The following is a 72,089-nucleotide window of genomic DNA, read 5'->3' as shown; positions in this document are numbered from 1 at the left end:
AATCAATCTTTGGTTAGACATAAACCTACCCCAACTCACTCTCATGTCAAGGGGTCATTTAAGCGGGCTATTTCCTCCTCACAATCCACTAATCTCTGGGGAATATACTAAACCGTCAGACACTGATACAGCTGCTTCTGACGAGGAATCACCTATTCAGGTTAATATCCCTGATTTAGTGGTTGCTATTAAGCAGATCCCACAGATCACTGATGATGATGAAGATTCCACTACAGTTTCTAAGAAACCTGATAAATTTAAACATCAGAAGGTAACTAAAAAATGATTACCACATTCTGACCATTTAGTAGACATACGTTAAGAACCCTGGTCTACCCAAGGAAAGAACGTCTTCCTATCTAAAAAGATAGTAGCTTGTTATCCTCTCCCTGCTGAGTTGTGTAACAAGTGGGAAAATTCCCCACCGGTGGATTCCTATGTCACCCGTCTTGTGGTGTCATCTACCTGTCACCACTGTCACCTCATTGAAGGAACCAACAGATAAGCATGTAGAGGGATGCCTGAAGTCTATTTAATCCCTTACAGGTGCTGTACATAGACCCACTATAGCAGCCTCTTGGGCTACAAAAGGAATTGAAGCATGGGTTCAGGCATTAGAGGAAGAGCTGCCTTAGGATATATCTGACATTGCCAGACAGTACCTGTCCCACATTACCACCGCCGCCTATTACATTCAGGAGGCATCCTCTGAGGCAGGTGTTTTAGCGGTCAAGGCATCGACTATGTCCATCCTGGCTCGACGTATTCTGTGGTTGAGGTCATGGAAGGTGGACCTCGACTCCAAAAAGACCTTGGGGGTACTGCCTTTTAAGGGAGACATCCTATTTGGGGAAGATCTCAATAAGATTGTGACTGATTTAGCGGCTGCTAAGAGTGCATTTCTCCCTAATACTAATCCTCCTGTACAGAAGGCAAAAGGTACCACTTTTCTCTCCTTTCAGCCTCAAGGGAAAGCAAAAGGTCAGGCATTCTCGAGACAATCTCATGCTCCCAAAACCACCAAGCCCAGGGCAAAACAATCCTGGGCCACCTGTCAGCCTGCTTCTAAACACGACAAGCCTGCTGCATGACGGGGCGGCCTCCCCCTGGAGGACCCCAGGGTGGGAGGCCGACTTCTGCGATTCACCCAGGTCCAGTTAAAGACCACTTCAGACGCATGGGTGCGAGAAGTTGTCTCTCACGGGTACGCAGTCTCTTTCAAGAGACCTCCCCCTCGCCAGTTCTGCACAACGGTTATCCCTTCAGATCCATTGAAGGCGCAAGCTCTACACCTGGTTGTGCATTCCCTCCTGGTAGTGCCGATACCTCTGTACCAGAGAGGCAGAGGATGCTACTCGACCCTGTTTCTAGTTCCGAAACCCAATGGGTCTTTCCGGCCTATACTCAACCTCAAATCACTGAACAAGTTTGTGAGTGAGAGTGTCCAAGTTCCGTATGGAAACACTGTGCTCAATTGTACTGGCCATGGAACTCGGAGATTATATGGTAACCCTGGATATACAAGATACTTATCTGCATATACCTATTGCCATATCACATCAGCAATATCTGCGGTTTGCTATTGGCAACCTTCACTATCAAGTTCAGGCTCTGCAGTTTGGACTTGCCACGGCCCCTCGGATCTCCACCAAGCTTATGGACGTGATGACTGCTCATCTCCGTCGCCAGGGAGTCAGGATCCTGCCTTATCTGGATGACTTGCTGATTCTGGCGAACTCCCACGATGTCCTCCTCAGTCATCTACAACTGACGATAGACTTCCTACAAGCCCACGGGTGGCTCATCAACTGGAATAAGTCCTTGCTGGTCCCTGCTCGGAGTATGGTACAATTTTAAAATATGACTACAATATTTTGTACTTATTTAAGGGGGGGGGGGGATTTATCAAATCTTGGCAAAATATAAAATTGTGAGAAAGTACCAGCCAATCAGCTCCTAAATATAATTTTTCAAACACAGCCTGTAAAATGTAAGGCAGAAGCTGATTGGCTGGTACTTTATCCCAGTCGTATCTCTCTCCAAGCTTTTAGTAAATACCCCCCTAGAATGAATTTCTACTTCTAATTAAAAAAACAAATATGAATACAAGAGATCAGAAACTTATGGCTCCATTGCTTGCATTAGGGTAAGTAGATATTCAAGTGGCAAAAGCTAAGGAGGAACAGGGAAGAGGCATTGAGAGAGAAAGGACAGGTAGGGCCATTAATGCTTAGCCACAAAGTAGGCTAGCCGCTAGTCTGGTACTGCTACACAAGATCCTCCCTGTTCTTCAGTATACAAGGTCTGACAAAAATAGGGAGGGTGTCCCAACAGGTTGCAGTTATGTGACTGGCGGTCAGGAGACCGCCAGTCATAACACCTCCTCCTACACGAATAAGCAGGAACAGAATCTGCGTCCGGGATCCCGGCGTTGGTATGCTGTGTTACACGTGTTACACACCCTGTCCCAACACAGTGATTTGTTTACTAGCTAAAAACTCCCTTACAGACAGTGCCGTGTGAGCAGGTGCATTGCCATGATTCAAGATCCATGAATTGTTGGCAAAAAGTTTGGGTCGATTTCTTTTATTTCACACAGCCTTTTCAGTACTTCCAAGTAGTAAACTTGGTTGCTGAAACAATAGAAAATTGAACTGTCCCAAGGCGCAAAAAACCTATGCGGCTAGCCACAAACTAGGGACCACCAATCCCTATAGGTGAACAATATAACAGAGGAGAAATGAATGCAACTTAGCGCTCAGTCCTGTTCCAACAAGAGTCCAAAAATTGGAGTAGAGTCCAAAATATAGAGGTATCTTCTACTTGTCATACGGCCACTGATGGACGGTGTATCAATGTTCAGTCAACAGTCCATATTATTCTCCGTGATGATTAACCTCAGAAAAAAACAAATTGAAACAACAATGTGTAGTATGTCCACATGAATAGGATAACACCCGTGTGGAAGTGTGAATGAAATGAGAGAGTTTGCGTACCCAACTTACACTCGCTACAAGTGAATGACTCCCATAAAGGTATCTTTAACCACCAGTGATGAAGGCGTAAATGTATGTACCATAGGACGTACCACACTCACATGACACAAAGATGATGTAATCTCATAAAGGTATCTTTAAGCCACCAGTTCTCAAAACGTGTAGAAGAAGCCAACCGAAACACACCTTAATATGTTATTCCTTATACGGGACGTACCGTACTCACATCACACAGAATAATAGTCCTCATATAACGGTTTCTTTATCCGTGTCCTCCAGATTCTTAATGGGGACAGTATGGGACGAACTGACCCTCAAAAGGCCCACTACAGCACATACAATGAACGTACAAAGGCATTTATATCATGTATAACAGTAACATAGATGCATGCACACAGCTACAGAGGACCACACCTATGCAGTACACTGGGGTGTAGAGCATGATATGCTGAGTAACATATGTAGGCTAAACTTGGTTGCTGTTTACTGGTTCCGGTATGAATGGTCGACCATGTCGACCTTTTCACGTGTTGACCATTTTCATGTGTCGACCATGTCAATGTCGACCAATAGTGGTCGACCTAATTACTGTCGACCTTAACATGGTCGACTATCCAAACGGATACCGTTTACTTGCTCTGCTATGCTCTTAACAATCAGTCACCGATTTTCATACACAATTTGCTGAACTTTTGCAATGTTTTCTTCAGTTCTGCCAGTTGCCGTCCTGATCTCTGATTGTCAGTGACACGCCATCTTCTATCAGAAAAAACAACAATTCACCCACTTGTAAACTGCTGTTTTCTTCAAAGCACTATCCACGAAAACCTACGCTAACAGCTCTCTGATTTCACTTCCACTCTCAGGGCCGTAACTAGGGAGGGGCTAAGGGGGCATGCGCCCCGGGTGCAGGATTTGAGGGGGCGCTGAGGAGTAGGTTTTTTTTTTTTTAAATACCGGTAGTGCGGTGCTGCTCCAGTGAGATAGCAGACGGTTCCCGGGGCAGTATCTCTGACCCACCTGTCTGGCTGCAGCTGCCTCCGATGCTGTGCAGGTGAGCTTCAGTACTCGGCTACTGTCTTAAACTTCATCTTTGCCATGCAGTGCTGCTGCTAGTGTGCAGTGCACTGTACAAGCTATAGAAGCGAGCTGTTGGTGCTGTGTTTTTCAACAGGCTATGATTCCGGCTGCCTGCCCAGCACCAACTGATAGCTTATGCTTGCTAAAAGGTGCAGTCACCGATGTTACCGAATTCAAAGGTTCACTTTGCTAGCTGTCCACTTGACAGTGGAAGCTTAGAGCCTGGACAACCTCCAACTCTCACCGAGTATCACTACAGCAGCTTTGTGGTGAGTTTAAAGATAGACTTTATTATCGGCACTGTGCTCCCATTTAGCAGTATCAACCTCCGCTTTGCCTCCCAGATGGGGGGATTTGGTGTAGTATATAGGGTATGTAGTGTAGTGTATAGGGGCATGTAGTGTAGTGATGTAGTTCAGCGTGTAGGGGATGTAGTATATCGATATAGTGCAGTGTATAGGGCAGGGCTGGCCAAACCAGTCCTCGAGATCTACCAACAGTTCATGTTTTCCAGGCCTCCTGGAGATTTGTAGAATTGTCAGTTAGGAATGAATGCAGCACATCTTAATTAGTAATGACTACACCTGTGCACCAGCTAGGTGGTCTGGAAAATGTGAACTGTTGGTAGATCTCGAGGACTGGTTTGGCCAGCCCTGGTATATGGGCATGTAGAGCAGTGATGAAGTGTTATGATATAGTGTAGTGATATAGTGCAATGTATGGAGACACACAGGGGAGCATGTAGTGGGGCATGTGACACATAGGGCATTTGAGGCACATAGGGGAATATTGTAGTATCCCCCTTTTTTTTCCTTCAAAATTTTTCATAATCGAAGTATTTTAGTCTGACAAGGTTTTTTTGTGGGGGGGGGGGGGAGGGTTTGTTTCGGGGGTGGGCGCCAAATTACTACCTTGCCCCAGGTGACGAAAATCCTAGTTTCAGCCCTGCCACTCTTGCCAAGTTTAACAAGAAATTTAAAGTTTGTTCGTTGCTCTAATTCAAGCTCCGCCATTCTCATGACGCACACTAATTCACAGGCAATAATAGATGCCACTCAGGAAGAGACTGCTGTAGATCAACAACAACATAGCTGTGAAACGCTGATGTGCCAACATCATCAAAGCATACTAAGGTACCTGTCCAGTGCTGCCATGGCAAGCACACGGTGGCAAGTTTGCAAACTTAGGGGCAAATTCAGTAAGGATTGCAAAAATGACAAATTAGCAAAAATTGCAAGCAAAAGCAAAATTGCGAAAGCACGCCCAAACGGAAAAACTGCAACACTAATTTAATTTAACAAAAAGAAGGTGGCCTTGTGAAATGTACAAATATTGCGAAAACCATCCTAATAATCGCAATTTTTGCGTACATTTTACAAATGTACACAATTTTTGTGTACGTTTCTGATGTTGCATTTTTTGCTAACAACAGTGTTTTTCCCTTAAAAATTGCACAACCTACTTTCCTGCACCCAAATTAAAGAAACTACTCAACAATTGTAAATCAATTCAATCATCACTTAATTGGTCAAATGATCTTGTGGTAATTTAGTGTTTTTCTACAAACATTGACTAATGCCCATAACTGTGTTCAAATATATTCAACTAGAGCACAGGTTCTCAAACTCGGTCCTCAGGACCCCACACAGTGCATATTTTGCAGGTCTCTTCACAGAATCACAAGTGAAATAATTAGTACCACCTGTGTACCTTTTAAAATGTGTCAGTGAGTAATTAATTCACCTGTGCACCTGCTGGGTTACCTGCAAAACATGCACTGTGTGGGGTCCTGAGAACCGAGTTTGAGAACCTATGAACTAGAGCACAGGTTCTCAAACTCGGTCATCAGGACACCACACAGTACATGTTTTGCAGGTCTCCTCACAGCATCGCAAGTGAAATAATTAGCTCCACCTGCGGACCTTTTAAAATGTGTCAGTGAGTAATTAATACACCTGTGCACTTGCTGTGTTACCTGCAAAACATGCACTGTGTGGGGTCCTGAGCAGGGGTGTATCTTCCTATTGGCCAGGATGGCACTCGCCAGGGGCGCCAGCCGAGGAGGGGCGCCGTCCAAAGGTGCCACCCGCGGACAGTAGGTAGATTCACTTTTAGAGGCAGCAGCTATGCCCCCGACCCCGTGTAGTTCCTCACCAGCAGGGATGCCCAGTAATGATCACGGTATGCAGCAGCGGCTGCTGGGGGGTGTAGTTTATGTAGAGTTTCTTGTCTGTATTGTGGTGCGGTGCTGGACCCCGGTGCCAATTACAGTGGCTGCTGCATTCTTTGATCATTAATGGGCATCCCTGCTGTTGAGGAACTACACGGGGGTGGGGGGATAGCTATTGCCTCTCAAAGTGAAGCTACCTAAAAGTGCTGCCTTTAATAGTAAAATCAACATGTGGGCATATGTGTCTCTGGCACTGTGGGGGCATACGTGTCTCTGGCACTGTGGGGGCATACGTGTATCTGACACTGTGGGGGCATACGTGTATCTGACACTGTGGGGGCATACGTGTCTCTGGCACTGTGGGGGCATACGTGTATCTGACACTGTGGGGGCATACGTGTATCTGGCACTGTGGGGGAATTTGAGTGTCCGGCACTGTGGGGGCATTTGAGTGTCCGGCACTGTGGGGGCATTTGTGTCCGGCACTGTGGGGGCATACGAGTGTCTAGCACTGTGGGAGCATACGTGTCTGGCTCGGTGGGGGCATGTGTATCTGGCACTGTGGGGGCATATTTGTATCTGGCACTGTGGAGGCATATCTGTATCTGGCACTATACTCGGAGGCATTATGTGTATCTGGCACTGCACTACTGGGGTCATTATGTGTAACTGGCACTATACTGGGGGACATTATGTGCATCTGACACTATACTGGGGACATTATAGTGGTCATTCTGAGTTGTTCGTTCGCTAGCTGCTTTTAGCAGCATTGCACACGCTAGGCCGCCGCCCTCTGGGAGTGTATCTTAGCTTAGCAGAATAGCGAACGAAAGATTAGCAGAACTGCTACTAAATAATTCTCTGCAGTTTCTGAGTAGCTCCAGACCTACTCCTAGATTGCGATCACCTCAGTCCGTTTAGTTCCTGGTTTGACGTCACAAACACACCCTGCGTTCGGCCAGCCACTCCCCCGTTTCTCCAGCCACTCCTGCATTTTTACCTGGCACGCTTGCGTTTTTAGCACACTCCCTGAAAACGGACAGTTTCGCCCAGAAACACCCACTTCCTGTCAATCACACTACGATCACTCGAGCGATGAAAAAACGTTGCTCGAGCTTGTGTAAATCTCCAAAGTTTTGTGTTAAATTAATGAACGCATGCGCGCTGCATACCATGCACATTTTCCACCTAATCGATCCGTTGCGAAAAACAGCAACAAGCGAACAACTCGGAATGACCACCTATGTGTAATGAGAACTACTGTGGGTATTGTGTATAAAGCTGCTAATTGTGTGATGTGTAGGGGGTGTGATTATATATTTATAGTTTGATATCATAATATAAAAATGTGAGGCCACGCCCACTTTCCCAGGAGCGTGCACGCCTTCCTATATATATATATATATATATATATATATATATGGGCACAACTGTGTGGCATAATGTGTATAAGGGGTACTACTGTGTAGCATAACGTGAATAATGTACATTACTGTGCTGTGTAATGTGAGTAAGGCACACTACTGTGGTGTAATTTGAATTGGGGTACTATTGAGTGACCATGAACCCTTTTTTGGCACACGTGCCTTCCCTATTTCAAATATGGGGGGAGGGCACCATTCCTTTACTTTGCCAGGGGAGCTCGGACACCTAAATACACCCCTGGTCCTGAGGACCGAGTTTGAGAACCACTGAACTAGAGAGAGTGTGAATTCTAGCCTCTAAACCAGGCATTCCCAACCACGGCCCTCAAGGCACACCAACAGTGCAGGTTTTAGTGATATCCAGGCTGCAGCACAGATGGTTAAATCAAAATAATTGAGCTACTAATTAGGTCACCTGTGCTGAAGCCTGGATATCTCTAAAACATGCACTGTGATAGGCCCTACACACTGGCCGATTTGTTTGAAAGATATGAACGATCTCGTTCATATCTTTCAGTGTAGAGGCTCCAGCGATGAACGATGCGCGGCTCCGCGCTCGTTCATCGCTGGTCCCCCGTCGGCTGTGCATGCAGGCCAATATGGACGATCTCGTCCATATTTGCCTGCACTTCAATGGAGCCGCGTGACGGGGGGAGTGAAGAAACTTCACTACCCCCGTCACTGCCCCCCCCCGCCGCCGGGTCGCTCGTCGGCTGTATCCGCCGTCGGGCAGCTCGGCGGCGGATCAGCCAGTGTGTAGGGCCCTTTAGTGTGCCTTGAGGACCGTGGTTGGGAATGCCTGCTCTAAACCCTACACAACAGCAATTATTGGTATATGTTTTAACAAACACACTTTTTTTGGAGTCAAAATATTTTAATTCGGAAACAACAGTAACATTTTTATAAAAAAAAAAAAACAAGTGTTTTTTTTGATTGTGAAGTGGTCAAACATTACATATTATTGTTTCTTTGCTTTTATTTACATACCTTACTTTAAAGGTCCGTACACATTAGATGATGATGCTCTATGAGCGACGCCGTCTAATGTTTCCCCTCCCAGGCCGGACGGTCAGCGGCCGACTGTACACACTGAGCAATATGACCGCTCATATCGCTCAGTGACGTCTTGCCTCCACCAGCCAGTCAGTCCAGATCCTGCATGCATGCACTGGCGACAGTGACGATCGTTGCCAACCCACCGTGCTGCGCATCGGTCGTCGCTGGTGGCATACACACTTGCCAATAAAATGAGCGACGTCGCTCAGGGAGGGGGAAAATGAGCGACGTCGCTCAGGGAGGGGGAAAATGAGCGATGTCGCTTATTTTATCGGCAAGTGTGTATGGGCCTTTAGGAATTATGTGCAAATATTTGTTTCAATAAGTATACAAATGGAGCAGAATTTGCAAAACTTGAAAATAAAAAGATGGTGTTGATGTTCTTCAACATATGTTTATGTGTGTAGCGCACAAATAAAACAAAAAAAATGTATGTGGGTATGTTTTGTTTAACAAAAAAATGTTAGGAAGCTAAATGTCATTCAGCAGATACTGCTAAGCAAAATGCTTGTAAAGGTTATTTATTTACATTTGCTTCTATCAAATAGTGTGGTTGTCAAACCTCGATTGTTAGTAAGTGTAAACACAAATCGGTTAAGGGCCCTACACATTTAACGATCCGCCGCCGAGCTGCCTGACGGCAGATACGGCCGACGGGCGACCCGGCGGCAGTGACGGTGGGAGTGAAGTTTCTTCACTCCCTCCGTCACCCGGCTCCATAGAAGTGCAGGCAAATATGGACGAGATCGTCCATATTTGCCTGCATGCACAGCCGACGGGGCACCAGCGAGGAACGAGCGCGGTGGCCGCGCATCTTTCATCGCTTGCGCTTCCACACTGAAAGATATGAACGGTATCTCGTTCATTAATGAACGAGATCGTTCATATCTTTCAGGCAGATCGACCAGTGTGTAGGGCCTTTTAGTAACATATATTTTCACAATCAACATGTGTTACAGAGTTAAACAATACCTTACATGTTTCTAAGTTCCAATACAGCTGAATGAAGTGATTTGTGGTCTGAGGTGTGAGCTTCTTCAGCTGTGTGTGATGAAGCAATGATTGCAGTATACATGCAGTCTACAACTGAGGTCAGCTTGTGCAATTTTTAAGGTAGACCTGTAGTCACTCAGAAACTGCACATCAGAAATGTGCGATCTGTTGTAAAAATTGAGAATGCACCGCCCACCGACCATCAGCATACGCCCACAACACGCCCCGCAACACGCCCCTGATTGTAGTTTTTGCGAGTTCAGCCCTTTAGTACGCCCCCTACACGCCTACTTTTCGTAGTGCATACGCAGTTTTTGCTAAGTCTCAGAATTTTTTTTTCTCAGTTTTTGCTATTTAAGTTGCAGAATTTGTGTTTTTACGTGTTTTTTGCTAATTTTGCTGATTTGTGATCCTTTCTGAATTAGGCTCTTAATTGTCAGACCCCGTATGGGCCAAATGTGGCCTCTGCTTGCCACAGTCTTCAAAGTTTTCTCAAGAAGACTGTTCAAATTTTTCTCAGACTCTAAGGTATACTTAATACATTTTAATTATATCTGGAGGTTATTACTCCCATTTATTACATTTTAATTACTGTCATATTTATATGAACCTATATGCTGGAACAACCCATGTGATAAATGGCTGTTCAAACTAGAATTTTCTTTACCTTTGTCACAATGCGAAGGTTGGCATAATGGCTTCCCATGGAGAGCCATGGCAGCAAGAGCAGTGCCTGGAGCATACTTGCCTACCTGACCCTCTCCACGAGGGAGAAAGTGCTCTGTTCCTGGACTTTCCTGGTAATGTATGATTGCCATCACCTGTGGTGAAACACCTTTCTTATCAATTAACTAGCTCACCACAGGTGATGGCAATCATACATTACCAGGAAAGTCCAGGAACAGAGCATTTTCTCCCTCATGGAGAGGGTCAGGTAGGCAAGTATGGCCTGAAGTGGAACTAACACCAGAGACGCTGGCCACAGAGGACCTAGTGGGAGGTGCACCATGAAAGAGATCCAGCAGAACACTTTTACCTGCAAGTGCAATGCACATATCGTGAACCTGCAGGCGGACCTGAGCACTGGTCTGCAGCTAATCTCGCTGCTAGAGATGCTGAGCCGGAAAAGATGTAGTGTACCAGAGATTCAACTTTCATCAGATGACGCTGGGGAGTGACTCCGTGGACTTGAAGTACCTGAATCAGGAGAAAATGAAGCTGGTGTCCATAGGTAAGCCTAGAAGACATGTGATGCATAAGACTAGCAAGAGATGGAGTTATGTTTGTCTGAAAAAGTAAAGGGGGTTACACACGCGGAGATGTGTGCTGAGCGATCAATCACAGACCGCTCAGCACACATATCTCCCCCCGCTCAGCACACAGCGGTGAAGTGAGCAATCTACTAGATTGTACCATGCATGCCAATCTAGAACTGGCGAGCTATGGGGCATACACACGGAGAGATCCGTGCTTAATTTCTAAGCAATCTAGTGAGATTGCTTAGAAATTAAGCATACATCGCTACGTGTGTACCACCCTTAAGAGAAACATTGCTTCTCTCCTTTATATACAGTAAGTACCATCTCACAGCAGTCCCCATTAAAACCTATTGGGGCTGCAAGAACTAGACTCAGCCCTTTTAAATATACAGAGTAAAAAAAAAAAATGCTTGTTCCAGCTAAAATGCTATTTTTTGTTTACTAAATAGACCCCTAATTAGATAGAAGCAAAGTGATGTAACCAAAGTCCCACAACATCCCTGCCATGCTACATGCCTTTTTTCTCTGCAACTGCATCGATGATTGAACGCAACAATGCAGTAAGATGCAGTAAGATTTACCTGAATCGGCCATGCCAGGTGATACTTTAGGGGGAATTTATCAAAGCATGGAGAGAGATTAAACACTAACCAATCAGCTTAAACTGTCATTTTTCAAAAACAGACTCTAAAATGAGAGTTAGGAGCTGATTAGTTAGTGCAGTTGTTCCCAAACTTTTTTGAATCATGGCACCAGAGCCGGCCCTAACCAATATGATGCCCTAGGCAAGATTTCGGCACCACCGCTAGTTCCGCTTCTGACCCTGCACCCAGTTCCCAGCACCATCACCCCTCACCTATAGCAGTCCTTATTTTGGTGTTCCTACCCCCTATATTTTAAATAGGAACAGTGCACATTCGGCGCACAGCCCAAAAAATAGGATTTTAATTACCTGCCGGTAAATCCTTTTCTCGTAGTCCGTAGAGGATGCTGGGGTCCATATTAGTACCATGGGGTATAGACGGGTCCACCAGGAGCCATTGGCACTTTAAGAGTTTAATAGTGTGGGCTGGCTCCTCCCTCTATGCCCCTCCTACCAGACTCAGTCTAGAAACTGTGCCCGAGGAGACAACATACTTCGAGAGAAGGAATTACACAGATAGTGGCGAGATTCATACCAGCTCACACAAACATGCGAATCCGGCCAACATGCCGGAACCACTGCAGCAACAGCTGAAACATTAAATAACGCAGAACTTACCTAGGAATCAGGTAACACTGAACCATAAAACCAATGCAGGAAAACGAAGCGCTGGGCGGGCGCCCAGCATCCTCTAAGGACTACGAGAAAAGGATTTACCAGCAGGTAATTAAAATCCTATTTTCTCTTACGTCCTAGAGGATGCTGGGGTCCATATTAGTACCATGGGGATGTACCAAAGCTCCCAGTATGGGAGGGAGAGCGCGGAGGCTCCTGCAATACTGCCTGACCAAACTTGAGGTCATCAGAGGCCAGAGTATCAAACTTGTAAAACTTGGCAAACGTGTTCGAACCAGACCAAGTAGCAGCTCGGCACAGCTGTAGGGCCGAGACACCCCGGGCAGCCGCCCAGGAAGAACCCACTTTACGAGTAGAGTGGGCCTTAACTGATTTCGGACACGGCAGTCGTGCCGTAGAATACACATGCTGGATAGTGAACCTGATCCAGCGCGAAATCGACTGCTTAGAAGCAGGACACCCAATTTTTATGGGATCGTAGAGGACAAAAAGAGAGTCAGATTTCCTATGACGAGCAGTCCTCTTCACATAGATCTTCAAAGCCCGTACCACATCCAAGGCCTTTGAAGCAATTGAGGAGTCAGTAGCCACTGGCACCACAATAGGTTGGTTGATATGGAAAGCCGATACAACCTTAGGCAGGAACTGTGGACGAGTCCTAAGTTCCGCCCTGTCTTCATGGAAGATCAGATAAGGACTTTTGCAAGACAAAGCCCCCAATTCGGACACGCGTCGGGCAGAAGCCTAGGCCAACAGAGTGACCGCCTTCCACGTGAGAAACTTGATGTCAGCCTCCAGTAGAGACTCAAACCATGCTGATTGTAGGAACTGCAACACCACATCTAGATCCCAGGGTGGCGTTGGCGCCACAAAGGGGGGCTGGATGTGCAGAACCCCCTTCAAAAAGGTCTGAACCTCAGGGAGGACAGCCAATTGTTTTTGAAAGAAGATGGACAAAGCAGAGAATTGGACCTTAATGGATCCCAATCTCAGGCCCATATCCACTCCTGCCTGCAGGAAAAGGAGAAAACGTCCAAGTTGAAACTCCACCGCAGGAAACTTCCTGGCTTCACACCAAGAAACATATTTCTTCGAAATACGGTGGTAATGTTTAGACGTCACCCACTTCCTAGCCTGAATCAGGGTAGGAATGACCTCACTCGAAATACCTTTCCGAGCTAAGATCATGCCGTCAAACGTAGCCGCGGTAAGTCTTGATAGGCGAACGGCCCCTGCAGCAGCAGATCCTCCCGAAGAGGTAAGGGCCTTGGATCTTCCAGCAGAAGATCCAGGAGATCCGCATACCAAGCCCTCCCTGGTCAGTCCCGAGCAATGAGGATTGCCAGAACCTTTGTTCTTCTTACCAGCTGAAGGACCTTTGGAATCAGAGGAAGTGGAGGGAACACATACACTGACGTGAACACCCACGGTGTTACCAGTGCATCCACCGCCACTGCCTGCGGGTCTCTCAACCTGGAACAGTACCTCCCCATCTTCTTGTTGAGGCGGGAGGCCATCATATCTATGTGAGGAACCCCCCACCAACCGGTTACCTCCTCGAAAACCTCCAGATGGAGGCCCCACTCCCCTGGATGGAGATCGTGTCTGCTGAGGAAGTCCGCTTCCCAGTTGTCTACTCCCGGAATGAAGATTGCCGACATCGCTACAGCGTGCCTTTCTGCCCAGAGGAGGATTCTTGACACCTCTGACATGGCAGCCATGCTCTTCGTTCCGCCTTGACGGTTTATGTAGGCCACTGTAGTCACGTTGTCCGACTGCACCTGAACAGCCCGATCCTGTAGAAGGTGTGCTGCTTGCAGAAGGGTATTGTACACGGCCCTTAGCTCCAGGATGTTTATTGGGAGAAGAGATTCTTGATTTGACCACCTTCCTTGGAAGGTTTCCCACAGAGCGACTGCTCCCCAACCCCTTAGACTTGCATCTGTGGTTAAAAGGATCCAGTCCTGAATTCCGAACCTTCGGCCTTCCAGAAGGTGAGGAGGTTGCAGCCACCTGAGGAGTGAAATCCTGACTTTCGGAGACAGGCGTATCCTCTTGTGCATGTGTAGGTGAGAGCCCGACCACTGGTCCAATAGGTCCAGCTGAAAAGGTCGAGCATGAAACCTGCCGTACTGCAGAGCCTCGTAAGCGGCAACCATCTTCCCCAGAAGGCGTATGCATTGATGAACCGATACCCGGGTAGGCTTTAGGACATCCCGGACCATTGCTTGAATCACCAACGCTTTCTCCACTGGGAGAAATACCCTCTGCACTTCCGTGTCGAGGAACATTCCCAGGAAAGACAGCCGCCTTGAAGTTTCCAGATGAGACTTTGGAAGGTTTAGGATCCAACCGTGCCTCCTGAGCAGTTGTGTCGTGAGCGCGATGGACCGCAACAACCTCTCCCTGGACAACGCCTTGATCAGGAGATCGTCCAGATATGGAATTATGTTCACCCCCTGTTTGCGGAGGAGAACCATCATCTCCGCCATCACCTTGGTGAAGATACTCGGTGCTGTGGAGAGGCCAAACGGCAGCGCCTGGAACTGATAGTGATCATCCATCAGCGCAAACCTGAGATATGCTTGATGTGGTGCCCAAATGGGAATGGGGAGAAAAGGAGACTTACCCGCGGTAGCTGTGGCAATCCACGCATCCAGCGCCTCCCCAAAGAGAGCCTGACCCATGTATGGCAGGCCTTCCACACACTTCCTGGATTCCGCGTCCGCAGACCAGTTGCGCAGCCAGAGACCTCTGCGAGTCGAGACGGACATGGAGGAGATCCCAGCAGCCATGGAACCCAGGTCCTTCATGGAATTCACCAGGAACCCTGCAGAATCCTGAATATTACGTCAAAATAAATCAACGTCACCCTTATCCAGCGTAGTCTATTCCTCCTGCAGAGTGATCGACCACCTGGCAATAGCTTTAGCAATCCAAGCACAGGCAATAGTAGGCCGCAATATAGCCCCTGAAGCCGTGTAAATGGATTTCAGCGTAGCATTCACCTTGCGATCTGCCGGGTCCTTTAACGCGGTAGATCCCGGGACCGGTAATACCACCTGTTTGGACAGCCTGGAGACAGAGGCGTCAACTATCGTCGGGGACTCCCATCTCTTCCTATCCTCCTCTGGGAAGGGAAAAGCTACCAAGACCCTCTTGGGAATCTGGAATTTCTTTTCTGGAGTTTCCCAAGCCTTTTCAAAGATAGCATTTAATTCTCTGGATGCCGGGAAGGTGAGGGGGGGCTTCTCATTATCTGTAAAAAAAGGCCTCCTTCACCTGTTCCGGAGTCGTGTCTGAAATGTGTAAAACATCCCTGACAGCCTCAATCATCAACTGCACCCCCTTGGCAAGTGATGCCGTCCCCCTCAACACATCCCCATCACTGTCTGCAGTGTCAGAGTTGGTGAAGGGTTAACTCTTCAATGCTTTTTTCTTATTACTTTTTATATGATCAATTTCCTTATAATAGTTACAGTGTAAAAGTGAATATTTCTACCTCCCTAATGAAGGGTTAAAACATGCTATATGAACTCTTATGTGTTTGCATGGATGCGTGCTGCCCTGTGCTAGGTGCCTTTGTCTCTCATACAGATACCAGGCTTGTATGTGTCTGTTTCTCAAGGTCAGTTCTATACCAGATGAAACCTGTTACAGACTTTGTTAAATGTTTTGAGAAACTTGTAAAAAACCCATATATGGACATCCGCCTTTTCAATTCTGCCTGGTAACTACCAACGAGCCAATGGGAATGTAACAACATGTCAGTTACACCCATATGCATTGTCTTATATACTTTTGTTAAACGAACAATAAACCAGTGTGAATTTTTACTGCTTGTGTTGTGCATGTAACTGATAGCATAAAGGTTTACACTCCCAGACGTCTGAGAGGCCATCACATCGAGGGTTAAAGAATATAAGGGCAAATCCTTTCAGCTGGGGGCTACGTCCGCGATTCAGTGATCGTCCCTGAATGGTAAGATAGAGAATTTATTGTCTGTCTTTGCCATACAGGATTGCGGTCATACACTGAAGCTGAATCCGTGTCAGTGTTCCGGGAACACGTGACAAGGTAATATTTAAGTCCGGGACTTAATATTACGAAGTTTTATGTAAAAGCATAAAACAGGTATCAGGGATACCATAGAATCTTTAATGTCTGGGACTTAAAGATACGTCTGAGAAAGGACCAGGGGTCCAAGCGCAATTCTCCAAAGACGTCAGTATCTGGGATACTTAAAAAATAGACCTGGGGTCTATACGTAACGTAGAGAATACCTCGATTTGATCGTCTATATATTTTTGTATGTTTGTAGTGAGATAAGTTCTTATATTTGGTCCAGACGGCTGGTAAGTTTTCGTCTGCCAGATATCTTTACTCAAACACTTTTCTTGCTTCCTGTCTAAAACGCTGTATTTTTCTGACATCTTGTACGAATGGTAAGTATCGTACACGTCAAAAGATTTCATGTTCTCACTGTACAGATAATATTGTGATATTGTCAATGACTAATTAACTGGTTAAGCTGATGCATGTATAGTAAGTAGAGTGTTGTATATTTTAGATATTTTCTTTTAAAGTTGTACTGTTGATTTATATTACTGTCTGACAATGGGCTCTAGTCAGAGTAAAAAAACCTACATATTCCCCGCCCCTCCCTGGTGAGACATGCAAGATGTATGTCGCCCGCAACTCTACCTCAGAGTATTACTTAGTTAACCCATGGGTGGATAATTTAGCGGGATGGACAGAGAAAGCAGGACAGGACCCATTCCTACGGGAAGGCAGTAATTACCCTTTCTATATGGAGGATTAAAAATGTCAGTTCCCAACAGCACAGAAGCGAAGCAGTGAGAAACTGTATCCCTCTCGCCCCCCCCCTTGCATTCCAATGTATCCTGCGCTTGAGGACACAGATCTCTTGGCAGCAGTAACCCTTTCACACCAAATGGGATTGCCTCCAGCTCCACTGCTGGAGGGTGCGTCCACTAGCTCTATCCCTAGCACCAATAACCCAGAGTTTAGATAATAGTAAAACACTGTCCCAAGCCCACTATTACCCTCGATGGCTGTATATCTTATTTGCGCAAAGCTTGCAAAGGACGCAGCTATACATTTATATGAGAAAGAGGCTGCAGGGTGTTTTGATGTAAAAAGAAACCTGCACTCACTCATACCTATCAGAACTCCAGACGCTTTGACAGACAGAACCAACCCCGCAGTCAGGGAAGATTCCAAAGACCCCGCGCACTGACGGGGCCCGGAGGAGGGTATCCCAGCCTTTATTCAACTCACCCGTCATAGTAAAGATTCACCTCTGCTGCCACTTATTATAAATGGAAGTAAAATTCCCTTTTTAGTGGACAGCGGTGCAACAACCAGTGTTTTGTGTTCTGACCTATGCAGTATCCCCTCTCACCAGAAAAGATAGAAGGTCTCCGCCCCATGATACAGCAATTCTTACAACAGGGTATTCTCAGACATATTGTATCACCATACTGTACTCCTGTGAACCCTGTTGCCAAAGCTGATGGCAGTATAAGATTTGTACAGAATCTCAGAGCGATCAATCAGTTAATTGTCCCAATTGCATCAATTGTCCCAGATGTAAACTCACTCATTTCTGCAATCCCTGCAGATGCTGCGTTCTTCTCTGTAATTGATTTGAAGAATGCCTTTTTTCAGCATACCTGTAGATTCACAGACACAATTACTTTTTGCCTTTTCTTTTGAGGGTAAACAACTTACCTGGTGCAGATTATTGACGCACCTGTTGTCTCCAGGCCACATTGGGGCCCTGGCAACCTCACCATGGTTCAGTCCTGCTACAGTATGCAGATGATCTGCTGCTCTGTAGTAAAACTGAGGAGGCCTGCCGAGAGGATGGTGTTTCATTACTAAACTGGCTTTGTGAATGTGGACACAAGGTGTCCAAAATAAAAATGCAATGGTGTAAAAAGCATGTTGATTACTTAGGTTTTGTGCTCACTCAGGGAGAGAGGAAAGTCAGTCCACAACGCATACAGTCTGTATTGGGCCTGGTCACCCCAACTACCCAGAAGGAACTACTGTCCTTCCTGGGTATGGTAAATTACTGCAGACAGTGGATTTCTGATTGCTCTTATTATGATAACATTTTGAGACAAGCCACACTGAAGGACAAACCTAAAACTGTACAATGGTCACAAGAAATGTTAACTGCATATGAAAGTTTAAAATGTATGTTGATAAAAAGTCCGGCACTTGGCCTCCCCAATTATGTACTACCTTTCCATCTATATGCAAGGGACAATTGTAAAACCATGGCGGGGGTGCTCACACAGTTTCATGGAGGGAAGTTGCGCCCCGTGGCATTTTTTTCCCAAAGTCATGCCAGTGTCTGTGCAAGGTATGCCTGCCTGCCTCGGGGCTTTGGCAGCCTGTGCAATGGTTGCAGAAATGACCACTACCCTCACTTTAGGCCACATCACAGTACTCCACACCACACATGATGTCCTGGCAATACTTAAAGGCTTACACACAGCACATGCCAGCACAACGCCTTAGTGGATATGAAGTACTCCTTTTGAGTAACCCTACCCTTACCATTAAGTACACTGCTAGTTCTTCTGGCCCTGCACCCATTCTCAATGCCCTTTTGGGCTTGAAAGGTCCTGAGGATGAACCACCCGACCTACATGACTGTGCTGCTTCCATTGAAGCTGAAACTTCTCCCAGACTTGACATGTCTCCCGTTCCCATACCAGGCGCAGACATAGTTTTTGTTGACGGCTCCTGTAGTAGGCCCAATGACAATACATACCAGGCTGGCTATGCCATTGTCACCCTCCCTGACACTGTGTTGGAAACCCTGCCAATACCTTATCAGTCCGCGCAAGCTGCAGAACTCATTGCACTCACTAGAGCATGTCCCTCCCTTGACAGCGTCCATCTGCTCACTCAACTTCAAGCTGCTGCGACTAATACTGATCTCTCCGACTGGACTTACCCAATTCTGCAGAAAAAATCCTAAATCAGGATTAATCTGCAGAGGGGAAACCCTGTATACCCCAGTCCAGTGCCCCTTTGCTCGTTGCCCATTGCCGTGGTGTTGGTCACCGTGGTGAAGCCACAACACTCCTCCTACTAACCAATGATTTTTTATGTTACTAATGCCAAATCACTTGTGGACCAGTATGTTAGCAGATGCATCACTTGCCTCAGGAACAACCCTAATAAAGCTAAACACCAGCATCTTGAATGCCCCACAGAAAACTCTAGGATACTCACCCTTTGAAATACTAATGGGTAGACCCTTTTCCTACACCCTGGGCTAAGAAACCACTAGTAATACAGGAAGGAGATCTAGAACTTATAAGGGAAGAGTATGTCAGGTCCCTGATAACAAAACTGAATGAAATTGAACATGAGGTTGTTTGTAAAAACCCTTTGAATCCACAGGAACCTACACACCCCTTTAAAGTCAGAGACAGAGTCGTGGTGAAGGTGCTCCCCAGGAACAAGAGCCCAGGAGACTTCACCTATGGTCCAGAGACAGAGGTCGTAGCAGTTACCCGAACAGCAGTCCTGACAGAGGAAAGTCCTACCTGGATCCATGCATCCCGAGTAAAAAAGGTTCCTAGACCAGACCTAGAGAGGGAAGCAAGTGATTCCAGTGAGGTACGAACCGGGGCAGACAGCCCTGACCTCCCACCTAGCGAAGAAAGAAGAACAGAAGAAGATGAGGAACCTGTCCCCTATCTCTATCCTGGGGACTATCTCGATAGCCCTACTGGCCCTCATTCACCTCACAATATGTGAAGTCGACATCACACAAACAGATGGGGTCCCCACCTTGTGGTACAATTCCTCCAATACACACGTAGCCACATACATCCTTGATTATTTCATGTTCCCTAAACTTGCTGACAACAAACACAATAAAAGCAACTGTTATGTCTGTGGCAAATCTAGGCCCCACCTAGGTACAGTGCCCCTTAATATACCCCTAGAACAGGAAAATTGTTTTTTCAGCCTTTTTAATGATCACCGATGACCCCACTCCTCCCTCTAATACTCCTGCTAATCGAAAGAAAAGAGCACTCCCAGGAGGTAGCTTTGACCCCCACGTATACATTGATGCTATAGGGGTCCCAAGAGGTGTTCCAAATGAGTTCAAAGCTAGAGATGAGGTGGCTGCGGGTTTTGAGTCATTGTTTCCTATAGTAACTGTAAATAAAAACGTAGCCTGGATTAATTATATATATTATAATCAACAAAGATTTGTTAATGATACCAAAGATGCTCTTAAAGGTATAGCTGAACAGCTAGAAGCCACTTCCCAAATGACATTCCAAAATAGAATGGCCCTTGACATGATCCTAGCAGAAAAAGGCGGTACATGTGTTTACATTAGTAAGGTGGAAGGCTGTTGTACATATATTCCTGACAACACTGGTCCCAATGGTAAGGTTACTTTAGCCATAAACAAGTTAGAAACCTTATCCATAGAACTTAAGAAAAATTCAGGTATTGATAACCCATGGAGCCAATATTTTGGGTGGTTTGAAAATTGGAAACAGGCTCTTGTGCAAATAAGCATATTCATACTTGTACCTTTAATTCTTGTAGGCATTATAGTTTATTGTGTAATTCCCTGTGGAAAGAAACTTACCTCCAAAGGCATTGATAAGGCCCTGATGTACTATGATATAACCACCAGTCCTGTCACCTCCTCTGATAGTAAGGGACCCGACGACTATGTCCAATATCTCAAGAACTGGAGGAACAAGAAAGGAGCCTCACTCAAGAATCATGTCATATAATAATCATGATTCTAAGAGGGGATTGAAGGGTTAACTCTTCAATGCTTTTTTCTTATTACTTTTTATATGATCAATTTCCTTATAATAGTTACAGTGTAAAAGTGAATATTTCTACCTCCCTAATGAAGGGTTAAAACATGCTATATGAACTCTTATGTGTTTGCATGGATGCGTGCTGCCCTGTGCTAGGTGCCTTTGTCTCTCATACAGATACCAGGCTTGTATGTGTCTGTTTCTCAAGGTCAGTTCTATACCAGATGAAACCTGTTACAGACTTTGTTAAATGTTTTGAGAAACTTGTAAAAAACCCATATATGGACATCCGCCTTTTCAATTCTGCCTGGTAACTACCAACGAGCCAATGGGAATGTAACAACATGTCAGTTACACCCATATGCATTGTCTTATATACTTTTGTTAAACGAACAATAAACCAGTGTGAATTTTTACTGCTTGTGTTGTGCATGTAACTGATAGCATAAAGGTTTACACTCCCAGACGTCTGAGAGGCCATCACATCGAGGGTTAAAGAATATAAGGGCAAATCCTTTCAGTTGGTGTCCGAGTCATCCTGCATAATTGCCAGCGCACGTTTTTGAGAATGTACTGCAGGGGACCCCGAGGAGGCAGTATCAGACCATACCACCATAGAGGACTGGAGGACCTGAGTGGCATGCTCAGTCCTGGCAACCCTATCAGAAATCTGAGAAATAGTCCCCCTCAGAGAGACTAACCATTCTGGCTCTCTAGCTGGGATCTGCGCTAAAACAGTGCAATCCTGATTACATGGAATGGAGTCTTCCTGGGAAGACAACTCCTCTGCAGCATATGAAACAGTGTCGCTAGACATGTTGATATACAACCTCAACCACCCCACAAACACTGGGCACTGGGTACTGGGCAGACAGAGTTTCCCCCCCAAGAATGGCAGAGAGATACAGAGATTGGAGCCAACCCACACACAGCGCTGTTATAGTATAGGGAAACCCTAAACCCGCGCTGACTGTGTCCCTTCATAGGTGACACAGCCTTAACACAGTCTCCCCCATCCTTCTACAACCCCCTGGTACCGTACAGATAGCTGGAGTTGAGCAGGAGGGACCTGGAATCCACTTGAGCTGCAGGCTGGAAATTGCGCTGAACGCTGCTGGGTCCGCTCTGAGGAGAAACTCCGCCCCCTCAATGGCGCTGTCTTCCCCCCCTCTATTCAGATTATACTGGCCAGAGGAGTTCAAGCTGGCTTGGATCCTCAGACCCCGACAAGCTGCTTATGGTCAGTTTTGGGTCCGGAGCTGGCCCAGGGCGCCCCCCCCCCCTCAGCGCCGCACCGCAGTACTGCTGGGCCTTCCAGGAGCGCGGTTAAGACCGCGCTCCTACCCACCAACATTCACACTGTCCCCCCGCTTGCAAGGGGGGACTGTGACTCACTCGCCTATTTTCAGCATCCTGAAGGGGGTGGCGGCTGGCTGCCGGGGCGAGCGTTCCCCTGCGGCGGGGCGCGATCAGACCCCTCTGGAGCTCAACGTCCAGTCAGCGGGGGCAGTGGCTCAAGACCCCGCAGGGCGGACACTGCTCCCCCCCCCCCCCCTCAGTCCCACGCTGCAGGGAGGCTGTCGCCAGCAGCCTCCCTGTAAAAAAACAAACTCTGAAATAAACTAAACTTTACCTAAGAGAACTCTGTAGAGCTCCCCTAGCTGTGACTGGCTCCTCCGGGCACATTTTCTAAACTGAGTCTGGTAGGAGAGGCATAGAGGGAGGAGCCAGCCCACACTATTAAACTCTTAAAGTGCCAATGGCTCCTGGTGGACCCGTCTATACCCCATGATACTAATATGGACCCCAGCATCCTCTAGGACGTAAGAGAAAGGGGCATGTTCTTGCCTGGGAAGTGGCATGGCCACACAATAGTACCCCCAATTCAGATTACGCCACACAGTACAGCAACTTTATTCACATTGTATCATGCAATAGTGTCCCATATTCATGTTACATCACACAGTAGTACCACTTTACCTTATAAATGTTACTCCTCACAGTAGTGCCCCTTATTCACATTACATCACACTGAATTGCTCCTTATTCACATAACACCACACCACAGTAGTGCCCTTTCTATACATTACGCCACACAGTAGTGCCCCTTTTTCCCAATACGTCACTGAATTGCTCCTTATTCACATTACATCACACCATATTGCCCTTTATTCACATTAGACCACACAGTAGTGCCCTTTCTATACATAACACCACACAGTAGAGCATCTTATGCCACACATTAGTAATGTATTTAAACACATAATACCACACATGACACACATTAATGTTCTTATAAACATAATGCCCCTTACACACTATGCCAACTTTTATTAATGCCCTTATACACATAATGTCCCTTAAACATATGCTGCACATTATTAGTGCCCTTATACAAATAATCAGAATCAGAATCAGCTTTATTGGCCAGGTGTACTCACGTACACTAGGAATTCTTTGTGGTACAATGCATCGCCAAGCAGCAACATGAAGGGGGAATACATAGCATACGAAGGGGGAAGAACATAGCATACATTACACACATTACACGTATGAGTTGATACTGCACATTGCAACTGTACAATAGACTCAACATATTAGACATATTATACACGTAGGACTAAACACAAAGGCTGCTTGGCAGAGCAGCACCGAGGCAGCCATTCGCGGCGCCAACTAGAACTCAAACAATGCACATAATACAGAAGATTTAAGTATTACATCAAAAGATAAACCACACAGACAGTAAAGACAGAAAGCATAATGCAGGGTTGGTGTAAGCATTTTGGGTAATAACCTCCAGGGGTTGTGTATTCCACCCTCACAAGGTACCAGGTGCGGCAGCCATCTTAGGCGCTCTGCGTAGGATTACCCAGGGTGGAATAGTCCACCCCTAGAAGAGAACACAAAACGGGGAGATTGCAGAGTCCTTAAGTTCAGAGTAGGGTTCCAATAAAACCATCAGGTCCATGTATTTTTCATCCCATCCACAAGTTTACCAGATAAGGCAGCCATGTTGGGCGCACTACGAAGGTTACACAGTGGGAGATGAGCCATACAAGGGCCAAATGCATTCACGGGAAAACTGACACGAGTGTAGGAGTATGCTATACCCTGCATGGAAAGATCCAACTGAAGCACACCCTGCCCATGGAGGAACCATCCGAGAAAGCCATGTGAGGCGCACTGTGTAGGTTACTGCTGGCAGGGTGTGCAACCAATGGAGGTACACATTACAGGAATAGCACACAGTGGGGGGAAAGTACCCTGTAAGAAGAAAGAAGAGAAAGACACATTAGCAGGAAATCATTAATTTGTGGAAATGATAAATGTCCTGGTCTCATGAGAGCAGTGCGGGTGGATGTGAGAGTGTGGGGAGCAGTGCGGGTGGGTGTAAGAATGTGGAGTGCACACTAATGTCCAATGGAACTGACCCAGCAGAATCTGGTCCTGATGCGCACGCCCCTCAGTTCCCTGCTCAGCTTGAGGGGTAGTCTTGGGGGCAGTCATGATGTTCTTGGACAGAGAAGTAGTAGGCATTGGTCCTGGTGTTCTCAAGGCAGAGGTGAGGAGAGGCCACATGATGGTCCTGAGTTGCAGTGTTTGGGGAAATTGTTTTATTCGAGATTTTAGCGTAGTCCAAATCCAGTTCAAACTCCGGTTCTAACTCCATTCTTAAATCACATTCTTAACAACTGCATTCTTCACAATTGCAAGCAGGCCAAGTCCTGACTGCAGGCCTTGATAATATTGCTCTTCTGACACACAGAGTGCCCCTTACACATTTGCTGCACATTATTAATGCATTTATACACATGACACGCATAATGCCCCTTACACATATGCCGAACACTATTGCACAAACCTAATCACACACAGCACTCACACGGCCGTTAACACTGTGACCCCGCCTGCTTGGATACAGATGTGTCCTCATAAATCTTGCCTCAATGCGCCATGCAGCAGGAGATGCCTGGCATGAATCAGCTTGCAGCTTCCAGCCAGCTCTGTTAACAGGCACCTTTTTTTTATGAAAAATCATCTTATTTGCATTGCTATGTCACTAGGATGCACAAGCAGCTTCTGCTGATTAAAATGATATGCAGCATACCTATATACTGTGTGCAACTGTGTCTGTATCTGCATACAAAATGCTACAAACAGAATATAGGCATGCTGCATATCATTTTAATCAGCAGAACCTGCTGGTGCCCCCAGACACCTATATCCCGATATCAAATGAAAAACTCAATTTCACCTGGTTTTAATCAGCCACAGAACCTGTGTAATTAATATATGAAATATATAGAATTGTCGGAGTTCGAAGAGAATATCTGTGATTCAAGACTATTATGCAAAAATATTTATATCAATTAAAGTAAATATTAGCAAAAATTGCTATAGTATAGTGTAAGCCGGGAAATTTTTTTATTCTCAAAAAGGATGTCACCTTCTAGTCTCAGTAGTGTCCGTCAAATGAGTATATGACCATCATTCGTACTGCAAGAATCCCAAATGGAATAAATGGTTGCAGAAAATTAAATCATAAGTCATATGAATCCGAGTACCTATCTGTGATTTAGGATTAGGCAGCAAAATTTATTTGCAGTACCAGGATGTTCCAAGGTGGTCTCCCATCCAAGTACTGGTCCGGCCCTCCACTGCTTAGCTTCCAAGATCGGAAGAGATTGGGCATCTCCAGTGGGGTATGTCCGCAATTTTTTAAGCTAGCCCTTTCCTTTGTCACCTTAAATTGGAAGTGGAATTGGTCATATCTTCAAACAAGAAAAGTGGACGGAAACACATATGACAAACGGGCTCAAAAAGTACAGATTGGGTATGACAATTATATGGCAAGAGAAAATCAATCAAGGCCATAGATATCCAATCAAGGTAAATCCTTCCTTATTGGTATTATACTGTACACCAGTCAATAATGAGTAGATAATAAACTCATTCTTGGTTATGCTGTCTGAATATGACAAAAAAGTAGGCATAAATTTATCACCAAGAAAGATCACAAAATTGCTACAAAGAATCCTTTATAGTTAATGGGTTAGCATCTGTATTTTTCTTACAACCAAAGATCCACCATTGGTATATATATCTCTGAAAAAATGAAAGAGATATATATACACCAATGGTGGATCTTTGGTTGTAAGAAAATACCAATAAGGAAGGATACAATTTATTCCAAACTTAAAAATTTGGTAGAAAAATATGAAAAGAAGGGAACATTAAGCAAACAAGAAGTGAAGTTTATAATGATAGAGAATCCTATTGTGCCGGTAATGTACATTCTACCGAAAGTACATAAGAGCCTTATAGACCCTCCAGGACGTCCAATTATATCAGGAGTGGATTCTGTTACAGCAAATTTGTCACAAGTAATTGACTATATTCTTCAACCCTTAGTTTTACTAAATAAATCACACCTCAAAGACACCAAGGATTTTCTGTTGGCCTTAGAAACCATCAAATGGGAGGAGGGTAATTATTTGGTCACTGCAGATGTAACCTCCCTCTACACCATTATAGACCACAGACAAGGTGTAGAGGCAGTTAAAGGGTTTTTGGACCTATCAGACCTCTCAGAAGATGTAAGGGAATTTACTGTGGAAGGTATATCTTTAATCTTAGAGAATAACTTTTTCCTGTTCAAAGACCAGTTCTATCTTCAAAGAACTGGAACAGCGATGGGCACCAGGTTCGCCCCGAGTTACGCCAATCTCTTTATGGGACAATGGGAGACCGATGCCATCTGGTCCGGGGGCGTGCTCGGGTCGAGCCTGGTGACCTATCTCCGCTATATAGACGATATTTTTTTCGTCTGGCGGGGCGATGCGAATTCATTGGATGTTTTTTGTAGAGATTTAAATATTAATGATAAAAATATCAAGTTGTCTTTTAATATCAGTCAGGAGTCAGTGGACTTTCTGGACATAACAGTCTATATAAATGAAGGTAAAATAAACACTAAAACATTTACTAAGCCCACAGACTCTGGGACATATATACCAATGGACAGCTGCCATCACCAAAGTTGGTTAAATTCCATCCCTGTGGGCCAATTAAAAAGGATTAAAAGGAACTGTAGTGACAATACCATCTTTTATGAACAAGCCTCTGCTCTATCTAAAAAATTCGAAAATTGTGGTTATAAGAGTATAAATGTGACGAAAGCAATGGAAGATGTCAATGTATTAGAACGAAAAGCGCTGTTAAACAAAAATAATCCGAAAAGACAGAATGATAAAAAATTCGAATGGGCATTTATAACAGACTACACTGTGCAATATAAATCCATCGAAAAGATTCTCTATAAACATTGGAATCTTGTAAAAAATGACCCAGTCATTGGTCCTTTAGTTCCATGCAAACCAGTACATATTTATCGCAGGGCTCCCAATCTAAAGTCAAAATTGGTGTCAAGCACCTGCAACACTAAAATATCCACATATGGAATTACCTCAAAAGGCTTTTTCAGATGTGGGAGCTGCATGGGCTGTAGGAACATCAAAAGCAACGGGTGTAATAAAATAGAGAAAATGTCTATCAATGGAAAAGCCATTGAGATAAGGGACTTTATTACTTGCGACACAAAGAATATAGTATATGCTATTACATGCAAGTGTAATCTCACTTACATAGGGCGCACATCAAGACCGTTTAAAATCAGGCTGGGAGAACATATTAGAAATATTAAAAAAGGAATGGACTCCCATTCACTCTCTGCCCATTTTAAATTAGTACATGAGTGTCGCACCTCAGATATAAGTGCGTTCTGTGGTCTAAGGCATATAAAAAGCTCTCAGCGTAATAATAACACAGCAACAAGCCTGGCCAAAATGGAAATGAACTGCATTTTTAATTATAATACATTACACCCTACAGGCTTAAATAACGACTTTGAGCTTAAATGGTTTATGTGATTGGTCCGGTTCTGCGCTGTAAATTTGGTACTATAATATATATAAGAACTTTCCTATATAATTGCCCTTTTTCAATATCTTTCTCCATATATATCACATTGTTCACATATTGTTGTTTTTTTACTAAATCACTCATTTGAGTTTGTGTATTGTATTTATTCATAGCACAACCAAAACGGTGAAGTCCTGGACTTTGTCTTTCATTACAAACCTTAGAAACTACATTTCCCATGAACCCCGTCGGCGGAAGTGCGATACTTCCGGATATGACAGTTTCCGCCTAGAAGGAGAAAGCACAAAAGGACTACGCCTCCCAGAAACCTCAGGAGTGGAAATAATCAACAGAAAGTCCGTCCAATATATAGGACTTAATGAACCACAATTCCCATGATACTCAGCGATGCCGCACTTCCGGTCCGGCGTGAACGAAAGAAATGCTTTACCAATGTGAAATCCTTCATATTTTTAAAAACATAAACCCATTGAGGTTGTTTATAAATGATGTGTATTTTGTAATCCTCTGCAGAAACGGCAAGGAGGATCTATATACATAGAAAATAAAGATAAAAATAATAATTAATTATGACATCATTTCCTGCTATTTTTTGATTGGACAGCTGCCCTTTAAATATCGAGTCACAACCACACTCCACCATGTCTCGATAAAGGCCCAGGCTAGGGCCGAAACGCGTTGACAAGCAGGAGTGTGAGTAGTGACAATTCTTTCCGGATTTTTATTTTTATTGGATTTTTTATTCTTGATTTTATATTTAAAAGGGCTATCCCGTTTTTCTGGGGAACCCCTTTAGTTTTTTCCTTGCCGGTTCTGCCTAGGAACTGTTCTATTTTTGTATATTGTGTGTCTTTATGGTTTTAAGACAATCCGTCTGTATTCGTGACTGCCAATAAATTTCTGTACCCCCCTATATAAAATCTGAGGAGATTGAGTTCCTTTATTTGGGGAGGCAAGAACGTCACCACTAAGAATTTTGGACAGGGGAGCTGAACTTTAAAGATACCTTGATGGGAGTACGAAGACTTTAAGAACTGTGAGTTTTGGGTACGCATAAGTGGATCCTTAGATCTCTCCTGTCACCTTAAAGATACCTTGATGTGTGTATTATCGCCCCTATGAGTGTGAGTTTTTCGGTACGCTCCACCTAGACATTCTCAAGTCTATAAAAGATACCTTGATGTGTTTACCACCCTTCTCGCGAGTGTGAGTTTTGGGGTACGCTCCATCAGTATACCATTGATTACATCCATTGTACCAGGCGCAGTTCAAGTGAATCAGGCCTTGGTACTGGAAAAGAAACCTTGATGAGCTTAAATATATCTGATTATAGTGTGAGTGGGGTACGCACAGAACCACTACTAGTCTTTGTGTAAAAGATTTAATTGACATAGAGAAGGAACATACTACACATTGGTTTCTTGTTCTTATATCTCCCCACATGTTGCTATATCCTGGAGAAACTACATCAGTCAATATCCACTGAAGGATCCACTACAGGAAACTGCCAATAAGGGATGTAATGGTGATACTTACAATATAATTGGTTTCATAAAAAGCGCTGTTGGTGTAAATACAGATTTCAAATTTGTGGTTTTGAGAGTTGTGTTTGAGGTGTGGTGACACCTCTTGATATCTGTTATACCGGTAGCTGCTTGGCGCCTGTCCTGGGACACCCCCAAAAAAATTATTGTTCTATTATCCTTTTTTTCACCAAGGGTGTGGACTAGAACGGCTGCCAATTAAAAATACATCTTGTTCAATATCATCATGTTTTCATGTCGAGAACAAAGAAATACAATGTTTGAAAAAACTTTCGGTGAAAACATGATTGAGACGGAATTACTAGATGATGATTTATATGGAGTAATGAATAAGTTAGAAAGTATTCTAATGAAAGAATGTAAATTATGGTGGGAAGTTGCCACGTTGGAACGATATTTAGCACACGAAATCATCCCACGTGGTTTAAAAATTCTAAAAACTTCCACATTTGAGACTGCTAGAGAGGATTTTAAAAAAGAGTGGGAGAGCACCATTGATGCATGCTCTTTTTCACTAATAAAACTCATTATCTCAGAAAGAAAGAGAGAACTCAGTAAACTCGATGATGAGATTGCAGTCTACAAGTCCTTAACATCACCGTATATAAGTTCTGAAGAATATAAGTCCCTAGACAAAGAAATAGAGCTAAAATTAAAGAGGGCACAAAGACAATTAATGGAAAGAAAGTTAAAAAAATTCAATAGGGACAAGCTAGAAAAGGATGACACATCAGAAAAGGAATTATCATTGAAGGTTACTCATGGTAATAAACCCCGTGGATTTAGAAAGAATCCTTATATACATAATAGGGACCTATCAAAAAATCCCTCCTATAATCATGGGAACAATAGGGAAAAAGCTATCTATCATTCTGAACGGGGAGTACCTGGCACCACCCATCAAAGGTCAAGGTTCAGACCTGAGAGTGGACGTGATACCAGATACTGCCATCAGAGAGATCAGACTCCAGAATGGAGAAACAGAAAATTCATAGATAAAAGAAATTTGAGGTTCCAAAGGGAACCAACTAAATGGGAATCTGATTTGAGAGAACCTACACCCCAATACAGGTCCCCAATACGTAAGAAGAATTATCCTTCTAGACGTCCATCAGATAGAGAGGGGGCTATCACCTCCAACCGCTACTCCCCTCTGGAAAGTGTGAGCGATTCACCTTGTTTTTTAGACGAGGGGAAGCGGCTAATAAGGTACAGATAACCATATTAAGATCAAGGAGGGGCAAAAGAGGAGGACAAAATAAACAGAGAAAACGTAAACCCAAAAAAGGTAAAAAAAGTAAAAAAAGTAAAAAGAAACAGGGCATAATACATCTGCCCATTGGTGAAACCGCCAGTGTAATATCCTCCGTGACACCCAGTAATCAAATAGACACCATTGACAATAACTTAAAAAAGGTGAAAATATTCAATTTAAGTACACATATTCTTTCTAAGAATGAAACTTCTGTCCTACAAAAGGGCCTAAAATATGCACCCAGCAACTTCATAAACTCGTTTGATCTCTACATAGACATCCAAAAGTATGTCAGAAAATTAACGGTAAAAAAGTTTTTCGCTAATCAAACCCCCCAAAATGACCCCAACCCGGTTGCTCTCACTCCTTATAAGCCAAAATCAATCTTTTTCCCCAGACACGTACAGGGACCTTTTTTAGAATCCTTTGCAAAATTAGTTATGGAGGATATAAAGAAATTACAAGAAAAGCCAAAAAAATCATTTAATCTAACAGCAAAAGAAAGGCAAGCTTTAAAAGAGCTAAAGGAGGCAGAAACCTTTATCATTAAACCGGCAGATAAAGGGGGGGGGGATTGTCCTGATGGACACTGAGAAATATGAAGGTGAGGTCTTTAGGCAATTAAATGACACTACCGTTTACAAAAAACTAAGAAATAATCCCAGCGATACAATTTATTCCAAACTTAAAAATTTGGTAGAAAAATATGAAAAGAAGGGAACATTAAGCAAACAAGAAGTGAAGTTTATAATGATAGAGAATCCTATTGTGCCGGTAATGTACATTCTACCGAAAGTACATAAGAGCCTTATAGACCCTCCAGGACGTCCAATTATATCAGGAGTGGATTCTGTTACAGCAAATTTGTCACAAGTAATTGACTATATTCTTCAACCCTTAGTTTTACTAAATAAATCACACCTCAAAGACACCAAGGATTTTCTGTTGGCCTTAGAAACCATCAAATGGGAGGAGGGTAATTATTTGGTCACTGCAGATGTAACCTCCCTCTACACCATTATAGACCACAGACAAGGTGTAGAGGCAGTTAAAGGGTTTTTGGACCTATCAGACCTCTCAGAAGATGTAAGGGAATTTACTGTGGAAGGTATATCTTTAATCTTAGAGAATAACTTTTTCCTGTTCAAAGACCAGTTCTATCTTCAAAGAACTGGAACAGCGATGGGCACCAGGTTCGCCCCGAGTTACGCCAATCTCTTTATGGGACAATGGGAGACCGATGCCATCTGGTCCGGGGGCGTGCTCGGGTCGAGCCTGGTGACCTATCTCCGCTATATAGACGATATTTTTTTCGTCTGGCGGGGCGATGCGAATTCATTGGATGTTTTTTGTAGAGATTTAAATATTAATGATAAAAATATCAAGTTGTCTTTTAATATCAGTCAGGAGTCAGTGGACTTTCTGGACATAACAGTCTATATAAATGAAGGTAAAATAAACACTAAAACATTTACTAAGCCCACAGACTCTGGGACATATATACCAATGGACAGCTGCCATCACCAAAGTTGGTTAAATTCCATCCCTGTGGGCCAATTAAAAAGGATTAAAAGGAACTGTAGTGACAATACCATCTTTTATGAACAAGCCTCTGCTCTATCTAAAAAATTCGAAAATTGTGGTTATAAGAGTATAAATGTGACGAAAGCAATGGAAGATGTCAATGTATTAGAACGAAAAGCGCTGTTAAACAAAAATAATCCGAAAAGACAGAATGATAAAAAATTCGAATGGGCATTTATAACAGACTACACTGTGCAATATAAATCCATCGAAAAGATTCTCTATAAACATTGGAATCTTGTAAAAAATGACCCAGTCATTGGTCCTTTAGTTCCATGCAAACCAGTACATATTTATCGCAGGGCTCCCAATCTAAAGTCAAAATTGGTGTCAAGCACCTGCAACACTAAAATATCCACATATGGAATTACCTCAAAAGGCTTTTTCAGATGTGGGAGCTGCATGGGCTGTAGGAACATCAAAAGCAACGGGTGTAATAAAATAGAGAAAATGTCTATCAATGGAAAAGCCATTGAGATAAGGGACTTTATTACTTGCGACACAAAGAATATAGTATATGCTATTACATGCAAGTGTAATCTCACTTACATAGGGCGCACATCAAGACCGTTTAAAATCAGGCTGGGAGAACATATTGGTCTCCCATCCAAGTACTGGTCCGGCCCTCCACTGCTTAGCTTCCAAGATCGGAAGAGATTGGGCATCTCCAGTGGGGTATGTCCGCAATTTTTTAAGCTAGCCCTTTCCTTTGTCACCTTAAATTGGAAGTGGAATTGGTCATATCTTCAAACAAGAAAAGTGGACGGAAACACATATGACAAACGGGCTCAAAAAGTACAGATTGGGTATGACAATTATATGGCAAGAGAAAATCAATCAAGGCCATAGATATCCAATCAAGGTAAATCCTTCCTTATTGGTATTATACTGTACACCAGTCAATAATGAGTAGATAATAAACTCATTCTTGGTTATGCTGTCTGAATATGACAAAAAAGTAGGCATAAATTTATCACCAAGAAAGATCACAAAATTGCTACAAAGAATCCTTTATAGTTAATGGGTTAGCATCTGTATTTTTCTTACAACCAAAGATCCACCATTGGTATATATATCTCTGAAAAAATGAAAGAGATATATATACACCAATGGTGGATCTTTGGTTGTAAGAAAATACCAATAAGGAAGGATTTACCTTGATTGGATATCTATGGCCTTGATTGATTTTCTCTTGCCATATAATTGTCATACCCAATCTGTACTTTTTGAGCCCGTTTGTCATATGTGTGTCCGTCCACTTTTCTTGTTTGAAAATATGACCAATTCCACTTCCAATTTAATGTGACAAATGAAAGGGCTAGCTTAAAAAATTGCGGACATACCCCACTGGAGATGCCCAATCTCTTCCGATCTTGGAAGCTAAGCAGTAGAGGGCCGGACCAGTACTTGGATGGGAGACCACCTTGGAACATCCTGGTACTGCAAATAAATTTTGCTGCCTAATCCTAACTCACAGATAGGTACTCGGATTCATATGACTTATGATTTAATTTTCTGCAACCATTTATTCCATTTGGGATTCTTGCAGTACGAATGATGGTCATATACTCATTTGACGGACACTACTGAGACTAGAAGGTGACATCCTTTTTGAGAATAAAAATTTTTCCCGGCTTACACTATACTATAGCAATTTTTGCTAATATTTACTTTAATTGATATAAATATTTTTGCATAATAGTCTTGAATCACAGATATTCTCTTCGAACTCCGACAATTCTATATATTTTATTAAGAATCCATTAAAATCATGATTTTACCAGTATAAGACATTGATATATTTTAGTTCCTCTGAGGTAGAGTGCACCCAAACAAGCGTCTACTTCTTTCTCCAATGTTTCTTAGTTGGTATTTTTCCTCAATATACTTTTGATTCATGGGAGCACCACTGAATGGTAACTAAATTTAGTGCACCTGAAAAGATACAATATCTTTCTATATGCACAGTTACCTTAATCTGAAGCAATTCTATAACATAAAATTCAGTTTCTCAGAGGACATTACACAGATTTCTATTTCATACAAAAATTATCGTTAGACCGGTGCGGTTCCCACAAACCCCTCTCTCGAATAATTAATATATGTCCAGAATTAAAGGGATGAGGTGGCAACCCTAATGGGCCCTACACATTCCCGACGGCGGATACGGCCGACCCGGCGGCGGGGGGGCAGTGACGGGGGTAGTGAAGTTACTTCACTCCCCCGCCGTCACATGGCTCCATAGAACTGCAGGCAAATATGGATGATCTCGTCCATATTGGCCTGCATGCACAGCCGACGGGGCACCAGCAATGAACGAGCGCGGGGCCGCGCATCGTTCATCGCTGGAGCCTCCACACTGCACGACATGAACGTTATCTCGTTCATTAATGAACGAGAACGTTCATATCGTGCAGTGATGTCGGCATGTGTGTAGGGCCTATATGTGTATATACTCTAAGCCTCTGCTTACAAGGCAGCCAGTTAATTAAAAAACAATTAATAATAATAATAATAAAAATATATATATGTATATAAACATCGGTAACATAGGTCTGGAGCAAGCAATGTTTTGTGACTAATGTTGAAAAGCCCTGTTTGACCGATGTTTTCTTACGATGCTGTCCCATCCCTAGTCCGATTACAAGTATTATGTAGGTGTAGCAAGATGGCGCACTAAACCCATGATGCCGTGCAAGGCCCAGGAGGTACTTCCTCCCTATAAGCACTTCCTCCCAGCCGCTGCCTCCCTCTTTCCCCCCGGCCCTCTGTAGAGGAAGCACGCGTTGAGTAGGCTCTCTCCCTCCCCGAAGCGCTAGAAAGCGATATATAAAGTAAGTTGGCTGCGGATGGAGACATGCTGGCGCTGAGGGCGATTGCTGTGTGGGGCGCTGGGGGTAACGCTACATATATAATTATACACCCCGGGGACCCCGCGCTGCCCATACTGTACGTGTACGGCGCCCTGCCTGATGGTTTCCACCGTTTCTGTCATGCGGGCACACAAACACGTGGTGATGTGACCCCAGTAGGAGTAATACGTGCCGATGCTGCTGGTAGCCGGGATTACGTCTGGCGGCGTTGTCAGCGGTCGGGATTCTGGCGTCTGTATCCTGAGCGCCGGGATCCCGACCGTCGGTAATTTAACTGCATCCCCGTGGTGCGGCTGTATACCAAAACTCCTATAGCACCGGTTAGAATGGTCTCCCAGCCTAATGCTTCTGGAGAGACTCCTTTCTCTGCGGCTGTTAATTATATACCACACTATAGTGCTGACAATACACACACTGCCACACTTTCCCCAATACATGTCACATTGCAGTGTGTCAGAAATTCATAATACTACATTGTATTGCCTCCAGTTCATATTATGCCACATTGTAGTGTCTTCATTTCATATTATATCACTGTAGTGCCCACAGCTCATACAGTGCAACATTTTAGTGTCCCAATTTATATTATGCTATGCTATAGTTCCTCCATTTCATATTATGCTACATTAGTGGTGCAGTTCATATTATGTAAAATGGCAGTACCCTCCGGTTCATAGTCTACAATGTCATTGCAGTTCCCAGTTTAGACTATGCTAATTTACAGGCCCGCTTTATCATTTTAATATCTTCCACTGAAAATGGAATGTGACCCCATGTAAGCCTTGCAACGAGTCAGACCCAGTTGCTTAGCAGGAAGTTCTGGTACTTGATAGACCAATATATGACCTGTGTCCAGGGCCTCCTAAGCCTCGGCCCCATGGCAATGGCACCCGCTATAGCTACGTTCATAGGCGTTCATTACAATAAGGGGATCTGTAAAGATACTGGAACTGTTACCCATAGCAAACAAACCCAGTTCTATTCTAGTATAGTCTTACAAATTGAAGTCCAGTTTAGGATACTATGAGTTATGTTACATTGTTATTGTGCACCAGTTTTACAAAAATGTATGTTTTCTTTGTAAATTGTCCTTTTGCTGCCTGTAAATTGGAATGTGCTATATCTTGGTGCACTCAGTGTTTCACTGAGTACCGTTTACCATATGTATCCAAAATACTTTTATGTGCCTGTAGTGATCCTTGTTTTTCCTAGTAGGCATGAGCCCTAATTTATGCAATGGTATAAAACCTTATGAATGTGGCTATTGCCTTTATATACCTAGAGCAATATTTTTATTGCACTGTACATATTTTTAGATTATGTGCTTAATTGCTACTAAGATAAGCACTTTAGTATACTCTGGGGTCAGTTCAGTTTACCAACAGTTTAATAGCGCTGGGAATTAGCTCCCGGCGCTATTCAATACAGCGCCATGAAATCTGACAAGTGCTGGCAGGGCAGCCAACGCAATGCTGATTCTGTCGGGGATCAGCATCCCACTGAGAGTGCCCGTTCTCCCGACAAATCACCCACCCTGTTAAGTCCGGGAGAACGGGCATTCACCGACTTAACATTGTGCAGAATTGAATAGTGTCGGGAGCTAATTCCCAGCGCTATTAAACTGTCTGTAAATTGAATTGACATCTCTGTGCCTCAATGTACGTTGTGTGTCCCTGAACACAGTTTGCACAGTGTATGGGCACTTTTTGATTCCTCTGTTAATTTATACTTTTATCCCAGAGTAATAAAACTAGGAATTGTAATTTTGTAGAATCTGCAGTGGCTGTACGGGTGGCAGCCAAAAGGGTTAATGCCCTTTGTTATATTATATATTTTGGGACAACTTTATAGCTTTATATTCCCAGGGGAATATGAATCTCCTTAATCCACATTACTAGGGATATTGGATTTGGAAGTTGTGAATAAGTGACTATTTGTATGTCTGTTCTCCATTCTCTTCTGTACAGGATGCGTTACATATCTTCATATCTCCTAGCCGTCCTAGGCGGTAATGATAACCCTTCCATTGGGGATCTGAAGAAGATCCTGGAAAGTGTGGGCATCGAGTTAGACAAGGAGTGTGCTGAGAAGGTATTTGCCTATGTCCCATTTTGTTATCTTCCCCTCATTTCTTCCATAACATTGTTAGATACGTCACCTGTACTGACAGAACGTATAGGCCCATAATCCCTCACAGAGAAATGAGTAGGCAAAAGTTTGTTTCTACTAAAACTGAAGCTGTATACACACGGCGTGATGTGCTGTTTGCCTGGCACAGACTTTTCGAAGGGTCCCTGCCGATATAGTCAGTGTTGGGTTACCTGCGCAGTCTATTTTTTCTTGCGATGCTGATCGCGCATCGGCGTCGCAAGCGGTGTACACACGGTGCGATATGCACTAACTTTCCTTTATGATTTTGACAGTATAGTCAAAATGGTAAGGAAAGTTAAGTGCATATCGCACAGCGTGTACACAGCTTAATGTAGTTCTGCATGTGTCACTTCATAGCTGCCCTTTGTAAATGCACGTTGTCAAAATGGCATAAAATTGATGTTTGGCATAGATACGGCTTTTAGCTGACACTATACAGTATTGGTGTCATTAGTTTAAGTTAATTACATTTAGCAACAATTATAGTGTAAATTTACAACTATTTAAATTGTTCTCCATTGTTGCTACAACTTTAAGAGTGGGTTGGTGATGGTGACCCTGCACATTGCTTTGGGAAAGCCATATTAACCATTTAACTGACAATTTTTACCTTCAAAACCATTAATATGTTCTTTTAAATATAGCATAAAAACTATTTTTACAAATATTTAAGTATTATATTGTGCACATCTACAGAATGGATATCCTCATCAAAAACTGGGGAACACAGTGGCGCGGTGCAGTCGCATGTTATTTGACCATGTCCGTTAAGTGGTTAAAGATGAATGTCTAATACTCTGCTGTATTGCCTCTTTCCCTTTGTAGGTGATCAGTGAGCTGAAGGGCAAGAAAATTGAGGATGTGATCGCTCAGGGTAAGATGATGGCATGAAAGTTATCTGAAAACAGATGCACTAGTAGATGCCAATAGGGCTGTGACCTTCCTATAGGAACTACCTAAAAAAACAAAACAAGGACTTATTGATTGTATGGCGTCCTCCTATGAAGAGTAGCCATCTCTCTGCCAGGTGCACCTCCCACATCATTCAAGGATTTGGTTGCCCACTGCAAGACAGGTACTTCGGGGAGAGGAACTGGGGACACAAATCAGAGTCCATGTATAAGTGTACAGCTGGTCTTCATATCAAATACCAGTACCATGTCCGTATCCTTACCGTGACCATTATCAAAGAAACATGTACATTATTTACACTGTCAATGCCTCATGAGAAAGCTAAAAGGTAGCTATAAGTGGAAGACGACACCGTAGGCAATGCTTACTAAGCGGTGTGTCCGTCAAAGCAAGTTGTGTTTAACACCCAGTATCTAAGGCATGGGTCTTCAACCTGCAGCCCTCCAGCTGCTGTGGTACTACTTAATAGCAAAACTGTGGCAGGGTATGCTGGGATGTGTAGTTCACACCAGCTGGAGGGCCACAGGTTGAAGACCCATGATCTAAGGGATCTTATCCTCCTGCACAAAGGTCCATCCTAATACCCACAGGTTTATCTTGTACCTGCTGGGTTTCGCTTGTGGACCAGATTAAATAAGAGAAGCCTTTTAACCACTTGGGTTTTGTCACTCTTACTCAAGGTGCGGTTTCTCTAGACAGGCTCTTGTGTACCGGGAATACGGTAATGCTAGGGGTCAGAGTACTACATAACACAGCATAAATGGTTTTCTCTATCGTCCTAAGTGGATGCTGGGGTTCCTGAAAGGACCATGGGGAATAGCGGCTCCGCAGGAGACAGGGCACAAAAGTAAAGCTTTTACAGGTCAGGTGGTGTGTACTGGCTCCTCCCCCTATGACCCTCCTCCAGACTCCAGTTAGATTTTTGTGCCCGGCCGAGAAGGGTGCAATTCTAGGTGGCTCTCATAAAGAGCTGCTTAGAGAGTTTAGCTTAGGTTTTTTATTTTACAGTGATTCCTGCTGGCAACAGGATCACTGCAACGAGGGACAGAGGGGAGAAGAAGTGAACTCACCTGCGTGCAGGATGGATTGGCTTCTTGGCTACTGGACATGAAGCTCCAGAGGGACGATCACAGGTACAGCCTGGATGGTCACCGGAGCCACGCCGCCGGCCCCCTCACAGATGCTGAAGCAAGAAGAGGTCCAGAATCGGCGGCTGAAGACTCCTGCAGTCTTCTTAAGGTAGCGCACAGCACTGCAGCTGTGCGCCATTTTCCTCTCAGCACACTTCACACGGCAGTCACTGAGGGTGCAGGGCGCTGGGGGGGGGGGCGCCCTGGGAGGCAAATGAAGACCTTTAAAAAGGCTAAAAATACCTCACATATAGCCCCAGAGGCTATATGGAGATATTTACCCCTGCCTAAATGTACTAAATAGCGGGAGACGAGCCCGCCGAAAAAGGGGCGGGGCCTATCTCCTCAGCACACGGCGCCATTTTCTGTCACAGCTCCGCTGGTCAGGAAGGCTCCCAGGTCTCTCCCCTGCACTGCACTACAGAAACAGGGTATAACAGAGAGGGGGGGCAAAATAAATGGCAATATATTAATATAAAAGCAGCTATAAGGGAGCACTTAATCATAAGGCTATCCCTGTCATATATAGCGCTTTTTGGTGTGTGCTGGCAGACTCTCCCTCTGTCTCCCCAAAGGGCTAGTGGGTCCTGTCTTCGTATAGAGCATTCCCTGTGTGTCTGCTGTGTGTCGGTACGTGTGTGTCGACATGTATGATGACGTTATTGGTGTGGAGGCGGAGCAATTGCCAAATATGAGGATGTCACCTCCTAGGGGGTCGACACCAGAATGGATGCCTTTATTTGTGGAATTACGGGATAGCGTCAACTCGCTTAAGCAGTCGTTTGCCGACATGAGGCGGCCGGACACTCAATTAGTGCCTGTCCAGGCGCCTCAAACACCGTCAGGGGCTGTAAAACGCCCCTTGCCTCAGTCGGTCGACACAGACCCAGACACAGGCACTGATTCCGGTGGTGAAGGTGACGAATCAACCGTATTTTCCAGTAGGGCCACACGTTATATGATTTTGGCAATAAAGGAGATGTTACATTTAGCTGATACTACAGGTACCACTAAACAGGGTATTATGTGGGATGTGAAAAAACTACCAGTAGTTTTTACCGAATCAGAAGAATTAAATGACGTGTGTGATGAAGCGTGGGGTGCCCCGATAAAAAACTGCTAATTTCAAAGAAGTTATTGGCTTTATACCCTTTCCCGCCAGAGGTTAGGGAGCGCTGGGAAACACCTCCTAGGGTGGACAAAGCGCTAACACGCTTATCAAAACAAGTGGCGTTACCCTCTCCTGAGACGGCCGCACTTAAAGATCCATCAGATAGGAGGATGGAAAATATCCAAAAAGGTATATACACACATGCAGGTGTTATACTACGACCAGCTATTGCGACTGCCTGGATGTGCAGTGCTGGGGTAGTTTGGTCAGAGTCCCTGATCGAAAATATTGATACCCTGGACAGGGACAATATTTTACTGTCGTTAGAACAAATAAAGGATGCATTTCTTTATATGCGTGATGCACAGAGAGATATCTGCACACTGGCATCACGGGTAAGTGCTATGTCCATTTCGGCCAGAAGAGCTTTATGGACACGACAGTGGACAGGCGATGCGTAGAGGAGTTATTTGGGGTCGGTCTATCGGATTTGGTGGCCACGGCTACGGCCGGGAAATCCACCTTTCTACCTCAAGTCACTCCCCAACAGAAAAAGGCACCGACCTTTCAACCGCAGCCCTTTCGTTCCTTTAAAAATAAGAGAGCAAAGGGCTATTCATATCTGCCACGAGGCAGAGGACGAGGGAAGAGACAGCAACAGGCAGCTCCTTCCCAGGAACAGAAGCCCTCCCCGGCTTCTACAAAAGCCTCAGCATGACGCTGGGGCTTCGCAAGCGGACTCGGGGGCGGTAGGCGGTCGTCTCAAGAATTACAGCGCGCAGTGGGCTCACTCGCAGGTAAATCCCTGGATCCTGCAGATAATATCTCAGGGGTACAGGTTGAAATTAGAGACAGAGCCACCTCGCCGTTTCCTGAAGTCTGCTTTACCAACGTCCCCCTCAGAAAGGGAGACGGTTTTGGAAGCCATTCACAAGCTGTATTCTCAGCAGGTGATAGTCAAGGTACCTCTTCTACAACAAGGGAAGGGGTATTATTCCACTCTTTGTGTGGTACCGAAGCCGGATGGCTCGGTAAGGCCTATTCTAAATCTGAAGTCCTTGAACCTGTACATAAAGAAGTTCAAGTTCAAGATGGAGTCACTCAGAGCAGTGATAGCGAACCTGGAAGAAGGGGACTTTATGGTATCCTTGGACATCAAGGATGCGTATCTCCACGTTCCAATTACCCCTCACACCAGGGGTACCTCAGGTTCGTTGTACAAAACTGTCACTATCAGTTTCAGACGCTGCCGTTTGGTTTGTCCACGGCACCTCGGGTCTTTACAAAGGTAATGGCCGAGATAATATTTCTTCTTCGAAGAAAAGGCGTATTAATTATCCCATACTTGGACGATCTCCTAATAAGGGCAAAGTCCAGAGAACAGCTAGAGATGGGTTTAGCACTATCTCAAGAGGTGCTAAAGCAGCACGGATGGATTCTGAATATTCCAAAATCCCAATTAATGCCAACAACTCGTCTGCTGTTCCTGGGGATGATTCTGGACACAGTTCAGAAAAAGGTTTTTCTTCCCGAAGAAAAAGCCAAGGAGTTATCTGACCGGGTCAGGAACCTCCTAAAACCAGGAAAGGTGTCTGTACATCAATGCACAAGAGTCCTGGGAAAAAATGGTAGCTTCTTACGAAGCAATCCCTTTCGGCAGATTCCATGCAAAGGGATCTGTTGGACAAATGGTCAGGGTCGCATCTTCAGATGCACCTGCGGATAACCCTGTCGCCGAGGACAAGGGTATCCCTTCTGTGGTGGTTGCAGGAGGCTCATCTATTGGAGGGCCGCAGATTCGGCATGCAGGATCGGATCCTGGTGACCACGGATGCCAGCCTGAGAGGCTGGGGAGCAGTCACACAGGGAAGAAATTTCCAGGGAGTGTGGTCGAGCTTGAAAAAGTCTCTTCACATAAGCATTCTGGAACTAAGAGCAATCTACAATGCTCTAAGCCAGGCGGAACCTCTGCTTCAAGGAAGACCGGTGTTGATCCAGTCGGACAACATCACGACAGTCGCCCATGTAAACAGACAGGGCGGCACAAGAAGCAGGAGGGCAATGGCAGAAGCTGCCAGGATCCTTCGCTGGGCGGAGAATCACGTGATAGCACTGTCAGCAGTATTCATCCCGGGCGTGGACAACTGGGAAGCAGACTTCCTCAGCAGACACGACCTTCACCCGGGAGAGTGGGGACTTCATCCAGAAGTTTCCCACATGCTATTAAACCGTTGGGTAAAACCAATGGTGGACATGATGGCGTCTCGCCTCAACAAAACACTGGACAGGTATTGCGCCAGGTCAAGAGATCCGCAGGCAATAGCTGTGGACGCGCTGGTAACACCTTGGGTGTACCAGTCGGTATATGTGTTTCCTCCTCTGCCTCTCATACCAAAGGTATTGAGGATTATACGGCAAAGAGGAGTAAGACTAGTGGATCCGGATTGGCCAAGAAGGACTTGGTACCCGGAACTTCAAGAGATGGTCACGGACGATCCGTGGCCTCTACTTCTGAGAAGGGACCTGCTTCAGCAGGGTCCTTGTCTTTTTCAAGACTTACCGCGGCTGCGTTTGACGGCATGGCGTTTGAATGCCAGATCCTAAAAGGAAAAGGCATTCCAGAAGAAGTCATTCCTACCTTGATAAAGGCAAGGAAGGAAGTCACCGCGAAGCATTATCGCCGTATTTGGCGAAAATATGTTGCGTGGTGCGAGCAGCGGAGTGCTCCGATGGAGGAATTTCAACTGGGTCGTTTTCCTACATTTCCTGCAATCAGGATTGTCTATGGGTCTCAAATTGGGATCTATTAAGGTTCAAATTTCGGCCCTATCAATATTCTTCCAAAAAGAATTGGCCTCAGTCCCTGAGGTCCAGATTTTTATCAAAGGAGTACTGCATATACAGCCTCCTGTGGTGCCTAAGGTGGCACCGTGGGATCTAAATGTAGTTTTAGATTTCCTCAAATCCAATTGGTTTGAACCACTAAAGAATGTGGATTTGAAATATCTCACATGGAAAGTGACTATGTTACTGGCCCTGGCTTCGGCCGGGAGAGTATCTGAACTGGCGGCTTTGTTTTATAAAAGCCCTTATTTAATTTTCCATTCGACATAGGGCAGAGCTGCGGACGCGTCCGCATTTTCTCCCTAAGGTGGTATCAGCGTTTCACCTGAACCAGCCTATTGTAGTGCCTGCGGCTACAGACGACTTGAAGGACTCCTAGTTGTTGGACGTTGTCAGAGCCTTAAAAATATACATTTAAAGGACGGCTGGAGTCAGAAAATCTGACTCGCTGTTTATACTGTATGCACCCAACAAGTTGGGTGCACCTGCTTCTAAGCAGTCGATTGCTCGTTGGATTTGTAACAAAATTCAACTTGTACATTCTGTGGCAGGCCTGCCACAGCCTAAATCTGTTAAGGCCCATTCCGCAAGGAAGGTGGGCTCATCTTGGGCGGCTGCCCGAGGGGTCTCGGCATTACAACTCTGCCGAGCAGCTACGTGGTCAGGGGAGAACACGTTTGTAAATTTTTACAAATTTGATACCCTGGCAAAGGAGGACCTGGAGTTCTCTCATTCGGTGCTGCAGAGTCATCCGCACTCTCCCGCCCGTTTGGGAGCTTTGGTATAATCCCCATGGTCCTTTCAGGAACCCCAGCATCCACTTAGGACGATAGAGAAAATAAGAATTTACTTACCGATAATTCTATTTCTCGGAGTCCGTAGTGGATGCTGGGCGCCCATCCCAAGTGCGGATTATCTGCAATACTTGTACATAGTTATTGTTAACTAATTCGGGTTATTGTTTAGGAAGCCATCTTTCAGAGGCTCCTCTGTTATCATACTGTTAACTGGGTTTAGATCACAAGTTGTACGGTGTGATTGGTGTGGCTGGTATGAGTCTTACCCGGGATTCAAAATCCTCCCTTATTGTGTACGCTCGTCCGGGCACAGTACCTAACTGGAGTCTGGAGGAGGGTCATAGGGGGAGGAGCCAGTACACACCACCTGACCTGTAAAAGCTTTACTTTTGTGCCCTGTCTCCTGCGGAGCCGCTATTCCCCATGGTCCTTTCAGGAACCCCAGCATCCACTACGGACTCCGAGAAATAGAATTATCGGTAAGTAAATTCTTATTTTCATTAGCGCTGCTCAGCTTTGCTGTTTTGTTGTGAATATTTTATAAAAATAAGGAAACTGGTAAATTAGCAAAATGTGCCCTATAGTGAGCTGGCAGCTGGGCTGAATGTGGGTGGCTTACTCAATGGTGTATTATTAATACTATGGGTAATCGTTACAGAAATGTCGTAATGCAACACTTTAACATATTTTAGCTTTTCTTCCACATAAGGTATATGTTATCCTGTGTGGAGAAGCAGTGTTTCTTTTCTTAGTATATGAATTGCGTACACAGCACAATTCAGTTGTTATGAGAAATACTGGCACTGTTGAACAATGTACCACATTTCCTCTGGGCATTTTACATGAGGCAACAAGGGGGAGTGAATGGTTTATATTTCTGTGGAAGTGCTACATGCGTGTTTTAGATTCTTAACGAAGACAGTTCAGCCCAGGACATGAGTGACCTTTCTGTAAGGCCGTGTCCTTACTGCAGTTGATGCAAAGCAGCATGCAAATGTTCCTGATGTGATGGCAGCTGTAAGTGAGCAGATCACTGGCACCATCTAAGAAGAAGAGTAGAAGCTTAAAGTTTATTTAATGCATAAGTAAAGATTTATCTTTTTGGAATGACCTCTGAAAGGGTTGTCCACCTCCAACCCCACCTCCTTTCATAAGGACTCCACCCCTTTTTACCTGCCCATAGCCTATAGGGCTCTACAGGTTCAGTGCAAATTGATACCCAGATGAAGCTCATTGGACTATTACCATTAATTTACATAGCTGATTCATATTTCATTGTGCTTTACAATTTGTGATAAAACAAGACTGGGTAATAGAGAGAGGGTCTATGCTTGTAAGCTTAAAATCTATAGTAAAGTAATGGTGCCCATACACTTGTGCGATGCGACATTGCGGGGCATCGCACCTGAGTTCAAGTGCGATTTCATCGCACCTGAATTGCCAAAGTGACTATCATGCGATAGATCACGTGGTAATCACGTGATGTGCACGTCACCGCAGAGTGCGAACGTCCTCTGGCCGCTCCCGGCGGGTGCCAATCGCAGTGCAATATATCGCATGTGTTTTAAAACGCAAGCGCTTGCGATGCGATTAAATATTAAGTGCGGCACTTACTATTTTGCAACGCGATATGTGAGCGGCGTGCCTGCGCATCGCGTCGCAGGGTGCTCAATATGTGCATACAATCATGCGAGCGATCGCACAGATGCGATCGAAATCGAAGGATTGTATGCTATATTGTACAGGTGTATGGGCTCATAAGAGTTTCACACAGTAGGATAAGTGCTATGTATTCCATATTGGTGTCCTGATAGAATGTGTGAGCAAAGGATGTTTCTGAGTCAGTGATGACTCCTAGGCACTGGCAGTTAGCTTGATGTTCAGTTTTTCATGGTGTCAGTGGAAATCAGGTCTGGTCAGTAACTTGTGTTGGTTGGTGGAAAAAATGTAACTTTGCTCTTGAAAGATGAAGCTTGAGGAGGCGAGATGAAATGGAGAAAGACATTAAGTAGCGTGGTCCAGTACATATGGCTTCTGTGTATTGTTTAACACCTGCAGTGAAGCTGGAAGTTTGGACTGGGGGTTACAATTGCCTTTTGTGGGAATTAAATTGCTAGATAAGGAAGGAAAATAAAACCATTTTAAATTGAAATGTATTCCTGATAATATATGTATGTGATTGCTACTTTTTAGAGTTCAGGGCTGCTACCAGAAATTGTGGCATCCGGGGGCTGACAAAATAGGCAATAAAAAACAGAAGGTGGGTGGAATCCATAATAAATATATAGTGATGGGGCAGGGCAAGAGGAAAAGTGGTTTGTGAGGGGGAAAGGAGGGGGCAATATGAGAGACCAGTGATGTCTGGATATGGGAGGACTGATACTGGAAGGTCACAGTAGAGAGAAGACAGAACGAAAGGGGGATGCAGGGATCTGGGGGGGGGGGGGGGGGCAGACTAGGCTGGCTCTTCATGGGGGAGGGGGGGCAGGGCAGGCTGGACTTTGGGGACACACATTAAAGAGAAGGCTGGACTTTGGTGAGAAGGGAACAGAATGCTGGCCTGATGCACACACCTTGGATAGGAAGACAGTCAGCTGCTGCTGCTCCTGATGTCTCCTAGGGTCCCCTGCAGCCAATGGGTCCCGGCAGCAGACTGTTGTACGGCAGCTTGCCAAGTGTGAAGGCAGCGCTGCTGCATTTCAAAGTTCCTGCTGTCTGAGCCATTCGCAGCTCAGACTGGCAGCCATTTAGAAGCGGGCGCATTGGCCGCTCCTGATTGGCTGCAAAGTCCGCGAGCTGCGATTGGCTCGCAGACGGCGGGAAATTCAAGTTGCCGCAGCAGCACTGTCTACATGCTTGGCAGGCTGCTAGTCCGCAGTCTGTAGGGTCCCCCCTCTGTCGGAGCCTGGGATGCCAGTAGCCCCCTGATGGCTGCCCTGTTAGGGATAGGTCATAATGGAAGATCTCTAAATGTGAAAAAAATTACTTTTCAGTCGCAAACTGCGTTGATAAAGGACAGCGGTAAGGTCCACTTAGATGCTGGGAACTTCAGTAACTTATATTTCTGTAATACTGTATGTGTGTGTGTATATACGTGCTAGTCAGACTGAATTTATGTTTTAATTGATTAAACCCACCCTTTTTATTCCATCCTATTATCAAATATTGTGATTAAATTGTCTGTTTTATAATAAATACCCCCCCCCCCCCTTTTTTTAGAAATACGTATTGCATCATTCTTCATATATATATATATATATATATATATATATATATATATATATATATATATATATATATATCTCCTTTAGGTATAGATACTGTTAGTCGCTAGTACCCCTACCCTCCCTTTTTACATAAATATATATATATATATATATATATATATATATATATATATATATATATATAATTTTTTTTTGTAAGAATGGAAACTAGATACTTTTCACAAAGCTGTAGTGTTTCTTGCAGCTGTCAGAATATATATTTGAAAATACGGTAAGACTACAGCTCATTCATACCCCTTTTCCACTAGCGTAGCTCGGGTCGCGGCCGTGTCGCCTGACACGGCTGCGACCCGTGCTACAGCCCCCTGCAGACAGCGCTCACCAACCCGGCAATTGCCGGGTTGGTGACGCGCTAGTGATGCGGCACTGGGAGATCACATGATCTCCCAGCGCCGCCCTCCCTATGCACTGTGAACGGGACACGGCTCCCGTTCACACTAGACAGCTAGCCGGGTTGAACACGTGTTCAACCCGGCTAGCTACCAGGGTAGGATTCCCGGATCACTTGATCCGGGAATTTGCCGGGTGACCTGTTTCCACTAGGGAAAAACACTGGTAAATGCGCACGCCCACGCATTTACCCGTGTTTAAAAAAGCTAGTGGAAAAGGGGTATCAGTCACTATTCTAGGTCTTGCGTTTAAGTTCAGTGGATGTGTTTAAGCCTCAGTGATACATTTCACTGCTTGACATTCACCAGTGTCATTTTTACTAGGTAAAAGGAACAAAACCTCCCAGTTCACCACTTGGTAGCATTTCGTGGGAAGTGAATGTTTCTGAGAAGTGTCTCGTGGGATTACTATTCTGGGAGCTGCATATGCTGTTCCTTGACTTTTATTTATAGCAGAGCGACAATGAGATACAGTCACATGTCCACTTTCAGCACCTTTATTTTCAAAACTCTAAGTTTGTGTTATCTGTTTTTGCCTGGGGCCACGAAAGAATTCCCAGTGCTACAGCAGCTCTGCACATTGCTTTGGTGGTCCCCCTATACAGAACGATGGCTTAGCTGAGGGACTCTTACTATGCATAGGGGTGTCATTGCATATTCAAAATAATATGTACTGTAGGGTTGTGGACAGGCCTTTATTAAAATGAGCATGCATCTTGAGTAGCTTTTAGCAAACTATTGGAGTTTGTTCTGTGTCAACAAATCGATGACCATTCTGTCCACATGGGCTCTTTCCTGTCACTCTGAAGTCTGTGCATTAATCATTAGATGCTAAAGTAATCAAACATAGGAAGAGTTGCTTTACCATTGCTGCTGCTAATAGATAGAGATATCGATAGATAGATATTAGATTTATGTTGTGTGTTAAGGCATATGAATGCTGGAGTCTCATAATTCATACACTTTGAGGAAGGTGTTTTTTGTGGGTTTGCTTTTCCTAGTATTGTGAAGTAAAAGGCTTTATCTTGTCAGGTAACACCAAGCTGGCATCTATGCCCTCTGGAGGAGCTGTGGCTGCTGCAGTCTCTGCCAGTTCCGCTGCCCCCGCAGCTGGAGCTCCTGCTGCTAAAGGTAAATTTAATATATGCAGATGTACGAGAAATGATAAAGCAGTAATAAATTAGTATGGGTCAAATGTATGATGCAGTGATTACCCCTTTTTTTTGGCGTTTTTGCTGGAAGAAGGGGGATATTACAGCTTTTCCAAGATGCACAAAGATGCAGTGCTGCCTGGTGGTGAAGTGTGAACTGCGCTTATCGAGGAAATTGAAGCTTTTTTGCTCCGCAGCACATCTGTGCTACTTACCAGTTCCGCCTCTGCTTTCTGATCTCACTTGTGCACTGTTGGTCCAAAGTTAGATCACTGGGGTAGATGTAAGAACGTGCACTCTGTGCTTTTTGCACATAGCGCACGCTAACTGCCGCTGTTACCGCATCTCCGCGATGTATGATGCGGCTTCTTAAGGAATTCAGGTAGCGCATGCTGCAGTTTCGTCTGTGGCGCTGTGCCTATCTAAAGGTGGAGGCTCCCCGATGTATTAAGGCTGGAGCAGTGACTCACGGCTCGTTAAGCCCCCTCAGTCATTTCGGCAGGGCTGGGGATGCCATTCTGCTGCTGGATCGCTATATTGCTTTTTTTTTTTTCAGTGTCCATGTCAGTTTATTAAAACATGAAAAGAATTGTTTGCAGCGCCTCCCTCAATTTGCTGGGCGCATTGAACGGCCGCTGGCTGGATACTAGAGCCAGCTTGCATAAAGTGCCTGCCTCTGTTCCCTGGCTCCCCCGTTTACCGGCTGCCTAGGGCGCCAGGCGTCCGTCACCATCCAGCGTGCATGTGCAAACAAGCACAATGCTCATGTGCAGGGACACAACGAATGGGGGTAGAGAGGGGTGTGACTACATCGCCACCCCTGCACATAACGATTTCTCAAAGGGTCGGGAGCAGCATTCGTACATTAGGGAGAAGAGTAAGTTCATAACACCGCGAAAATGCGGTGAAGTGCCAGGTGCGCATAAGGTACGCTAGGGTACACTTTCATACATCTGCCTCACTGTTTCATGAGATCTCGTGCATGCACAGTGCACCCTCCAGTAGACAGGCTGATGCGGTGCAGGCAGGGCAGAGATTGCTGGTGAGTTACTGTACCACCTTTCCAGTGACTTAGTACATTTCAGTGCAAAGATATCTTGCATTGCTGTGCTAGGGGCAAGTGTATTATCTTGCCATATTTCTCAGTCTTCTGTCTTGCAATGGGGGCTAACTTGTCAGGAAACTCAGAGCTGCCAGGATCCCAAATGATTATATTGGCTGGGACAGGTGATTGGATAAATCATGTGTCATTCAATATACACTACCTAGGACAGCTGCCTTTTTGTCTGGGGACACAGTTTGGCATTCTTTGTGCGTTAACATCCCATTGGGCAATAACCATGTAACATCTGGCATTTTAGTCTTCATTTTATTAACCCGTAGGGTAGCATGGGGATAATTATGTCAAAAAGGGTGTAAGCTGCATTGGAGTATCATGCTTAACTGCCACTAGAGGGTATGTGTCACAGTAACAGTATATCAAGTTATCTCTGCACTCTACCTTGCAGTCGGCTATTGACACAGATTATCTGTGCCACAGTGCCTCTAGTGGTAGAGCATGTGTTTACAGCTTCTGCCTGAATTTCTGTGACATCCATGTGGGAATCATTGTATGTACTATACTATACATACAATAAAATGAATTATTTTGGCAAATGATGGAATAGGAACATTTTCGATTACTGTATAATGGCCATATATAGAAAATAAAGATATATAGATATACATACATGTATGCATGCATACACACATTCTTTCTATATCTATCTTTTCTTTTTACTGGACTATAGAAGCAATAGAAATATTTTTCTGTCCTATGGACACAACATAATATTTGTCTGGACTGTATTGAAAAAAAATAACTATATACTTGAGGGTCACCCAATGTCTTAATGTAACAACTGTTTTTCAGCTGAAGAGAAAAAGGAAGAGAAAGAAGATTCTGAAGAATCAGATGGGGACATGGGATTTGGTCTGTTTGATTAGAACCTGCGGCAGATAAAATAATAAAATATCTTTATTTAACCTTTGTTGTCTTGAATCCAAACTTGTCGTAAAGGCCAATACGTGATGGTGATTTTATAATGGTCATTATTTAAAGGATCCTTGTGAGTCCACAGAAATTAAACTGGAGACATTTAGGATGCAATTCAATTAGAAGTGATGTATTGGAGAAATGTTAGGTACATTGCTTTCCATAGAGATACCCAGGGAAATGTGTGATGTTGGTGTACCATAATTATCAGTGATGTGCACAGCCACAAATTGTGACTACATTGCTGAGAATTAAACTGTTCCCTTATACTGAATAAGAGATTCCTTCATTAAAGACAGGTACAGATAAATTCATCAAAGTGCAAGCGTAATGTAAGGGTTTATAGCTTTGAGCATTAGCTGATACAGTATAAAGAAACATTCCTGATATCCATAACAGAAAGACCTTGCACGTAGATAACAAGATGCATGCTGCTCAGTACGTGTTGTGCAGAGAACATCTGCTTCGATGAGATCCAAGACTAAACTGAAGTGAAATAGTATTTAACATATGCTAATTGGCACATTTATTCGCTAACAGTAGTCTGTTATATTAACCCTTAAGAAATCTGTACATGGAAAAGGGCTCCAGGAATTTTTTTTTTTTTTTTAATTAAAAGAAAACTTGTGTTTTGGGAGTTGATCATACCGTAATTATAATAGCATATGCTGCGTTATATAAGAAACTGTTAATAAATATATATTTCTCTAACGTCCTAGTGGATGCTGGGGACTCCGTAAGGACCATGGGGAATAGACGGGCTCCGCAGGAGACTGGGCACTCTAAAGAAAGATTAAGTACTACCTGGTGTGCACTGGCTCCTCCCTCTATGCCCCTCCTCCAGACCTCAGAATCTGTGCCCGGCCAGAGCTTGGGTGCTTTTAGTGGGCTGTCCTGAGCTTGCTAATAAGAAAGTATTTTAGTTAGGTTTTTTATTTTCAGAGAGCTTCTGCTGGCAACAGACTCTCTGCTACGAGGGACTGAGGGGAGAGAAGCAAACCTAATAACTGCGGCTAGGTTGCGCTTCTTAGGTTACTGGACACCATTAGCTCCAGAGGGTTCGAACACAGGATCTTGACCTTGGTCGTCCGTTCCCGGAGCCGCGCCGCCGTTCCCCTCGCAGAGCCAGAAGCAAGAAGACATCGAAATTGGCGGCAGAAGACTCCTGTCTTCACATGAGGTAGCGCACAGCACTGCAGCATTGCGCCCACACACTCTGGTCACTGCAGGGCGCAGGGGTGGGCGCCCTGGGCAGCAATTAGGATACCTCTTGGCAAAAAGAAACATATATACAGCTGGGCACTGTATATATGTACGAGCCCCCGCCATTTTATTTACACAGACCCGGGACAGAAGCCTGCCGCTGAGGGGGCGGGGCCTTCTTCCTCAGCACTAACCAGCGCCATTTTCTCTCTACAGCTCCGCTGAGAGGAAGCTCCCCAGGCTCTCCCCTGCAGTATCAAGGTAGAAAAAGGGTAAAAAGAGAGGGGGGGCACATAAATTTAGGCGCAAATTATCATAAACAGCAGCTACTGGGTAAACACTAAGTTACTGTGTAATCCCTGGGTTATATAGCGCTGGGGTGTGTGCTGGCATACTCTCTGTCTCCCCAAAAGGCCTTGGGTCCTGTCCTCAATTAGAGCATTCCCTGTGTGTGTGGTGTGTGTCGGTACGTTGTGTCGACATGTTTAACGAGGACAGTTACGTGGAGGCAGAACAAGTGCAAGTGAATGTGGTGTAGGCGCCGACACCTGATTGAATGGATATGTGGAAGGTGTTAAATGATAACGTAAGCTCCTTGCATAAAAGGTTGGATAATCAGTCAGGGTCTCAACCCATGTCTGATTCTACAGCTCAGAGGCCGTCAGGGTCTCAAAAGCGCCCACTATCCCAGTTGGTTGACACAGATGTCGACACGGATTCTGACTCCAGTGTCTATGACGATGATGCAAAGTTGCAGCCTAAAATGACTAAAGCCATCCGATACATGATTATAGCAATGAAGGATGTGTTGCACATATCGGAGGAAAACCCTGTCCCTGACAAGAGGGTTTATATGTTTGGGGAGAAAAAGCAAGAAGTGACTTTTCCCCCTTCACATGAATTAAATGAGTTATGTGAAAAAGCGTGGGATTCCCCCGATAGGAAAGTGCTGATTTCCAAAAGATTACTTATGGCGTATCCTTTCCCGCCAACGGATAGGTTACGCTGGGAATCCTCCCCTAGGGTAGACAAAGCGTTGACACGCTTATCTAAGAAGGTGGCCCTGCCGTCGCAGGATACGGCCGCCCTAAAGGATCCTGCGGATAGGAAGCAGGAAGGTATCCTGAAGTCTGTTTATGCACATTCTGGTACTCTTCTGAGGCCAGCTATTGCTTCGGCCTGGATGTGTAGTGCTGTAGCAGCATGGACAGATACTCTGTCTGAGGAGATAGATACCCTGGACAGGGAGACTATTTTACTGACCCTAGGGCATATCAAAGACGCTGTCCTATATATGCGGGATGCCCAGAGGAACATTTGCCTGCTGGGCTCTAGAATAAACGCAATGTCGATTTCTGCCAGAAGGGTCCTATGGACTCGGCAATGGACAGGTGATGCCGACTCTAAAAGACACATGGAGATGTTACCTTATAAGGGTGAGGAATTGTTTGGGGACGGTCTCTCGGACCTAGTTTCCACAGCTACGGCTGGGAAGTCAAATTTCTTGCCATATATTCCCTCACAGCCAAAGAAAGCACCGTATTACCAAATGCAGTCCTTTCGTTCACAAAAAAGCAAGAAAGTCAGAGGTGCATCCTTTTTTGCCAGAGGCAGGGGTAGAGGAAAAAAGCTGCACCATGCAGCTAGTTCCCAGGAACAAAAGTCCTCCCCGGCTTCCACTAAATCCACCGCATGACGCTGGGGCTCCACAGGCGGAGCCAGGAGCGGTTGGGGCGCGTCTCCGAAATTTCAGCCACCAGTGGGTTCGCTCATGGGTGGATCCTTGGGCTATACAAATTGTGTCTCAGGGATACAAGCTGGAATTCGAGGTGACGCCCCCTCACCGTTACCTAAAATCGGCCTTGCCAGCTTCCCCCATGGAAAGGGAGGTAGTGTTGGCAGCAATTCACAAGCTATATCTCCAGCAGGTGGTAATGAATGTTCCCCTCCAACAGGAAAGGGGTTACTATTCCACCATGTTTGTGGTACCGAAACCGGACGGTTCGGTCAGACCCATTTTGAATTTAAAATCCCTGAATATTTATCTGAAGAAATTCAAGTTCAAGATGGAATCGCTCAGAGCGGTCATTGCAAGCCTGGAGGAAGGGGATTTTATGGTGTCTCTGGACATCAATGATGCGTACTTGCATGTCCCCATTTATCCACCTCATCAGGAGTACCTCAGATTTGTGGTACACAGGACTGTCATTACCAATTCCAGACGTTGCCGTTTGGCCTGTCCACGGCACCGAGAATATTTACCAAGGTGATGGCGGAAATGATGGTGCTCCTTCGGAAGCAAGGGGTTACAATTATCCCATACTTGGACGATCTCCTCATAAAGGCGAGGTCCAGGGAGCGGTTGCTGATCAGCGTAGCACACTCTCAGGAAGTGTTGCGACAGCACAGCTGGATTCTGAATATTCCAAAGTCGCAGCTGATTCCTACGACGCGTCTGCCCTTCCTGGGCATGATTCTGGACACAAACCAGAAAAAGGTGTTTCTCCCGGAGGAGAAGGCTCAGGAGCTCGTGACTCTGGTCAGAGACCTCCTAAAACCAAAACTGGTATCGGTGCATCACTGCACGCGAGTCCTGGGAAAGATGGTGGCGTCATACGAAGCCATTCCCTTCGGCAGGTTCCATGCGAGGATCTTTCAGTGGGATCTGTTGGACAAGTGGTCCGGATCGCATCTTCAGATGCATCGGCTGATCACCCTGTCCCCCAGGGCCAGGGTGTCTCTTCTGTGGTGGCTGCAAAGTGCTCACCTCCTCGAGGGCCGCAGGTTCGGCATACAGGACTGGGTCCTGGTGACCACGGATGCAAGTCTCCGAGGATGGGGGGCAGTCACTCAGGGAAGAAACTTCCAGGGGCTGTGGTCAAGTCAGGAGACTTGTCTGCACATCAATATCCTGGAACTAAGGGCCATATACAACGCCCTGAGTCAAGCGGAGCCTCTGCTTCGAAACCAACCAGTGCTGATTCAGTCAGACAACATCACTGCAGTGGCCCATGTAAACCGCCAGGGCGGCACAAGAAGCAGGGTGGCAATGGCAGAAGCCACCAGGATTCTTCGTTGGGCGGAGAATCACGTACTAGCGCTGTCAGCAGTGTTCATTCCGGGAGTGGACAACTGGGAAGCAGACTTCCTCAGCAGGCACGACCTCCAACCGGGAGAGTGGGGACTTCATCAAGAAGTCTTCACGCAGATTGCAAATCGATGGGAACTGCCACAGGTGGACATGATGGCGTCCCGTCTCAACAAAGAGCTAAAAAGGTATTGCGCCAGGTCAAGGGACTCTCAGGCGATAGCTGTGGACGCACTAGTCACACCGTGGGTGTTCCAGTCGGTCTATGTGTTTCCCCCTCTTCCTCTCATACCAAAGGTGCTGAGAATTGTAAGAAAAAGAGGAGTGCGAACAATACTCATTGTCCCGGATTGGCCAAGAAGGACTTGGTACCCGGAATTGCAAGAAATGCTCACAGAGGACCCGTGGCCTCTGCCTCTCAGACAGGACCTGTTGCAACAAGGGCCCTGTCTGTTCCAAGACTTACCGCGGCTGCGTTTAACGGCATGGCGGTTGAACGCCGGATCCTAGCGGTAAAAGGCATACCGGATGAAGTTATTCCTATGCTGATAAAGGCTAGGAAGGACGTGACAGCAAAGCATTATCACCGTATATGGCGAAATATGTTGCTTGGTGTGAGGCCAGGAAGGCCAGCTGGGTCGATTCCTGCACTTCCTACAGTCAGGAGTGACTATGGGCTTAAAATTAGGGTCCATAAAGGTCCAGATTTCGGCCCTATCCATTTTCTTTCAAAAAGAACTGGCTTCACTACTTGAGGTTCAGACGTTTGTTAAGGGAGTGCCGCATATTCAGCCCTCTTTTGTGCCACCAGTGGCATCTTGGGATCTTAACGTGGTGTTGAGTTTCCTGAAATCCCACTGGTTTGAGCCACTTAAGACGGTGGAGCTAAAGTATCTCACGTGGAAAGTGGTCATGCTGTTGGCCTTAGCTTCAGCTAGGCGTGTGTCAGAATTGGCGGCTTTGTCATGTAAAAGCCCCTATCTGATTTTCCATATGGATAGGGCAGAATTGCGGACTCGTCCGCAATTTCTGCCAAAGGTGGTATCCTTTCATTTGAACCAACCTATTGTGGTGCCTGCGGCTACTTGTGACTTGGAGAAGTCCAAGTTGCTTGATGTAGTCCGGGCTTTGAAGATTTATGTGACCAGAACGGCTGGAGTCAGGAAGACTGACTTGCTGTTTGTCCTGTATGCATCCAACAAGCTGGGTGCTCCCGCTTCAAAGCAAACTATTGCTCGCTGGATCTGTGGCACGATTCAGCAGGCTCATTCTGCGGCTGCATTGCCGCATCCAAAATCAGTGAAAGCCCATTCCACAAGAAAGGTGGGCTCGTCTTGGGCGGCTGCCCGAGGGGTCTCAGCATTACAGCTTTGCTGAGCTGCTACTTGGTCGGGTTCAAACACATTTGCAAAATTCTACAAGTTTGATACCCTGGCTGAGGAGGACCTTGTGTTTGCCCATTCGGTGCTGCAGAGTCATCCGCACTCTCCTGCCTGTTTGGGAGCTTTGGTATAATCCCCATGGTCCTTACGGAGTCCCCAGCCCGTCCCAAGTGCGGACTTTCTGCAATACGTGTATATAGTTATTGCTTACTAAAGGGTTATGTTATGTGGCATCAGTTGAGTGATGCTTGTTTGTTGTTCATACTGTTAACTGGGTATGTTATCACAAGTTGTACGGTGTGGCTGGTATGAGTCTTACCCTGGATTCCAAAAATCCTTTCCTTGTACTGTCCGCTCTTCCGGGCACAGTTTCCTTAACTGAGGTCTGGAGGAGGGGCATAGAGGGAGGAGCCAGTGCACACCAGGTAGTACTAAATCTTTCTTTAGAGTGCCCAGTCTCCTGCGGAGCCCGTCTATTCCCCATGGTCCTTACGGAGTCCCCAGCATCCACTACGGACTACGAGAAATAGATTTACCGGTGAGTAAAATCTTATTTTCTCTAACGTCCTAGTGGATGCTGGGGACTCCGTAAGGACCATGGGGAATAGACGGGCTCCGCAGGAGACATGGGCACCCCAAGAAAGAATTTAGACTCTGGTGTGCTCTGGCTCCTCCCTCTGTCCCTCCTCCAGACCTCAGTTTGAGACTGTGCCCGGACGAGCTGGGTGCTGTTCAGTGAGCTATCCTGAGCTTGCTGTGAGAAAGTATTTTGTTAGGTTTTTTTATTTTCAGGGAGCTCTGCTGGCAACAGACTCCCTGCATCGTGGGACAGAGGGGAGAGAAGCAGCCCTACTCTCTGAAGATAGGTCCTGCTTCTTAGGCTACTGGACACCATTCGCTCCAGAGGGATCGTACACAGGATCTCACCCTCGTCGTCCGATCCCAGAGCCGCGCCGCTGGGAACCGGTCTGAAGATCGACAGTGTCTAGGTCGACCACTATATGTCGACAGTCACTAGGTCGACAGGGTTTCTAGGTCGACAGGGTTTCTAGGTCGACAGGGTTTCTAGGTCGACAGGGTTTCTAGGTCGACAGGGTTTCTAGGTCGACAGGGTTTCTAGGTCGACAGGTCTAAAGGTCGATATGAGTTTTTCACTTTTTTTTTTTTTTTTTGGATTTTTTTCATACTTAACGATCCACGTGGACTACGATTGGAACGGTAAAGTGTGCCGAGCGAAGCGAAGGCACCATGCCCGAAGCATGGCGAGCGAAGCGGTGCACTAATTTGGGATCCCGGTCACTCTACGAAGAAAACGAGACAAAAAAAAAATGATTTCCTCATGTCGACCTTTAGACCTGTCGACCTAAACATTGTCGACCTAGATACCGTCGATAAAACGAACCACACCCGCGCCGCTGTCCCCCTCGCAGAGCCGGAAGACAGAAGCCGGGTGAGTATGAGAAGCGAGAAGACTTCGAAATCGGCGGCAGAAGACTCCGTTCTTCACTGAGGTAACGCACAGCACTGCAGCTGTGCGCCATTGCTCCCACACACCTCACATACTCCGGTTACTGTAAGGGTGCAGGGGGGGGCGCCCTGGGCAGCATATGGACCTCTTTTGGCAAAAGTACACATATATACAGTTGGGCACTGTATATATGTATGAGCCCCCGCCAAGAAAATGCATATTTGAGCGGGACAGAAGCCTGCCGTCGAGGGGGCGGGGCTTCTCCCTCAGCAGTCACCAGCGCCATTTTTTTCTCCACAGCTCCGCTGAGAAGAAGCTCCCCAGGCTCTCCCCTGCAGATCACGGTAGAAAAGGGAAAAAGAGAGGGGGGGGGGGGGGCGCAGCGCACATAAATTAGGCGCAAAAACACAATATACAGCAGCTACTGGGTTAACATTAAGTTACTGTGTTATTCCTGGGTTATAGTGCTGGGATGTGTCCTGGCATACTTTCTCTGTCTTTCCAAAGGGCCTGGTGGGGGAACTGTCTTCAAAAAGGGCATTCCCTGTGTGTGTGGTGTGTCGGTACGCTTGTGTCGACATGTCTGATGAGGAAGGCTATGTGGAAGCAGAATGGGAGCAAATAAATGTGGTGTCTCCGCCGACGGTGCCGACACCTGATTGGATGGATATGTGGAAGGTTTTAAATGATAATGTTAATTCCTTGCATAAAAGGTTAGAAAAAGCTGAAACCTTAGGACAGTCAGGGTCCCAACCCATGCCTGATCCTATGTCGCAGAGGCCGACAGGGTCTCAGAAGCGCCCACTATCCCAAATTGTTGACACGGATACCGACATGGATTCTGACTCCAGTGTCGATTACGATCATGCAAAGTTACAGCCAAAATTGGCTAAATCCATCCGTTATATGATTATAGCAATTAAGGATGTGTTGCACATCACAGAGGAAACCCCAGTCCCTGACAGGAGGGTACATATGTATGGGGAAAAGAAGCCGCAGGTAACTTTTCCCCCCTCACACGAGCTCAATGAGTTATGTGAAAAGGCTTGGGAATCTCCAGATAAAAAACTGCAGGTTTCCAAAAGGATTCTTATGGCGTATCCTTTCCCGCCAACGGACAGGTTACGCTGGGAATCCTCCCCCAGGGTGGACAAAGCTTTAACACGCTTATCCAAGAAGGTAGCCCTGCCGTCACAGGATACGGCTACCCTCAAAGATGCTGCGGATAGAAAACAGGAGGGTACCCTGAAGTCCATTTATACACATTCAGGTTCCTTACTTAGGCCGGCAATCGCGTCGTCCTGGGTGTGTAGTGCTGTAGTAGCATGGACGGACACCCTATCTGAGGAACTTGATACCTTGGACAAGGATACTATATTATTGACCCTGGGGCATATTAAAGACGCTGTCCTTTTATATGAGAGATGCTCAAAGAGACATTAGCCTACTGGGTTCTAGAATAAATGCTCTGTCGATTTCTGCCAGAAGGGTCCTGTGGACTCTGCAATGGACAGGTGATGCCGACTCAAAAAGGCACATGGAGGTTTTACCTTACAAGGGTGAGGAATTGTTTGGGGAGGGTCTCTCGGACCTGGTCTCCACGGCGACTGCTGGAAAGTCAAATTTTTTCCCATATGTTTCCTCACAGCCTAAGAAAGCACCGTATTACCAAATGCAGTCCTTTCGATCACAGAAAAACAAGAAAGTCCGTAGTGCGTCCTTTATTGCCAGAGGCAGGGGTAGAGGAAAGAAGCTGCACAACACAGCTAGTTCCCAGGAACAGAAGTCCTCCCCGGCTTCCACAAAATCCACCGCATGACGCTGGGGCTCCACAGGCGGAGCTAGGCCCGGTGGGGGCGCGTCTCCGAAATTTCAGCCACAAGTGGGTTCACTCCCAGTTGGATCCCTGGGCAATAGATATTGTGTCTCAGGGATACAAGCTGGAATTCGAAGAGATGCCCCCTCACCGATACCTCAAATCGGCCCTGCCAGCTTCCCCCCACGAGAGGGAAATAGTGTTAACTGCAATTCACAAATTGTATCTTCAACAGGTGGTGGTCAAGGTTCCCCTCCTTCAACAAGGAAGGGGTTATTATTCGACCATGTTTGTAGTACCGAAACCGGACGGTTCGGTCAGACCCATATTGAATTTTAAATCACTGAACATGTACCTGAAAAGGTTCCGGTTCAAGATGGAATCGCCAAGAGCGGTAATCGCGAGCCTGGAAGGGGGGGGGGGGGTTTTGGTGTCTCTGGACATAAAGGATGCATACCTTCATGTCCCCATTTATCCACCTCATCAGGCGTACCTCAGATTTGTGGTACAGGATTGTCATTACCAATTTCAGACGTTGCCGTTTGGTCTCTCCACGGCTCCGAGAATATTTACCAAGGTAATGGCGGAAATGATGGTACTCCTGCGGAAGCAAGGGGTCACAATTATCCCATACTTGGACGATCTCATAAAAGCGAGATCAAGAGAGCAGTTGCTGAACAGCGTAGCACTTTCTCTGAAGGTGTTACGGCAACACGGCTGGATTCTAAATATTCCAAAGTCGCAGTTGGTTCCTACGACTCGTCTGCCTTTCCTGGGCATGATTCTGGACACAGACCAGATAAGGGTTTATCTCCCGATGGAGAAAGCTCAGGAACTCATGACACTGGTCAGGAACCTATTAAAACCAAAACAGGTGTCAGTGCATCACTGCACTCGAGTCCTGGGAAAGATGGTGGCATCATTATACGAGGCCATTCCCTTCGGCAGGTTCCATGCGAGGACCTTTCAATGGGACTTACTGGACAAATGGTCCGGATCACATCTTCAGATGCATCGGTTAATCACCCTATCCCCCAGGGCCAGGGTGTCTCTCCTGTGGTGGCTGCAGAGTGCTCACCTTCTCGAGGGCCGCAGATTCGGCATCCAGGACTGGGTCCTAGTGACCACGGATGCAAGCCTCCGAGGGTGGGGAGCAGTCACACAGGGAAGAAATTTCCAAGGTCTGTGGTCAAGTCAGGAGACTTGCCTTCACATCAACGTCCTGGAACTAAGGGCCATATACAACGCCCTACGTCAAGCGGAGACCCTTCTTCGCGACCAACTGGTTCTGATTCAGTCAGACAACATCACCACTGTGGCTCATGTAAACCGACAAGGCGGCACAAGGAGCAGGGTGGCGATGGCGGAAGCCACAAGAATTCTTCGCTGGGCGGAGAATCACGTAAGCGCACTGTCAGCAGTGTTCATCCCGGGAGTGGACAACTGGGAAGCAGACTTCCTCACCAGGCACGACCTCCACCCGGTAGAGTGGGGACTTCATCAGGAAGTCTTCGCGCAGATTGCAAGTCGGTGGGAACTGCCACAAGTGGACATGATGGCATCCCGCCTCAACAAAAAAATACAGAGGTATTGCGCCAGGTCAAGAGACCCTCAGGCGATAGCTGTGGACGCCCTGGTGACACCGTGGGTGTTCCAGTCAGTCTATGTCAGGCCTGGCCAACCTGTGGCTCTCCAGATGTAGTGAAACTACACTTCCCAGCATGCCCTGCCACAGTTTTAGCATTCCCTAATAGCAAAACTGTGGCAAGGCATGATGGGACTTGTAGTTTCACAACAGCTGGAGAGCCACAGGTTGGCCAGGCCTGGTCTATGTGTTTCCTCCTCTGCCTCTTAATACCCAAGGTGCTGAGAATCATAAGAAAAAGAGGAGTGAGAACAATACTCATTGTTCCGGATTGGCCAAGAAGGACTTGGTATACAGATCTGCAAGAAATGCTCACAGAGTACCCATGGCCTCTTCCTCTAAGACAGGACTTGTTGCAACAGAGGCCCTGTCTGTTCCAAGACTTACCGCGGCTGCGTTTGACGGCATGGCGGTTGAACACCGGATCCTAGCAGAGAAGGGTATTCCGGATGAGGTCATTCCTACGCTGATAAAGGCTAGGAAGGACGTGACAGCTCAACATTATCACCGTATATGGCGAAAATATGTTGCTTGGTGTGAGGCCAGGAATGCCCCTACGGAGGAATTCCAGCTGGGCCGTTTCCTGCACTTCCTACAGTCAGGAGTGACTTTGGGCCTAAAATTGGGTTCCATTAAGGTCCAGATTTCGGCCCTATCCATTTTCTTTCAAAAAGAGCTGGCTGCTTTACCTGATGTTCAGACGTTTGTAAAGGGAGTGCTGCATATTCAGCCCCCTTTTGTGCCTCCAGTGGCACCTTGGGATCTTAACGTGGTGTTGAGTTTCCTGAAATCCCATTGGTTTGAACCACTCAAAACGGTGGAATTGAAATATCTCACGTGGAAGGTGGTCATGCTACTAGCCTTTGGGATTATACCAAAGCTCCCAAACGGGCGGGACAGTGCGGATGACTCTGCAGCACCGATTGAGCAAACACAAGGTCCTCCTCAGCCAGGGTATCAAACTTGTAGAACTTTGCAAAAGTGTTCTAACCTGACCAAGTAGCCGCTCGGCACAGCTGTAATGCCGAGACCCCTCGGGCAGCCGCCCACCTTCCTAGTGGAATGGGCCTTAACTGATTTTGGCAGCGGCAACCCAGCCGCAGAATGAGCCTCCTGAATCGTGTTACAGATCCAGCGAGCAATAGTCTGCTTTGCAGCAGGAGCACCAAGCTTGTTGGAAGCATACAGGATAAACAAAGACTCTGTTTTCCTGACCCTAGCCGTTCTGGCTACATAAACCTTCAAAGCCCTGACCACATCAAGCAACTCGGAATCCTCCCAGTCAGTAGTGGCCACAGGCACCACAATAGGTTGGTTTATATGAAAAGATGAAACCACTTTCGGCAGGAATTGTGGACGGGTCCGCAACTCTGCTCTATCCGCATGGACAACCAATTGAGCACATCTGGGACATCATGTCTCGCTCCATCCACCAATGCCACGTTGCACCACATACTGTCCAGGAGTTGGCGGATGCTTTAGTCCAGGTCTGCGAGGAGATCCCTCAGGAGACCATCTGCCACCTCATGAGGAGCATGCCCAGGCGTTGTAGGGAGGTCATACAGGCACGTGGAGGCCACACACACTACTGAGCCTCATTTTGACTTGTTTTAAGGACATTACATCAAAGTTGGATCAGCCTGTAGTGTATTTTTCCACTTTAATTTTGAGGGTGACTCCAAATCCAGACCTCCATGGGTTAATAAATTTGATTTCCATTGATAATTTTTGTGTGATTTTGTTGTCAGCACATTCAACTATGTAAATAACAAAGTATTTAATAAGAATATTTCATTCATTCAGATCTAAGATGTTATTTTAGTGTTCCCTTTATTTTTTGAGCAGTGTATATATATATATATATATATATATATATATATATATATATTTATTCATTCCAATGTCCGGCTCTCTCTCAATGCTCCTTAACTGCGCCGGGTGCCCGCATGAGGGTAAGATACACAAATATACAAATATGCAGCACTACTGCGTCTAAATAATCACTCTTCACTGCACTTATAGTCTGGCAACGTTTCAGTGCCCTTTAATGTGGCACTTTCGTCAGGTATCAAAAGACAATACAGAATGCACTTACCTAAATACCCCACCATACACCGGTGACTAAACGCTGCTCCGTTGGCGGGACCGATTCCCGGTGCATGTAACGTGACGCATGTAGCCGATGCGTCATCACTGTGCTCCCCGTCACCACAGCTACCAGGATACAAATGCAAAAAACAGAACGTTCATATCTATTATTCATCTACAGCCATTAATGCTTATATAACACATCACATGAGTCACCTGATGGCCACATAGCTAGATAAATACATAGTACATGAACTGCTCAATGGTCAAAAAATGACACCAACAGACAAAATTAAATTGCTAACATACTGAATTGTTGATTGAAAATATATTACCAATTCCTTTAATGAAGTGGCAGCTTTCTGCCGATGTAGGTGCTTGCTCCTTCATCAAGCTGAGATAATATATATATATATATATATATATATATATATATATATATATATAGCAGCTATAGTCAACGTTTCAGGAATAACTCCTTTTATCAAGACCAACAGCAAACTGAGAATACAAACATATAAATAGCTTACAAATCACCACGTGAAACCACCCGCCTCCGCTCTCCGGGACTCACAGTGACGTCATGGGCGCGCCGGCGCCCTGCATCCACAGGGGGCGGAGCTACTGTGTACTGAACCCATCACCATGGAAACCCGGCTGTAGATGCCTAACGAATGGAATACAATCCATGTGTATACATAGTATGCGGGTAATAGAGATCACAAATGCAGCAACATAGTAAATAATACTGAAGGTAATAAACTGGTCTAGAGATATCAATCAAAAACAATTGGATCAACTGTATAAAAGCGAATAGCAAGTGACAGATATAGAGAAGTAAAATTACTTACAGAGGGGCAGATGTATTAACCTGGAGAAGGCATAAGGAAGTGATAAACCAGTGATATGTGCAAGGTGATAAACACACCAGCCAATCAGCTCCCATATGTAAATGAACAGTTAGGAGCTGATTGGCTGGTGCATTATCACCTTGCACTTAATACTGCTTTATCACTGGTTTATCACTTCCTTATGCCTTCTCCAGGTTAATACATCTACCCCAGAGTGAGGCATTGCTAAAGTCCCAGGCTCTAAGACTGCATATATAAGTAGGTGAATAATATTGTTTAGTACACCATACTAGGGGACAACTAGCAAAAGGCACTGTACTAATTACAAGTGTGCCACACTGAAATTAACAGTGCCCAGACTCAGAAGTGATAAATATAGACTACATAATTACAGGAAGCACGTATAAGAGAGAATGTCATTGAGGCCCAGCGGTTTGACTGTTTGTAGAATATAAATCCAGCGTGCTTCTTTCTGTAATAGAATTTTTCCTCGGTCACCGCCTCTTTTGGATTCTGGCACACCATCAATGATTTTGTAGCGAATTGATGCTAAATTATGATGGCAGTCTTTGAAATGGCGAGCGACCGGTTGGTCGGAACCTTTACCCTCCAGAGCGGTTCTAATACTGGAACGATGGAGAGCTATCCTTTCCTTAAATTGGCGAATCGTTTTGCCAATGTAGAGGAGTCCGCATGGGCATTTAATGTAGTAGATGACAAAACGACTGGAACACGTATATGGAGCTGTGATCGTATACTTCTTGCCTGATCTTGGATGATGGAAAAACTGTCCCGTTTCTAGACAGCTGCAAGTGGTGCAGCCCGGACACCTATAGTTGCCCGGTTTACGTGTTAAAAAATGTGTAGTGATAGTTTTGTTGAAGTTAGAGATATCGTTGTGAACAATGATGTCTTTAATGTTTTTGCCCCTGCGGAATGCTGGAAGGATGGACGTTGCTTTAAAAGTTGGCAAGGCTCTGTCATTTGATACAATGGGCCAAACCCGCTTAGCAGAGTTGACCGTGTGGGCACTATTAGTGCAAAAGTCCTGTGGCCACACTATTCGATCTCTAGAGTCCTTGGGGGCTCTTTTACTTAGTAGATCGATACGGTTTTTAGAAAGTACCTTTTCTTTCGCTTTTTTAAGGAGTTTCAATTTGTACCCCCTAGCCAGAAACTTACGTATCATGGTATCAATCTGGAAGCTTGCATCCGTATTGTCACTGCACTGCAGATGCAGTAAATCCTGAGGAATTGGGAATAAGGTAGACCCCACTTCATTGCTGGGGGGTGATGACTATTAGCGTGTAAGGTAGTGTTCCTATCCTTGTCTTTAACATAAAGTGTCGTATGTAAACAGTGATTCCGGTCTTGTGTAACTGTTACATCGAGGTAACGGATGGTGATATAACTCGAGGAAAAGGTGAATTTGATAGAAGTATCAAGTGAATTAACTTGGTGCATAGCGCTACTGAATTCCTCTGCTGTACCAGACCACAGGATGAAAATATCATCGATGCAGCGATGGTAAGACTTGATCTTACTTGACATCTCCGGATTAGTAAGGAACAGGTCTTTTTCTACCTCACACATGAAAAGATTGGCCAGGCTGGGAGCTACACAAGAACCCATCGCACACCCTGACTGTTGATACAGTTTGCCGTCAAAAATAAAATAGTTACGTTTCAAAGTGAGCGCTCCAGAAGCTGGATGAAAAAGTTGACATCAGACCCAGTGTAAATCATATTGGCAGTAATACAGCGCCTGATAGCCTCTACTCCCCGATGATGGGGAATATTGGTGTACAGGCTAACGACGTCAACTGTGCACATAAGATATTTATCCGGCAATGGAGTGAGAGCCAGAATGTGTGTCAAAAAAACGGTGGTGTCTTTAAGACACGTCGCTTGCTCACTTACAATCGGTTGGAGAAACATATCCAAATACTTAGATATTGTATAGTATAATGAATCACGTGCCGCGATAATGGGGCGGCCGGGAGGGCATGTAGGGATTGGCCCATTGTATCAAATGACAGAGCCTTGCCAACTTTTAAAGCAACGTCCATCCTTCCAGCATTCCGCAGGGGCAAAAACATTAAAGACATCATTGTTCACAACGATATCTCTAACTTCAACAAAACTATCACTACACATTTTTTAACACGTAAACCGGGCAACTATAGGTGTCCGGGCTGCACCACTTGCAGCTGTCTAGAAACGGGACAGTTTTTCCATCATCCAAGATCAGGCAAGAAGTATACGATCACAGCTCCATATACGTGTTCCAGTCGTTTTGTCATCTACTACATTAAATGCCCATGTGGACTCCTCTACATTGGCAAAACGATTCGCCAATTTAAGGAAAGGATAGCTCTCCATCGTTCCAGTATTAGAGCCGCTCTGGAGGGTAAAGGTTCCGACCAACCGGTCGCTCGCCATTTCAAAGACTGCCATCATAATTTAGCATCAATTCGCTACAAAATCATTGATGGTGTGCCAGAATCCAAAAGAGGCGGTGACCGAGGAAAAATTCTATTACAGAAAGAAGCACGCTGGATTTATATTCTACAAACAGTCAAACCGCTGGGCCTCAATGACATTCTCTCTTATACGTGCTTCCTGTAATTATGTAGTCTATATTTATCACTTCTGAGTCTGGGCACTGTTAATTTCAGTATGGCACACTTGTAATTAGTACAGTGCCTTTTGCTAGTTGTCCCCTAGTATGGTGTACTATACAATATTATTCACCTACTTATATATGCAGTCTTAGAGCCTGGGACTTTAGCAATGCCTCACTCTGTAAGTAATTTTACTTCTCTATATCTGTCACTTGCTATTCGCTTTTATACAGTTGATCCAATTGTTTTTGATTGATATCTCTAGACCAGTTTATTACCTTCAGTATTATTTACTATGTTGCTGCATTTGTGATCTCTATTACCCGCATACTATGTATACACATGGATTGTATTCCATTCGTTAGGCATCTACAGCCGGGTTTCCATGGTGATGGGTTCAGTACACAGTAGCTCCGCCCCCTGTGGATGCAGGTCGCCGGCGCGCGCCCATGACGTCACTGTGAGTCCCGGAGAGCGGAGGCGGGTGGTTTCACGTGGTGATTGGTAAGCTATTTATATGTTTGTATTCTCAGTTTGCTGTTGGTCTTGATAAAAGGAGTTATTCCTGAAACGTTGACTATAGCTGCTGTGCTGTGTCAAGTTATTACATGAGTCTCCAGGAGTGCCGGCTACTGTTGTTTCCCTATATATATATATATATATATATATATATATATATATATAATGCAAAATAGTGTAAAACCTTACAATAATGTATTCATGAAGTAATAGGTTACCCAAAATGACAGCAACAACATGCATCAAAGAATCGAAGATATCAGGATGGTTTCACACCAGGTGGAGGTTTTAAATAGACATTTAAATAACTTCACTCAGAGATCTGGGTACTTCCTGGATGCAATTAGCAAACCAATATATGCCAGTTCCTGGTAGGCTGTTGGTGTCTCCATCTTCTGATATGTTCCTCCTCATTCTTACTGTAGCAGTACGTAACTGCCAGTCCCCAACAGTGGCAGGTAATGCTTCTGCCATACAGTAGATACTTTCCCCAACAACAGCTACAGTTGTCTGCTAGTCTAGGGATGTGCACCTGAAATTTTTCGGGTTTTGTGTTTTGGTTTTGGGTTCGGTTCCGTGGCCGTGTTTTGGGTTCGAACGCGTTTTGGCAAAACCTCACCGAATTTTTTTTGTCGGATTCGGGTGTATTTTGGATTCGGGTGTTTTTTACAAAAAACCCTAAAAAACAGCTTAAATCATAGAATTTGGGGGTCATTTTGATCCCATAGTATTATTAACCTCAATAACCATAATTTCCACTCATTTTCAGTCTATTCTGAACACCTCACAATATTAGTTTTAGTCCTAAAATTTGCACCGAGGTCGCTGGATGGCTAAGCTAAGCGACACAAGTGGCCGACACAAACACCTGGCCCATCTAGGAGTGGCACTGCAGTGTCAGGCAGGATGGCCCTTCCAAAAAATACTCCCCAAACAGCACATGACGCAAAGAAGAAAAAAAAGAGGCGCAATGAGGTAGCTGTGTGAGTAAGATAAGGGACCCAAGTGGCCGACACAAACACCTGGCCCATCTAGGAGTGGCACTGCAGTGTCAGGCAGGATGGCCCTTCCAAAAACTACTCCCCAAACAGCACATGACGCAAAGAAGAAAAAAAAGAGGCGCAATGAGGTAGCTGTGTAAGATAAGCGACCCAAGTGGCCGACACAAACACCTGGCCCATCTAGAAGTGGCACTGCAGTGTCAGGCAGGATGGCCCTTCTAAAAAATACTCCCCAAACAGCACATGACGCAAAGAAAAATGAAAGAAAAAAGAGGTGCAAGATGGAATTGTCCTTGGGCCCTCCCACCCACCCTTATGTTGTATAAACAGGACATGCACACTTTAACCAACCCATCATTTCAGCGACAGGGTCTGCCACACGACTGTGACTGAAATGACTGGTTGGTTTGGGCCCCCACCAAAAAAGAAGCAATTAATCTCCTTGCACAAACTGGCTCTACAGAGGCAAGATGTCCACCTCATCATCATCGTCCGATTCATCACCCCTTTCACTGTGTACATCCCCCTCCTCACAGATTATTAATTCGTCCCCACTGGAATCCACCATCTGAGATCCCCGTGTACTTTCTGGAGGCAATTGCTGCTGGTGAATGTCTCCATGGAGTAATTGATTATAATTCATTTTAATGAACATCATCTTCTCCACATTTTCTGGAAGTAGCCTCGTACGCCGATTGCTGACAAGGTGAGCGGCGGCACTAAACACTCTTTCGGAGTACACACTGGAGGGAGGGCAACTTAGGTAGAATAAAGCCAGTTTGTGCAAGGGCCTCCAAATTGCCTCTTTTCCCTGCCAGTATACGTACGGACTGTCTGACGTGCCTACTTGGATGCGGTCACTCATATAATCCTCCACCATTCTTTCAATGGTGAGAGAATCATATGCAGTGACAGTAGACGACATGTCAGTAATCGTTGGCAGGTCCTTCAGTCCGGACCAGATGTCAGCATCAGCAGTCGCTCCAGACTGCCCTGCATCACCGCCAGCGGGTGGGCTCGGAATTCGTAGCCTTTTCCTCGCACCCCCAGTTGCGGGAGAATGTGAAGGAGGAGATGTTGACAGGTCGCGTTCCGCTTGACTTGACAATTTTCTCACCAGCAGTTCTTTGAACCCCTGCAGACTTGTGTCTGCCGGAAAGAGAGATCCAACGTAGGTTTTAAATCTAGGATCGAGCACGGTGGCCAAAATTTAGTGCTCTGATTTCAACAGATTGACCACACGTGAATCCTGGTTAAGTGAATGAAGGGCTCCATCCACAAGTCCCACATGCCTAGCGGAATCGCTCTGTTTTAGCTCCTCCTTCAATGCCTCCAGCTTCTTCTGCAAAAGCCTGATGAGGGGAATGACCTGACTCAGGCTGGCAGTGTCTGAACTGACTTCACGTGTGGCAAGTTCAAAGGGCAGCAGAACCTTGCACAACGTTGAAATCATTCTCCACAGCGCTTGAGACAGGTGCATTCCACCTCCTTTGCCTATATCGTGGGCAGATGTATAGGCTTGAATGGCCTTTTGCTGCTCCTCCATCCTCTGAAGCATATAGAGGGTTGAATTCCACCTCGTTACCACCTCTTGCTTCAGATGATGGCAGGGCAGGTTCAGGTTTTTTTGGTGGTGCTCCAGTCTTCTGTACGCGGTGCCTGCACGCCGAAAGTGGCCCGCAATTCTTCTGGCCACCGACAGCATCTCTTGCACGCCCCTGTCGTTTTTTAAATAATTCTGCACCACCAAATTCAAGGTATGTGCAAAACATGGGACGTGCTGGAATTTGCCCAGATGTAATGCGCGCACAATATTGCTGGCGTTGTCCGATGCCACAAATCCCCAGGAGAGTCCAATTGGGGTAAGCCATTCTGCAATGATCTTCCTCAGTTGCCGTAAGAGGTTTTCAGCTGTGTGCGTATTCTGGAAAGCGGTGATACAAAGCGTAGCCTGCCTAGGAACGAGTTGGCGTTTGCGAGATGCTGCTACTGGTGCCGCCGCTGCTGTTCTTGCAGCGGGAGGCAATACATCTACCCAGTGGGCTGTCACAGTCATGTAGTCCTGAGTCTGCCCTGCTCCACTTGTCCACATGTCCGTGGTTAAGTGGACATTGGGTACAACTGCATTTTTTAGGACACTGTGGAGTCTTTTTCTGACGTCCGTGTACATTCTCGGTATCGCCTGCCTAGAGAAGTGGAACCTAGATGGTATTTCGTAACGGGGGCACACTACCTCAAGAAATTGTCTAGTTCCCTGTGAACTAACGGCGGATACCGGACGCACGTCTAACACCAACATAGTTGTCAAGGCCTCAGTTATCCGCTTTGCAACAGGATGACTGCTGTGATATTTCATCTTCCTCGCAAAGGACTGTTGGACAGTCAATTGCTTACTGGAAATAGTACAAGTGGTCTTCCGACTTCCCCTCTGGGATGACGATCGACTCCCAGCAGCAACAACAGCAGCGCCAGCAGCAGTAGGCGTTACACTCAAGGATGCATCGGAGGAATTCCAGGCAGGAGAGGACTCGTCAGACTTGCCAGTGACATGGCCTGCAGGATTATTGGCTTTCCTGGGTAAGGAGGAAATTGACACTGAGGGAGTTGGTGGTGTGGTTTGCGCGAGCTTGGTTACAAGAGGAAGGGATTTACTGGTCAGTGGACTGCTTCCGCTGTCGCCCAAAGTTTTTGAACTTGTCACTGACTTATTATGAATGCGCTGCAGGTGACGTATAAGGGAGGATGTTCCGAGGTGGTTAACGTCCTTACCCCTACTTATTACAGCTTGACAAAGGCAACACACGGCTTGACAAATGTTGTCCGCATTTCTGTTGAAATACTTCCACACCAAAGAGCTGATTTTTTTGGTATTTTCACCAGGCATGTCAACGGCCATATTCCTCCCACGGACAACAGGTGTCTCCCCGGGTGCCTGACTTAAACAAACCACCTCACCATCAGAATCCTCCTTGTCAATTTCCTCCCCAGCGCCAGCAACACCCATATCCTCATCCTGGTGTACTTCAACACTGACATCTTCAATTTGACTATCAGGAACTGGACTGCGGGTGCTCCTTTCAACACTTGCAGGGGGCGTGCAAATGGTGGAAGGCGCAACCTCTTCCCGTCCAGTGTTGGGAAGGTCAGGCATCGCAACCGACACAATTGGACTCTCCTTTGGGATTTGTGATTTCGAAGAACGCATAGTTCTTTGCTGTGCTTTTGCCGCAAGTCTTTTCTTTTTTCTAGCGAGAGGATGAGTTCTTCCATCCTCATGTGAAGCTGAACACTAGCCAT

At 45.5% G+C, this 72,089-nt stretch overlaps 1 protein-coding gene and 2 pseudogenes across 1 annotated transcript; 2 read left to right on the top strand and 1 right to left on the bottom strand.

Annotated features, from left to right (window-relative positions):
* Positions 1-25,700: 25,700 nt before the first annotated feature.
* On the bottom strand, positions 25,701-25,820 carry LOC134970572 (5S ribosomal RNA; annotated as a pseudogene).
* Positions 25,821-33,757: 7,937 nt separating this feature from the next.
* Positions 33,758-33,877, top strand: LOC134971193 (5S ribosomal RNA; annotated as a pseudogene).
* Positions 33,878-35,153: 1,276 nt separating this feature from the next.
* On the top strand, positions 35,154-51,098 carry RPLP2 (ribosomal protein lateral stalk subunit P2). Its single transcript, XM_063944774.1, has 5 exons — positions 35,154-35,262; positions 37,269-37,392; positions 38,278-38,326; positions 48,955-49,053; positions 50,986-51,098. Exons 2-5 carry the CDS (start codon positions 37,270-37,272, stop codon positions 51,057-51,059), a joined length of 345 nt encoding a protein of 114 aa, XP_063800844.1. The 5' UTR covers positions 35,154-35,262; position 37,269; the 3' UTR covers positions 51,060-51,098.
* Positions 51,099-72,089: the final 20,991 nt, after the last annotated feature.

The sequence above is a fragment of the Pseudophryne corroboree genome, chromosome 11 (assembly GCF_028390025.1).
Source record: "Pseudophryne corroboree isolate aPseCor3 chromosome 11, aPseCor3.hap2, whole genome shotgun sequence".
Taxonomy (NCBI): Eukaryota; Metazoa; Chordata; class Amphibia; order Anura; family Myobatrachidae; genus Pseudophryne; species Pseudophryne corroboree.
The sequence above is the reverse complement of the archived record's forward strand: the minus strand, read 5'-3'. Positions and strand labels throughout refer to the sequence as shown.

Excerpts from the sequence above, each read along its gene's own strand:
- RPLP2 (XM_063944774.1), top strand. The coding sequence starts at position 37,270 with ATGCGTTACATATCTTCATATCTCCTAGCCGTCCTAGGCGGTAATGAT. Across the intron at positions 37,393-38,277 it reads ACAAGGAGTGTGCTGAGAAG|GTGATCAGTGAGCTGAAGGG; the intron begins GTATTTGCCTAT and ends TTCCCTTTGTAG. Across the intron at positions 49,054-50,985 it reads TGGAGCTCCTGCTGCTAAAG|CTGAAGAGAAAAAGGAAGAG; the intron begins GTAAATTTAATA and ends ACTGTTTTTCAG.